Source organism: Solea solea, chromosome 17 (genome assembly GCF_958295425.1).
Source record: "Solea solea chromosome 17, fSolSol10.1, whole genome shotgun sequence".
Classification (NCBI taxonomy): domain Eukaryota; kingdom Metazoa; phylum Chordata; class Actinopteri; order Pleuronectiformes; family Soleidae; genus Solea; species Solea solea.
In genome coordinates, this window is record NC_081150.1 from 25796005 (window position 1) to 25868093 (window position 72089).

A 72089-nucleotide genomic window follows, 5' to 3' on the forward strand; every position below is an offset into this window, starting at 1 on the left:
ATAATAATAATATTAATAATAATGATATGATTACAACAATAATGTGTGCTGTGAAAGCAACATTTGTTGAAAAAAACATTGTAGAAATATTTTTTTGAAGTTTGATTATGACAAATAACCATACAGTTAACTGAACAAATGAAATGTACATCTTATAAGATATACTTCTGTACTCTCAGTGTTTGATTTTGCAATGATTTCACGGATGTGTTTTTCTATTGGTGTCTGTTTGTAAGCGCATTCTGCTGAGATATGGCTGTTTCCGGATTTTTTTAAATTTTTCTGCTGTCCCATAATATTAACCTCACAAATGAAGTTCACATCTTAAAGATTTAGTTCTGTACACTCACTGTTTGATTTTGCAAAGATTTAACTGTTGGGATGTGTTTTTCTATTGGTGTCTGTTTGTGTGCGCATTCAGCTGAGATAAGGCTCTTCCGGATTTTTTTAATTATTCTGCTGTCCCATAACATAAACCTCACAAATGAAGTTAAGAACTTAAAATATTTAGTTCTGTACCCTCAGTGTTTGATTTTGCAAAGATTTCACTGTTGGGATGTGTTTTTCTATTGGTGTCTGTTTGTGTGCGCATACAGCTGAGATAAGGCTGTTTTCGGATTTTTTTCATTTTTCTACTTTCCCATAATATAAACCTAACAAATGAACTTAACATCTTATAAGATTTACTTCTTTACCCTCAGTGTTTGATTTTGCATTGATTTCACTGTTGGGATGTGTTTTTCTACAAGTGTCTGCTTGTGTGCGCATTCAGCTGAGATAAGGCTGTTTACGGATTTTTTTAATTTTTCTGCTGTCCCTTAACATAAACCTCACAAATGAAGTTAACATCTTAAAAGATTTAGTTCTGTACACTCACTGTTTGATTTTGCAATGATTTCACTGTTTGGATGTGTGTTTCTACAAGTGTCTGTTTGTGTGCGCATTCAGCTGAGATAAGGCTGTTTTCGGATTTTTTTCATTTTTCTACTTTCCCATGATATAAACCTAACAAATGAACTTAACATCTTATAAGATATACTTCTTTACCCTCAGTGTTTAATTTTGCAAAGATTTCACTGTTTGGATGTGTTTTTCTATTGAAGTCTGTTTGTGTGCGCATTCAGCTGAGATAAGGCTGTTTACGGATTTTTTTCATTTTTCTGCTGTCCCATAACATAAACCTCACAAATGAAGTTAACATCTTAAAATATTTAGTTCTGTACCCTCAGTGTTTGATTTTGCAATGGTTTCACTGTTGGGATGTGTTTTTCTACAAGTGTCTGTTTGTGTGCGCATTCAGCTGAGATAAGGCTGTTTACGGATTTTTTTAATTTTTCTGCTGTCCCATAACATAAACCTCACAAATGAAGTTAACATCTTAAAAGATTTAGTTCTGTACACTCACTGTTTGATTTTGCATTGATTTCACTGTTTGGATGTGTTTTTCTATTGGTGTCTGTTTGTGTGCGCATACAGCTGAGATAAGGCTGTTTTCGGATTTTTTTCATTTTTCTACTTTCCCATAATATAAACCTAACAAATGAACTTAACATCTTATAAGATATACTTCTTTACCCTCAGTGTTTAATTTTGCAAAGATTTCACTGTTTGGATGTGTTTTTCTATTGGTGTCTGTTTGTGTGCGCATACAGCTGAGATAAGGCTGTTTTCGGATTTTTTTCATTTTTCTACTTTCCCATAATATAAACCTAACAAATGAACTTAACATCTTATAAGATATACTTCTTTACCCTCAGTGTTTAATTTTGCAAAGATTTCACTGTTTGGATGTGTTTTTCTATTGGTGTCTGTTTGTGTGCGCATTCAGCTGAGATAAGGCTGTTTACGGATTTTTTTAATTTTTCAGCTGTCCCATAACATAAACCTCACAAATGAAGTTAACATCTTAAAAGATTTAGTTCTGTACCCTCAGTGTTTGATTTTTCAATGGTTTCACTGTTGGGATGTGTTTTTCTACAAGTGTCTGTTTGTGTGCGCATTCAGCTGAGATAAGGCTGTTTACGGATTTTTTTCATTTTTCTGCTGTCCCATAACATAAACCTCACAAATGAAGTTAACTTCTTAAAAGATTTAGTTCTGTACCCTTACTGTTTGATTTTGCATTGATTTCACTGTTGGGAAGTGTTTTTCTACAAGTGTCTGCTTTTGTGCGCATTCAGCTGAGATAAGGCTGTTTTCGGATTTTTTTCATTTTTCTACTTTCCCATAATATAAACCTAACAAAGGAAACTTAACATCTTATAAGATATACTTCTTTACCCTCAGTGTTTAATTTTGCAAAGATTTCACTGTTTGGATGTGTTTTTCTATTGAAGTCTGTTTGTGTGCGCATTCAGCTGAGATAAGGCTGTTTACGGATTTTTTTCATTTTTCTGCTGTCCCATAACATAAACCTCACAAATGAAGTTAACATCTTAAAATATTTAGTTCTGTACCCTCAGTGTTTGATTTTGCAATGGTTTCACTGTTGGGATGTGTTTTTCTACAAGTGTCTGTTTGTGTGCGCATTCAGCTGAGATAAGGCTGTTTACGGATTTTTTTAAATTTTCTGCTGTCCCATAACATAAACCTCACAAATGAAGTTAACTTCTTAAAAGATTTAGTTCTGTACACTCACTGTTTGATTTTGCATTGATTTCACTGTTTGGATGTGTTTTTCTATTGGTGTCTGTTTGTGTGCGCATACAGCTGAGATAGACTGTTTTCGGATTTTTTTCATTTTTCTACTTTCCCATAATATAAACCTAACAAATGAACTTAACATCTTATAAGATATACTTCTTTACCCTCAGTGTTTAATTTTGCAAAGATTTCACTGTTTGGATGTGTTTTTCTATTGGTGTCTGTTTGTGTGCGCATTCAGCTGAGATAAGGCTGTTTACGGATTTTTTTAATTTTTCAGCTGTCCCATAACATAAACCTCACAAATGAAGTTAACATCTTAAAAGATTTAGTTCTGTACCCTCAGTGTTTGATTTTGCAATGGTTTCACTGTTGGGATGTGTTTTTCTACAAGTGTCTGTTTGTGTGCGCATTCAGCTGAGATAAGGCTGTTTACTGATTTTTTAAATTTTTCTGCTGTCCCATAACATAAACCTCACAAATGAAGTTAACATCTTAAAAGATTTAGTTCTGTACACTCACTGTTTGATTTTGCAATGATTTCACTGTTTGGATGTGTTTTTCTACAAGTGTCTGTTTGTGTGCGCATTCAGCTGAGATAAGGCTGTTTACGGATTTTTTTAATTTTTCTGCTGTCCCATAACATAAACCTAACAAATGAACTTAACATCTTATAAGATATACTTCTTTACCCTCAGTGTTTAATTTTGCAAAGATTTCACTGTTTGGATGTGTTTTTCTATTGGTGTCTGTTTGTGTGCGCATTCAGCTGAGATAAGGCTGTTTCCGGATTTTTTTAATTTTTCTGCTGTCCCATAACATAAACCTCACTAACGAAGTTAACATCTTAAAATATTTAGTTCTGTACCCTCAGTGTTTGATTTTGCAATGATTTCACTGTTGGGATGTGTTTTTCTACAAGTATCTTTTTGTGTGCGCATTCAGCTGAGATAAGGCTGTTTCCGGATTTTTTAAATTTTTCTGCTGTCCCATAACATAAACCTCACAAATGAAGTTAACATCTTAAAAGATTTAGTTCTGTACACTCACTGTTTGATTTTGCATTGATTTCACTGTTTGGATGTGTTTTTCTATTGGTGTCTGTTGTGTGCGCATACAGCTGAGATAAGGCTGTTTTCGGATTTTTTTCATTTTTCTACTTTCCCATAATATAAACCTAACAAATGAACTTAACATCTTATAAGATATACTTCTTTACCCTCAGTGTTTAATTTTGCAAAGATTTCACTGTTTGGATGTGTTTTTCTATTGAAGTCTGTTTGTGTGCGCATTCAGCTGAGATAAGGCTGTTTACGGATTTTTTTAATTTTTCTGCTGTCCCATAACATAAACCTCACAAATGAGGTTAACATCTTAAAATATTTAGTTCTGTACCCTCAGTGTTTGATTTTGCAATGGTTTCACTGTTGGGATGTGTTTTTCTACAAGTGTCTGTTTGTGTGCGCATTCAGCTGAGATAAGGCTGTTTACGGATCTTTTTAATTTTTCTGCTGTCCCATAACATAAACCTCACAAATGAAGTTAACATCTTAAAAGATTTAGTTCTGTACACTCACTGTTTGATTTTGCATTGATTTCACTGTTTGGATGTGTTTTTCTATTGGTGTCTGTTTGTGTGCGCATACAGCTGAGATAAGGCTGTTTTCGGATTTTTTTCATTTTTCTACTTTCCCATAATATAAACCTAACAAATGAAGTTAACATCTTATAAGATATACTTCTTTACCCTCAGTGTTTAATTTTGCAAAGATTTCACTGTTTGGATGTGTTTTTCTATTGGTGTCTGTTTGTGTGCGCATACAGCTGAGATAAGGCTGTTTACGGATTTTTTTCATTTTTCTACTTTCCCATAATATAAACCTAACAAATGAACTTAACATCTTATAAGATATACTTCTTTACCCTCAGTGTTTAATTTTGCAAAGATTTCACTGTTTGGATGTGTTTTTCTGTTGGTGTCTGTTTGTGTGCGCATACAGCTGAGATAAGGCTGTTTTCGGATTTTTTTCATTTTTCTACTTTCCCATAATATAAACCTAACAAATGAACTTAACATCTTATAAGATATACTTCTTTACCCTCAGTGTTTAATTTTGCAAAGATTTCACTGTTTGGATGTGTTTTTCTATTGGTGTCTGTTTGTGTGCGCATTCAGCTGAGATAAGGCTGTTTACGGATTTTTTTAAATTTTCTGCTGTCCCATAACATAAACCTCACAAATGAAGTTAACTTCTTAAAAGATTTAGTTCTGTACACTCACTGTTTGATTTTGCATTGATTTCACTGTTTGGATGTGTTTTTCTATTGGTGTCTGTTTGTGTGCGCATACAGCTGAGATAAGGCTGTTTTCGGATTTTTTTCATTTTTCTACTTTCCCATAATATAAACCTAACAAATGAACTTAACATCTTATAAGATATACTTCTTTACCCTCAGTGTTTAATTTTGCAAAGATTTCACTGTTTGGATGTGTTTTTCTATTGGTGTCTGTTTGTGTGCGCATTCAGCTGAGATAAGGCTGTTTACGGATTTTTTTAATTTTTCAGCTGTCCCATAACATAAACCTCACAAATGAAGTTAACATCTTAAAAGATTTAGTTCTGTACCCTCAGTGTTTGATTTTGCAATGGTTTCACTGTTGGGATGTGTTTTTCTACAAGTGTCTGTTTGTGTGCGCATTCAGCTGAGATAAGGCTGTTTTCGGATTTTTTTCATTTTTCTACTTTCCCATAATATAAACCTAACAAATGAAGTTAACATCTTAAAAGATTTAGTTCTGTACCCTTACTGTTTGATTTTGCATTGATTTCACTGTTGGGATGTGTTTTTCTACAAGTGTCTGCTTGTGTGCGCATTCAGCTGAGATAAGGCTGTTTACGGATTTTTTTATTTTTTCTGCTGTCCCTTAACATAAACCTCACAAATGAAGTTAACATCTTAAAAGATTTAGTTCTGTACACTCACTGTTTGATTTTGCAATGATTTCACTGTTTGGATGTGTGTTTCTACAAGTGTCTGTTTGTGTGCGCATTCAGCTGAGATAAGGCTGTTTTCGGATTTTTTTCATTTTTCTACTTTCTCATAATATAAACCTAACAAAGGAAACTTAACATCTTATAAGATATACTTCTTTACCCTCAGTGTTTAATTTTGCAAAGATTTCACTGTTTGGATGTGTTTTTCTATTGAAGTCTGTTTGTGTGCGCATTCAGCTGAGATAAGGCTGTTTACGGATTTTTTTCATTTTTCTGCTGTCCCATAACATAAACCTCACAAATGAAGTTAACATCTTAAAATATTTAGTTCTGTACCCTCAGTGTTTGATTTTGCAATGGTTTCACTGTTGGGATGTGTTTTTCTACAAGTGTCTGTTTGTGTGCGCATACAGCTGAGATAAGGCTGTTTTCGGATTTTTTTCATTTTTCTACTTTCCCATAATATAAACCTAACAAATGAACTTAACATCTTATAAGATATACTTCTTTACCCTCAGTGTTTAATTTTGCAAAGATTTCACTGTTTGGATGTGTTTTTCTATTGGTGTCTGTTTGTGTGCGCATTCAGCTGAGATAAGGCTGTTTACGGATTTTTTTCATTTTTCTGCTGTCCCATAAGATAAACCTCAAAAATGAAGTTAACATCTTAAAATATTTAGTTCTGTACCCTCAGTGTTTGATTTTGCAATGGATTCACTGTTGTGATGTGTTTTTCTACAAGTGTCTTTTTGTGTGCGCAATTAGCTGAGATAAGGCTGTTTACGGATTTTTTTAATTTTTCTGCTGTCCCATAACATAAACCTCACAAATGAAGTTAACATCTTAAAAGATTTAGTTCTGTACACTCACTGTTTGATTTTGCATTGATTTCACTGTTTGGATGTGTTTTTCTACAAGTGTCTGTTTGTGTGCGCATTCAGCTGAGATAAGGCTGTTTACGGATTTTTTTAATTTTTCTGCTGTCCCATAACATAAACCTAACAAATGAACTTAACATCTTATAAGATATACTTCTTTACCCTCAGTGTTTAATTTTGCAAAGATTTCACTGTTTGGATGTGTTTTTCTATTGGTGTCTGTTTGTGTGCGCATTCAGCTGAGATAAGGCTGTTTCCGGATTTTTTAAATTTTTCTGCTGTCCCATAACATAAACCTCACAAACGAAGTTAACATCTTAAAATATTTAGTTCTGTACCCTCAGTGTTTGATTTTGCAATGATTTCACTGTTGGGATGTGTTTTTCTACAAGTATCTTTTTGTGTGCGCATTCAGCTGAGATAAGGCTGTTTCCGGATTTTTTAAATTTTTCTGCTGTCCCATAACATAAACCTCACAAATGAAGTTAACATCTTAAAATATTTAGTTCTGTACACTCACTGTTTGATTTTGCAATGATTTCACTGTTTGGATGTGTTTTTCTACAAGTGTCTGTTTGTGCCCCATTGAGCTGAGATAAGGCTGTTTTCGGATTTTTTTCATTTTTCTACTTTCCCATAATATAAAACTAACAAATGAACTTAACATCTTATAAGATATACTTCTTTACCCTCAGTGTTTAATTTTGCAAAGATTTCACTGTTTGGATGTGTTTTTCTATTGAAGTCTGTTTGTGTGCGCATTCAGCTGAGATAAGGCTGTTTAAGGATTTTTTTAATTTTTCTGCTGTCCCATAACATAAACATCACAAATGAAGTTAACATCTTAAAAGATTTAGTTCTGTACACTCAGTGTTTGATTTTGCAATGATTTCACTGTTGGGATGTGTTTTTCTACAAGTGTCTGTTTGTGTGCGCATTCAGCTGAGATAAGGCTGTTTACGGATTTTTTTAATTTTTCTGCTGTTCCATAACATAAACCTCACAAATGAAGTTAACATCTTATAAGATATACTTCTGTAACTTCAGTGTTTGATTTTGCAATGATTTCACTGTTTGGATGTGTTTTTCTATTGGTGTCTGTTTGTGTTCGCATTCAGCTGAGATAAGGCTGTTTCCGGATTTTTTTCATTTTTCTGCTGTCCCATAACATAAACCTCACAAATAAAGTTAAAATCTTAGAAGTTATAGTTATATGCCTTCAGTGTTTGATTTTGCAATGATTTCACTGTTTGGATGTGTTTTTCTATTTGTGTCTGTTTTTGTGCACATTCAGCAAGTATACGGCTGTTTTCTGATTTTTTTCAATTTTCTATTGTCCTATAACATAAACTTCACAAATAAAGTTAAAATCTTATAAGATATAGTTATATGCCTTCAGTGTTTGATTTTGCAATGATTTCACTGTTTGGATGTGTTTTTCTACAAGTGGCTGTTTGTGCCCCATTGAGCTGAGATAAGGCTGTTTTCGGATTTTTTTAATTTTTCTGCTGTCCCATAACATAAACCTCACAAATGAAGTTAACATCTTATAAGATATACTTCTTTACCCTCAGTGTTTAATTTTGCAATGATTTCACTGTTGGGATGTGTTTTTCTACAAGTATCTGTTTGTGTGCGCATTCAGCTGAGATAAGGCTGTTTAAGGATTTTTTTAATTTTTCTGCTGTCCCATAACATAAATCTCACAAATGAAGTTAACATCTTACAAGATTTAGTTCTGTACCCTCAGTGTTTGATTTTGCAATGATTTCACTTTTGGGATGTGTTTTTCTACAAGTGTCTGTTTGTGTGCGCATTCAGCTGAGATAAGGCTGTTTACGGATTTTTTTAATTTTTCTGCTGTCCCATAACATAAACCTCACAAATGAAGTTAACATCTTATAAGATATAGTTATATGCCTTCAGTGTTTGATTTTGCAATGATTTCACTGTTTGGATGTGTTTTTCTATTTGTGTCTGTTTTTGTGCACATTCAGCAAGTATACGGCTGTTTTCTGATTTTTTTCAATTTTCTATTGTCCTATAACATAAACCTCACAAATAAAGTTAAAATCTTATAAGATATAGTTATATGCCTTCAGTGTTTGATTTTGCAATGATTTCACTGTTTGGATGTGTTTTTCTATTTGTGTCTTTTGTTGTGCACATTCAGCAAGTATACGGCTGTTTTCTGATTTTTTTCAATTTTCTATTGTCCCATAACATAAACCTCACAAATAAAGTTAACATCTTTAAAGATATACTTCTGTAACCTCAGTGTTTGATTTTGCAATGATTTCACTGTTTGGATGTGTTTTTCTATTTGTGTCTGTTTTTGTGCGCATTCAGCAAGTATACGGCTGTTTTCTGTTTTTTTCAATTTTCTACTGTCCCATAACATAAACCTCACAAATAAAGTTAACATCTTATAAGATATACTTCTGTAACTTCAGTGTTTGATTTTGCAATGATTTCACTGTTTGGATGTGTTTTTCTATTTGTGTCTGTTTTTGTGCGCATTCAGCAAGTATACGGCTGTTTTCTGTTTTTTTCAATTTTCTACTGTCCCATAACATAAACCTCACAAATAAAGTTAACATCTTATAAGATATACTTCTGTAACTTCAGTGTTTGATTTTGCAATGATTTCACTGTTTGGATGTGTTTTTCTATTTGTGTCTGTGTTTGTGCACATTCAGCAAGTTTACGGCTGTTTTCTGATTTTTTTCAATTTTCTACTGTTCCATAACATAAACCTCACAAATAAAGTTAACATCTCATAAGATATACTTCTGTAACCTCAGTGTTTGATTTTGCAATGATTTCACTGTTTGGATGTGTTTTTGTATGTGTGTCTGTGTTTGTGCACATTCAGCAAGTATACGGCTGTTTTCTGATTTTTTTCAATTTTCTACTGTTCCATAACATAAACCTCACAAATAAAGTTAACATCTTATAAGATATACTTCTGTAACCTCAGTGTTTGATTTTGCAATGATTTCACTGTTTGGATGTGTTTTTCTATTTGTGTCTTTTGTTGTGCACATTCAGCAAGTATCCGGCTGTTTTCTGATTTTTTTCAATTTTCTATTGTCCCGTAACATAAACCTCATAAATAAAGTTAAAATCTTATAAGATATAGTTATATGCCTTCAGTGTTTGATTTTGCAATGATTTCACTGTTTGGATGTGTTTTTCTATTTGTGTCTTTTGTTGTGCACATTCAGCAAGTATACGGCTGTTTTCTGATTTTTTTCAATTTTCTACTGTCCCATAACATAAACCTCACAAATAAAGTAAACATCTTATAAGATATACTTCTGTAACCTCAGTGTTTGATTTTGCAATGATTTCACTGTTTGGATGTGTTTTTCTATTTGTGTCTGTTTTTGTGCACATTCAGCAAGTATACGGCTGTTTTCTGATTTTTTTCAATTTTCTACTGTCCCATAACATAAACCTCACAAATGAAGTTAACATCTTAAAAGATTTAGTTCTGTACCCTCACTGTTTGATTTTGCAATGATTTCACTGTTGGGATGTGTTTTTCTACAAGTGTCTGTTTGTGTGCGCATTCAGCTGAGATAAGGCTGTTTACGGATTTTTTTAATTTTTCTGCTGTCCCATAACATAAACATCACAAATGAAGTTAACATCTTAAAAGATTTAGTTCTGTACCCTCAGTGTTTGATTTTGCAATGATTTCACTGTTGGGATGTGTTTTTCTACAAGTGTCTGTTTGTGTGCGCATTCAGCTGAGATAAGGCTGTTTACGGATTTTTTTAATTTTTCTGCTGTTCCATAACATAAACCTCACAAATGAAGTTAACATCTTAAAATATTTAGTTCTGTACACTCACTGTTTGATTTTGCAATGATTTCACTGTTTGGATGTGTTTTTCTATTGGTGTCTGTTTTTGTGCACATTCAGCAAGTATACGGCTGTTTTCTGATTTTTTTCAATTTTCTATTGTCCTATAACATAAACCTCACAAATAAAGTTAAAATCTTATAAGATATAGTTATATGCCTTCAGTGTTTGATTTTGCAATGATTTCACTGTTTGGATGTGTTTTTCTACAAGTGTCTGTTTGTGCCCCATTGAGCTGAGATAAGGCTGTTTTCGGATTTCTTTCATTTTTCTACTTTCCCATAATATAAACCTAACAAATGAACTTAACATCTTATAACATATACTTCTTTACCCCCACTGTTTGATTTTGCAATGATTTCACTGTTTGGATGTGTTTTTCTACAAGTGTCTGTTTGTGCCCCATTGAGCTGAGATAAGGTTGTTTTCGGATTTTTTTTCATTTTTCTACTTTCCCATAATATAAACCTAACAAATGAACTTAACATCTTATAAGATATACTTCTTTACCCTCAGTGTTTAATTTTGCAATGATTTCACTGTTGGGATGTGTTTTTCTACAAGTATCTGTTTGTGTGCGCATTCAGCTGAGATAAGGCTGTTTAAGGATTTTTTTAATTTTTCTGCTGTCCCATAACATAAATCTCACAAATGAAGTTAACATCTTAAAAGATTTAGTTCTGTACCCTCAGTGTTTGATTTTGCAATGATTTCACTGTTGGGATGTGTTTTTCTACAAGTGTCTGTTTGTGTGCGCATTCAGCTGAGATAAGGCTGTTTATGGATTTTTTTAATTTTTCTGCTGTCCCATAACATAAACCTCACAAATGAAGTTAACATCTTATAAGATATACTTCTTTACCCTCAGTGTTTAATTTTGCAATGATTTCACTGTTGGGATGTGTTTTTCTACAAGTATCTGTTTGTGTGCGCATTCAGCTGAGATAAGGCTGCTTAAGGATTTTTTAAATTTTTCTGCTGTCCCATAACATAAATCTCACAAATGAAGTTAACATCTTAAAAGATTTAGTTCTGTACCCTCAGTGTTTGATTTTGCAATGATTTCACTGTTGGGATGTGTTTTTCTACAAGTGTCTGTTTGTGTGCGCATTCAGCTGAGATAAGGCTGTTTACAGATTTTTTTAATTTTTCTGCTGTCCCATAACATAAACCTCACAAATGAAGTTAACATCTTATAAGATATAGTTATATGCCTTCAGTGTTTGATTTTGCAATGATTTCACTGTTTGGATGTGTTTTTCTATTTGTGTCTGTTTTTGTGCACATTCAGCAAGTATACGGCTGTTTTCTGATTTTTTTCAATTTTCTATTGTCCTATAACATAAACCTCACAAATAAAGTTAAAATCTTATAAGATATAGTTATATGCCTTCAGTGTTTGATTTTGCAATGATTTCACTGTTTGGATGTGTTTTTCTATTTGTGTCTTTTGTTGTGCACATTCAGCAAGTATACGGCTGTTTTCTGATTTTTTTCAATTTTCTATTGTCCCATAACATAAACCTCACAAATAAAGTTAACATCTTATAAGATATAGTTATTTATCCTCAGTGTTTGATTTTGCAATGATTTCACTGTTTGGATGTGTTTTTCTATTTGTGTCTGTTTTTGTGCGCATTCAGCAAGTATACGGCTGTTTTCTGATTTTTTTCAATTTTCTACTGTCCCATAACATAAACCTCACAAATAAAGTAAACATCTTATAAGATATACTTCTGTAACCTCAGTGTTTGATTTTGCAATGATTTCACTGTTTGGATGTGTTTTTCTATTTGTGTCTGTTTTTGTGCGCATTCAGCAAGTATACGGCTGTTTTCTGATTTTTTTCAATTTTCTACTGTCCCGTAACATAAACCTCACAAATAAAGTTAAAATCTTATAAGATATAGTTATATGCCTTCAGTGTTTGATTTTGCAATGATTTCACTGTTTGGATGTGTTTTTCTATTTGTGTCTTTTGTTGTGCACATTCAGCAAGTATACGGCTGTTTTCTGATTTTTTTCAATTTTCTACTGTCCAGTAACATAAACCTCACAAATAAAGTTAACATCTTATAAGATATAGTTATATGCCTTCAGTGTTTGATTTTGCAATGATTTCACTGTTTGGATGTGTTTTTCTATTTGTGTCTGTGTTTGTGCACATTCAGCAAGTATACGGCTGTTTTCTGATTTTTTTCAATTTTCTACTGTTCCATAACATAAACCTCACAAATAAAGTTAACATCTTATAAGATATACTTCTGTAACGTCAGTGTTTGATTTTGCAATGATTTCACTGTTTGGATGTGTTTTTCTATTTGTGTCTTTTGTTGTGCACATTCAGAAAGTATACGGCTGTTTTCTGATTTTTTTCAATTTTCTATTGTCCCGTAACATGAACCTCATAAATAAAGTTAACATCTCATAAGATATAGTTATATGCCTTCAGTGTTTGATTTTGCAATGATTTCACTGTTTGGATGTGTTTTTCTATTTGTGTCTGTCTTTGTGCACGTTCAGCAAGTATACAGCTGTTTTCTGATTTTTTTCAATTTTCTACTGTCCCATAACATAAACCTCACAAATAAAGTTAACATCTTATAAGATATACTTCTGTAACCTCAGTGTTTGATTTTGCAATGATTTCACTGTTTGGATGTGTTTTTCTATTTGTGTCTGTTTTTGTGCACATTCAGCAAGTATACGGCTGTTTTCTGATTTTTTTCAATTTTCTACTGTTCCATAACATAAACCTCACAAATAAAGTTAACATCTCATAAGATATACTTCTGTAACCTCATTGTTTGATTTTGCAATGATTTCACTGTTTGGATGTGTTTTTCTATGTGTGTCTGTGTTTGTGCACATTCAGCAAGTATACGGCTGTTTTCTGATTTTTTTCAATTTTCTACTGTTCCATAACATAAACCTCACAAATAAAGTTAACATCTTATAAGATATACTTCTGTAACCTCAGTGTTTGATTTTGCAATGATTTCACTGTTTGGATGTGTTTTTCTATTTGTGTCTTTTGTTGTGCACATTCAGCAAGTATACGGCTGTTTTCTGATTTTTTTCAATTTTCTATTGTCCCGTAACATTAACCTCATAAATAAAGTTAACATCTTATAAGATATAGTTATATGCCTTCAGTGTTTGATTTTGCAATGATTTCACTGTTTGGATGTGTTTTTCTATTTGTGTCTGTCTTTGTGCACGTTCAGCAAGTATACGGCTGTTTTCTGATTTTTTTCAATTTTCTACTGTCGCATAACATAAACCTCACAAATAAAGTTAACATCTTATAAGATATAGTTATATGCCTTCAGTGTTTGATTTTGCAATGATTTCACTGTTTGGATGTGTTTTTCTATTTGTGTCTGTTTTTGTGCACATTCAGCAAGTATACGGCTGTTTTCTGATTTTTTTCAATTTTCTATTGTCCTATAACATAAACCTCACAAATAAAGTTAAAATCTTAGAAGATATAGTTATATGCCTTCAGTGTTTGATTTTGCAATGATTTCACTGTTTGGATGTGTTTTTCTATTTGTGTCTTTTGTTGTGCACATTCAGCAAGTATACGGCTGTTTTCTGATTTTTTTCAATTTTCTATTGTCCCATAACATAAACCTCACAAATAAAGTTAACATCTTATAAGATATAGTTATTTATCCTCAGTGTTTGATTTTGCAATGATTTCACTGTTTGGATGTGTTTTTCTATTTGTGTCTGTTTTTGTGCGCATTCAGCAAGTATACGGCTGTTTTCTGATTTTTTTCAATTTTCTACTGTCCCATAACATAAACCTCACAAATAAAGTAAACATCTTATAAGATATACTTCTGTAACCTCAGTGTTTGATTTTGCAATGATTTCACTGTTTGGATGTGTTTTTCTATTTGTGTCTGTTTTTGTGCGCATTCAGCAAGTATACGGCTGTTTTCTGATTTTTTTCAATTTTCTACTGTCCCGTAACATAAACCTCACAAATAAAGTTAAAATCTTATAAGATATAGTTATATGCCTTCAGTGTTTGATTTTGCAATGATTTTACTGTTTGGATGTGTTTTTCTATTTGTGTCTGTCTTTGTGCACGTTCAGCAAGTATACGGCTGTTTTCTGATTTTTTTCAATTTTCTACTGTCGCATAACATAAACCTCACAAATAAAGTTAACATCTTATAAGATATAGTTATATGCCTTCAGTGTTTGATTTTGCAATGATTTCACTGTTTGGATGTGTTTTTCTATTTGTGTCTGTTTTTGTGCACATTCAGCAAGTATACGGCTGTTTTCTGATTTTTTTCAATTTTCTATTGTCCTATAACATAAACCTCACAAATAAAGTTAAAATCTTAGAAGATATAGTTATATGCCTTCAGTGTTTGATTTTGCAATGATTTCACTGTTTGGATGTGTTTTTCTATTTGTGTCTTTTGTTGTGCACATTCAGCAAGTATACGGCTGTTTTCTGATTTTTTTCAATTTTCTATTGTCCCATAACATAAACCTCACAAATAAAGTTAACATCTTATAAGATATAGTTATTTATCCTCAGTGTTTGATTTTGCAATGATTTCACTGTTTGGATGTGTTTTTCTATTTGTGTCTGTTTTTGTGCGCATTCAGCAAGTATACGGCTGTTTTCTGATTTTTTTCAATTTTCTACTGTCCCATAACATAAACCTCACAAATAAAGTAAACATCTTATAAGATATACTTCTGTAACCTCAGTGTTTGATTTTGCAATGATTTCACTGTTTGGATGTGTTTTTCTATTTGTGTCTGTTTTTGTGCGCATTCAGCAAGTATACGGCTGTTTTCTGATTTTTTTCAATTTTCTACTGTCCCGTAACATAAACCTCACAAATAAAGTTAAAATCTTATAAGATATAGTTATATGCCTTCAGTGTTTGATTTTGCAATGATTTCACTGTTTGGATGTGTTTTTCTATTTGTGTCTGTTTTTGTGCACATTCAGCAAGTATACGGCTGTTTTCTGATTTTTTTCAATTTTCTACTGTCCCATAACATAAACCTCACAAATAAAGTTAAAATCTTATAAGATATAGTTATATGCCTTCAGTGTTTGATTTTGCAATGATTTCACTGTTTGGATGTGTTTTTCTATTTGTGTCTGTTTTTGTGCACATTCAGCAAGTATACGGCTGTTTTCTGATTTTTTTTCAATTTTCTACTGTCCCATAACATAAACCTCACAAATAAAGTTAACATCTTATAAGATATAGTTATATGCCTTCAGTGTTTGATTTTGCAATGATTTCACTGTTTGGATGTGTTTTTCTATTTGTGTCTGTTTTTGTGCACATTCAGCAAGTATACGGCTGTTTTCTGATTTTTTTCAATTTTCTACTGTCCCATAACATAAACCTCACAAATAAAGTAAACATCTTATAAGATATACTTCTGTAACCTCAGTGTTTGATTTTGCAATGATTTCACTGTTTGGATGTGTTTTTCTATTTGTGTCTGTTTTTGTGCACATTCAGCAAGTATACGGCTGTTTTCTGATTTTTTTCAATTTTCTACTGTCCCATAACATAAACCTCACAAATAAAGTTAACATCTTATAAGATATAGTTATATGCCTTCAGTGTTTGATTTTGCAATGATTTCACTGTTTGGATGTGTTTTTCTATTTGTGTCTGTTTTTGTGCACATTCAGCAAGTATACGGCTGTTTTCTGATTTTTTTCAATTTTCTACTGTCCCATAACATAAACCTCACAAATAAAGTTAACATCTTATAAGATATACTTCTGTAACCTCAGTGTTTGATTTTGCAATGATTTCACTGTTTGGATGTGTTTTTCTATTTGTGTCTGTTTTTGTGCACATTCAGCAAGTATACGGCTGTTTTCTGATTTTTTTCAATTTTCTACTGTCCCATAACATAAACCTCACAAATAAAGTTTAAATCTTATAAGATATAGTTATTTATCCTCAGTGTTTGATTTTGCAATGATTTCACTGTTTGGATGTGTTTTTCTATTTGTGTCTGTTTTTGTGCGCATTCAGCAAGTATACGGCTGTTTTCTGATTTTTTTCAATTTTCTACTGTCCCATAACATAAACCTCACAAATAAAGTTAACATCTTATAAGATATACTTCTGTAACCTCAGTGTTTGATTTTGCAATGATTTCACTGTTTGGATGTGTTTTTCTATTTGTGTCTGTTTTTGTGCGCATTCAGCAAGTATACGGCTGTTTTCTGATTTTTTTCAATTTTCTACTGTCCAGTAACATAAACCTCACAAATAAAGTTAACATCTTATAAGATATAGTTATATGCCTTCAGTGTTTGATTTTGCAATGATTTCACTGTTTGGATGTGTTTTTCTATTTGTGTCTGTGTTTGTGCACATTCAGCAAGTATACGGCTGTTTTCTGATTTTTTTCAATTTTCTACTGTTCCATAACATAAACCTCACAAATAAAGTTAACATCTTATAAGATATACTTCTGTAACCTCAGTGTTTGATTTTGCAATGATTTCACTGTTTGGATGTGTTTTTCTATTTGTGTCTTTTGTTGTGCACATTCAGCAAGTATACGGCTGTTTTCTGATTTTTTTCAATTTTCTATTGTCCCGTAACATTAACCTCATAAATAAAGTTAACATCTTATAAGATATAGTTATATGCCTTCAGTGTTTGATTTTGCAATGATTTCACTGTTTGGATGTGTTTTTCTATTTGTGTCTGTGTTTGTGCACATTCAGCAAGTATACGGCTGTTTTCTGATTTTTTTCAATTTTCTACTGTTCCATAACATAAACCTCACAAATAAAGTTAACATCTTATAAGATATACTTCTGTAACCTCAGTGTTTGATTTTGCAATGATTTCACTGTTTGGATGTGTTTTTCTATTTGTGTCTGTGTTTGTGCACATTCAGCAAGTATACGGCTGTTTTCTGATTTTTTTCAATTTTCTACTGTTCCATAACATAAACCTCACAAATAAAGTTAACATCTTATAAGATATAGTTATATGCCTTCAGTGTTTGATTTTGCAATAATTTCACTGTTTGGATGTGTTTTTCTATTTGTGTCTTTTGTTGTGCACATTCAGCAAGTATCCGGCTGTTTTCTGATTTTTTTCAATTTTCTACTGTTCCATAACATAAACCTCACAAATAAAGTTAACATCTTATAAGATATACTTCTGTAACCTCAGTGTTTGATTTTGCAATGATTTCACTGTTTGGATGTGTTTTTCTATGTGTGTCTGTGTTTGTGCACATTCAGCAAGTATACGGCTGTTTTCTGATTTTTTTCAATTTTCTACTGTTCCATAACATAAACCTCACAAATAAAGTTAACATCTTATAAGATATACTTCTGTAACGTCAGTGTTTGATTTTGCAATGATTTCACTGTTTGGATGTGTTTTTCTATGTGTGTCTGTGTTTGTGCACATTCAGCAAGTATACGGCTGTTTTCTGATTTTTTTCAATTTTCTACTGTTCCATAACATAAACCTCACAAATAAAGTTAACATCTTATAAGATATAGTTATATGCCTTCAGTGTTTGATTTTGCAATGATTTCACTGTTTGGATGTGTTTTTCTATGTGTGTCTGTGTTTGTGCACATTCAGCAAGTATACGGCTGTTTTCTGATTTTTTTCAATTTTCTACTGTTCCATAACATAAACCTCACAAATAAAGTTAACATCTTATAAGATATAGTTATATGCCTTCAGTGTTTGATTTTGCAATGATTTCACTGTTTGGATGTGTTTTTCTATTTGTGTCTGTTTTTGTGCACATTCAGCAAGTATACGGCTGTTTTCTGATTTTTTTCAATTTTCTACTGTCCCATAACATAAACCTCACAAATAAAGTTAACATCTTATAAGATATACTTCTGTAACCTCAGTGTTTGATTTTGCAATGATTTCACTGTTTGGATGTGTTTTTCTATTTGTGTCTGTTTTTGTGCACATTCAGCAAGTATACGGCTGTTTTCTGATTTTTTTCAATTTTCTACTGTCCCATAACATAAACCTCACAAATAAAGTTTAAATCTTATAAGATATAGTTATTTATCCTCAGTGTTTGATTTTGCAATGATTTCACTGTTTGGATGTGTTTTTCTATTTGTGTCTGTTTTTGTGCGCATTCAGCAAGTATACGGCTGTTTTCTGATTTTTTTCAATTTTCTACTGTCCCATAACATAAACCTCACAAATAAAGTTAACATCTTATAAGATATACTTCTGTAACCTCAGTGTTTGATTTTGCAATGATTTCACTGTTTGGATGTGTTTTTCTATTTGTGTCTGTTTTTGTGCGCATTCAGCAAGTATACGGCTGTTTTCTGATTTTTTTCAATTTTCTACTGTCCAGTAACATAAACCTCACAAATAAAGTTAACATCTTATAAGATATAGTTATATGCCTTCAGTGTTTGATTTTGCAATGATTTCACTGTTTGGATGTGTTTTTCTATTTGTGTCTGTGTTTGTGCACATTCAGCAAGTATACGGCTGTTTTCTGATTTTTTTCAATTTTCTACTGTTCCATAACATAAACCTCACAAATAAAGTTAACATCTTATAAGATATACTTCTGTAACCTCAGTGTTTGATTTTGCAATGATTTCACTGTTTGGATGTGTTTTTCTATTTGTGTCTTTTGTTGTGCACATTCAGCAAGTATACGGCTGTTTTCTGATTTTTTTCAATTTTCTATTGTCCCGTAACATTAACCTCATAAATAAAGTTAACATCTTATAAGATATAGTTATATGCCTTCAGTGTTTGATTTTGCAATGATTTCACTGTTTGGATGTGTTTTTCTATTTGTGTCTGTGTTTGTGCACATTCAGCAAGTATACGGCTGTTTTCTGATTTTTTTCAATTTTCTACTGTTCCATAACATAAACCTCACAAATAAAGTTAACATCTTATAAGATATACTTCTGTAACCTCAGTGTTTGATTTTGCAATGATTTCACTGTTTGGATGTGTTTTTCTATTTGTGTCTGTGTTTGTGCACATTCAGCAAGTATACGGCTGTTTTCTGATTTTTTTCAATTTTCTACTGTTCCATAACATAAACCTCACAAATAAAGTTAACATCTTATAAGATATAGTTATATGCCTTCAGTGTTTGATTTTGCAATAATTTCACTGTTTGGATGTGTTTTTCTATTTGTGTCTTTTGTTGTGCACATTCAGCAAGTATCCGGCTGTTTTCTGATTTTTTTCAATTTTCTACTGTTCCATAACATAAACCTCACAAATAAAGTTAACATCTTATAAGATATACTTCTGTAACCTCAGTGTTTGATTTTGCAATGATTTCACTGTTTGGATGTGTTTTTCTATGTGTGTCTGTGTTTGTGCACATTCAGCAAGTATACGGCTGTTTTCTGATTTTTTTCAATTTTCTACTGTTCCATAACATAAACCTCACAAATAAAGTTAACATCTTATAAGATATACTTCTGTAACGTCAGTGTTTGATTTTGCAATGATTTCACTGTTTGGATGTGTTTTTCTATGTGTGTCTGTGTTTGTGCACATTCAGCAAGTATACGGCTGTTTTCTGATTTTTTTCAATTTTCTACTGTTCCATAACATAAACCTCACAAATAAAGTTAACATCTTATAAGATATACTTCTGTAACCTCAGTGTTTGATTTTGCAATGATTTCACTGTTTGGATGTGTTTTTCTATTTGTGTCTTTTGTTGTGCACATTCAGCAAGTATACGGCTGTTTTCTGATTTTTTTCAATTTTCTATTGTCCCGTAACATTAACCTCATAAATAAAGTTAACATCTTATAAGATATAGTTATATGCCTTCAGTGTTTGATTTTGCAATGATTTCACTGTTTGGATGTGTTTTTCTATTTGTGTCTGTGTTTGTGCACATTCAGCAAGTATACGGCTGTTTTCTGATTTTTTTCAATTTTCTACTGTTCCATAACATAAACCTCACAAATAAAGTTAACATCTTATAAGATATACTTCTGTAACCTCAGTGTTTGATTTTGCAATGATTTCACTGTTTGGATGTGTTTTTCTATTTGTGTCTGTGTTTGTGCACATTCAGCAAGTATACGGCTGTTTTCTGATTTTTTTCAATTTTCTACTGTTCCATAACATAAACCTCACAAATAAAGTTAACATCTTATAAGATATAGTTATATGCCTTCAGTGTTTGATTTTGCAATAATTTCACTGTTTGGATGTGTTTTTCTATTTGTGTCTTTTGTTGTGCACATTCAGCAAGTATCCGGCTGTTTTCTGATTTTTTTCAATTTTCTACTGTTCCATAACATAAACCTCACAAATAAAGTTAACATCTTATAAGATATACTTCTGTAACCTCAGTGTTTGATTTTGCAATGATTTCACTGTTTGGATGTGTTTTTCTATGTGTGTCTGTGTTTGTGCACATTCAGCAAGTATACGGCTGTTTTCTGATTTTTTTCAATTTTCTACTGTTCCATAACATAAACCTCACAAATAAAGTTAACATCTTATAAGATATACTTCTGTAACGTCAGTGTTTGATTTTGCAATGATTTCACTGTTTGGATGTGTTTTTCTATGTGTGTCTGTGTTTGTGCACATTCAGCAAGTATACGGCTGTTTTCTGATTTTTTTCAATTTTCTACTGTTCCATAACATAAACCTCACAAATAAAGTTAACATCTTATAAGATATACTTCTGTAACCTCAGTGTTTGATTTTGCAATGATTTCACTGTTTGGATGTGTTTTTCTATTTGTGTCTTTTGTTGTGCACATTCAGCAAGTATACGGCTGTTTTCTGATTTTTTTCAATTTTCTATTGTCCCGTAACATTAACCTCATAAATAAAGTTAACATCTTATAAGATATAGTTATATGCCTTCAGTGTTTGATTTTGCAATGATTTCACTGTTTGGATGTGTTTTTCTATTTGTGTCTGTGTTTGTGCACATTCAGCAAGTATACGGCTGTTTTCTGATTTTTTTCAATTTTCTACTGTTCCATAACATAAACCTCACAAATAAAGTTAACATCTTATAAGATATACTTCTGTAACCTCAGTGTTTGATTTTGCAATGATTTCACTGTTTGGATGTGTTTTTCTATTTGTGTCTGTGTTTGTGCACATTCAGCAAGTATACGGCTGTTTTCTGATTTTTTTCAATTTTCTACTGTTCCATAACATAAACCTCACAAATAAAGTTAACATCTTATAAGATATAGTTATATGCCTTCAGTGTTTGATTTTGCAATAATTTCACTGTTTGGATGTGTTTTTCTATTTGTGTCTTTTGTTGTGCACATTCAGCAAGTATACGGCTGTTTTCTGATTTTTTTCAATTTTCTACTGTTCCATAACATAAACCTCACAAATAAAGTTAACATCTTATAAGATATACTTCTGTAACCTCAGTGTTTGATTTTGCAATGATTTCACTGTTTGGATGTGTTTTTCTATGTGTGTCTGTGTTTGTGCACATTCAGCAAGTATACGGCTGTTTTCTGATTTTTTTCAATTTTCTACTGTTCCATAACATAAACCTCACAAATAAAGTTAACATCTTATAAGATATACTTCTGTAACGTCAGTGTTTGATTTTGCAATGATTTCACTGTTTGGATGTGTTTTTCTATTTGTGTCTTTTGTTGTGCACATTCAGCAAGTATACGGCTGTTTTCTGATTTTTTTCAATTTTCTATTGTCCCGTAACATTAACCTCATAAATAAAGTTAACATCTTATAAGATATAGTTATATGCCTTCAGTGTTTGATTTTGCAATGATTTCACTGTTTGGATGTGTTTTTCTATTTGTGTCTGTCTTTGTGCACGTTCAGCAAGTATACAGCTGTTTTCTGATTTTTTTCAATTTTCTACTGTCCCATAACATAAACCTCACAAATAAAGTTAACATCTTATAAGATATACTTCTGTAACCTCAGTGTTTGATTTTGCAATGATTTCACTGTTTGGATGTGTTTTTCTATTTGTGTCTGTTTTTGTGCACATTCAGCAAGTATACGGCTGTTTTCTGATTTTTTTCAATTTTCTACTGTTCCATAACATAAACCTCACAAATAAAGTTAACATCTCATAAGATATACTTCTGTAACCTCATTGTTTGATTTTGCAATGATTTCACTGTTTGGATGTGTTTTTCTATGTGTGTCTGTGTTTGTGCACATTCAGCAAGTATACGGCTGTTTTCTGATTTTTTTCAATTTTCTACTGTTCCATAACATAAACCTCACAAATAAAGTTAACATCTTATAAGATATACTTCTGTAACCTCAGTGTTTGATTTTGCAATGATTTCACTGTTTGGATGTGTTTTTCTATTTGTGTCTTTTGTTGTGCACATTCAGCAAGTATACGGCTGTTTTCTGATTTTTTTCAATTTTCTATTGTCCCGTAACATTAACCTCATAAATGAAGTTAACATCTTATAAGATATAGTTATATGCCTTCAGTGTTTGATTTTGCAATGATTTCACTGTTTGGATGTGTTTTTCTATTTGTGTCTGTCTTTGTGCACGTTCAGCAAGTATACGGCTGTTTTCTGATTTTTTTCAATTTTCTACTGTCGCATAACATAAACCTCACAAATAAAGTTAACATCTTATAAGATATAGTTATATGCCTTCAGTGTTTGATTTTGCAATGATTTCACTGTTTGGATGTGTTTTTCTATTTGTGTCTGTCTTTGTGCACGTTCAGCAAGTATACAGCTGTTTTCTGATTTTTTTCAATTTTCTACTGTCCCATAACATAAACCTCACAAATAAAGTTAACATCTTATAAGATATACTTCTGTAACCTCAGTGTTTGATTTTGCAATGATTTCACTGTTTGGATGTGTTTTTCTATTTGTGTCTGTTTTTGTGCACATTCAGCAAGTATACGGCTGTTTTCTGATTTTTTTCAATTTTCTACTGTTCCATAACATAAACCTCACAAATAAAGTTAACATCTCATAAGATATACTTCTGTAACCTCATTGTTTGATTTTGCAATGATTTCACTGTTTGGATGTGTTTTTCTATGTGTGTCTGTGTTTGTGCACATTCAGCAAGTATACGGCTGTTTTCTGATTTTTTTCAATTTTCTACTGTTCCATAACATAAACCTCACAAATAAAGTTAACATCTTATAAGATATACTTCTGTAACCTCAGTGTTTGATTTTGCAATGATTTCACTGTTTGGATGTGTTTTTCTATTTGTGTCTTTTGTTGTGCACATTCAGCAAGTATACGGCTGTTTTCTGATTTTTTTCAATTTTCTATTGTCCCGTAACATTAACCTCATAAATGAAGTTAACATCTTATAAGATATAGTTATATGCCTTCAGTGTTTGATTTTGCAATGATTTCACTGTTTGGATGTGTTTTTCTATTTGTGTCTGTCTTTGTGCACGTTCAGCAAGTATACGGCTGTTTTCTGATTTTTTTTCAATTTTCTACTGTCGCATAACATAAACCTCACAAATAAAGTTAACATCTTATAAGATATAGTTATATGCCTTCAGTGTTTGATTTTGCAATGATTTCACTGTTTGGATGTGTTTTTCTATTTGTGTCTGTCTTTGTGCACGTTCAGCAAGTATACAGCTGTTTTCTGATTTTTTTCAATTTTCTACTGTCCCATAACATAAACCTCACAAATAAAGTTAACATCTTATAAGATATACTTCTGTAACCTCAGTGTTTGATTTTGCAATGATTTCACTGTTTGGATGTGTTTTTCTATTTGTGTCTGTTTTTGTGCACATTCAGCAAGTATACGGCTGTTTTCTGATTTTTTTCAATTTTCTATTGTCCCGTAACATTAACCTCATAAATAAAGTTAACATCTTATAAGATATAGTTATATGCCTTCAGTGTTTGATTTTGCAATGATTTCACTGTTTGGATGTGTTTTTCTATTTGTGTCTGTGTTTGTGCACATTCAGCAAGTATACGGCTGTTTTCTGATTTTTTTCAATTTTCTACTGTTCCATAACATAAACCTCACAAATAAAGTTAACATCTTATAAGATATACTTCTGTAACCTCAGTGTTTGATTTTGCAATGATTTCACTGTTTGGATGTGTTTTTCTATTTGTGTCTGTGTTTGTGCACATTCAGCAAGTATACGGCTGTTTTCTGATTTTTTTCAATTTTCTACTGTTCCATAACATAAACCTCACAAATAAAGTTAACATCTTATAAGATATAGTTATATGCCTTCAGTGTTTGATTTTGCAATAATTTCACTGTTTGGATGTGTTTTTCTATTTGTGTCTTTTGTTGTGCACATTCAGCAAGTATCCGGCTGTTTTCTGATTTTTTTCAATTTTCTACTGTTCCATAACATAAACCTCACAAATAAAGTTAACATCTTATAAGATATACTTCTGTAACCTCAGTGTTTGATTTTGCAATGATTTCACTGTTTGGATGTGTTTTTCTATGTGTGTCTGTGTTTGTGCACATTCAGCAAGTATACGGCTGTTTTCTGATTTTTTTCAATTTTCTACTGTTCCATAACATAAACCTCACAAATAAAGTTAACATCTTATAAGATATACTTCTGTAACGTCAGTGTTTGATTTTGCAATGATTTCACTGTTTGGATGTGTTTTTCTATGTGTGTCTGTGTTTGTGCACATTCAGCAAGTATACGGCTGTTTTCTGATTTTTTTCAATTTTCTACTGTTCCATAACATAAACCTCACAAATAAAGTTAACATCTTATAAGATATACTTCTGTAACCTCAGTGTTTGATTTTGCAATGATTTCACTGTTTGGATGTGTTTTTCTATTTGTGTCTTTTGTTGTGCACATTCAGCAAGTATACGGCTGTTTTCTGATTTTTTTCAATTTTCTATTGTCCCGTAACATTAACCTCATAAATAAAGTTAACATCTTATAAGATATAGTTATATGCCTTCAGTGTTTGATTTTGCAATGATTTCACTGTTTGGATGTGTTTTTCTATTTGTGTCTGTGTTTGTGCACATTCAGCAAGTATACGGCTGTTTTCTGATTTTTTTCAATTTTCTACTGTTCCATAACATAAACCTCACAAATAAAGTTAACATCTTATAAGATATACTTCTGTAACCTCAGTGTTTGATTTTGCAATGATTTCACTGTTTGGATGTGTTTTTCTATTTGTGTCTGTGTTTGTGCACATTCAGCAAGTATACGGCTGTTTTCTGATTTTTTTCAATTTTCTACTGTTCCATAACATAAACCTCACAAATAAAGTTAACATCTTATAAGATATAGTTATATGCCTTCAGTGTTTGATTTTGCAATAATTTCACTGTTTGGATGTGTTTTTCTATTTGTGTCTTTTGTTGTGCACATTCAGCAAGTATACGGCTGTTTTCTGATTTTTTTCAATTTTCTACTGTTCCATAACATAAACCTCACAAATAAAGTTAACATCTTATAAGATATACTTCTGTAACCTCAGTGTTTGATTTTGCAATGATTTCACTGTTTGGATGTGTTTTTCTATGTGTGTCTGTGTTTGTGCACATTCAGCAAGTATACGGCTGTTTTCTGATTTTTTTCAATTTTCTACTGTTCCATAACATAAACCTCACAAATAAAGTTAACATCTTATAAGATATACTTCTGTAACGTCAGTGTTTGATTTTGCAATGATTTCACTGTTTGGATGTGTTTTTCTATTTGTGTCTTTTGTTGTGCACATTCAGCAAGTATACGGCTGTTTTCTGATTTTTTTCAATTTTCTATTGTCCCGTAACATTAACCTCATAAATAAAGTTAACATCTTATAAGATATAGTTATATGCCTTCAGTGTTTGATTTTGCAATGATTTCACTGTTTGGATGTGTTTTTCTATTTGTGTCTGTCTTTGTGCACGTTCAGCAAGTATACAGCTGTTTTCTGATTTTTTTCAATTTTCTACTGTCCCATAACATAAACCTCACAAATAAAGTTAACATCTTATAAGATATACTTCTGTAACCTCAGTGTTTGATTTTGCAATGATTTCACTGTTTGGATGTGTTTTTCTATTTGTGTCTGTTTTTGTGCACATTCAGCAAGTATACGGCTGTTTTCTGATTTTTTTCAATTTTCTACTGTTCCATAACATAAACCTCACAAATAAAGTTAACATCTCATAAGATATACTTCTGTAACCTCATTGTTTGATTTTGCAATGATTTCACTGTTTGGATGTGTTTTTCTATGTGTGTCTGTGTTTGTGCACATTCAGCAAGTATACGGCTGTTTTCTGATTTTTTTCAATTTTCTACTGTTCCATAACATAAACCTCACAAATAAAGTTAACATCTTATAAGATATACTTCTGTAACCTCAGTGTTTGATTTTGCAATGATTTCACTGTTTGGATGTGTTTTTCTATTTGTGTCTTTTGTTGTGCACATTCAGCAAGTATACGGCTGTTTTCTGATTTTTTTCAATTTTCTATTGTCCCGTAACATTAACCTCATAAATGAAGTTAACATCTTATAAGATATAGTTATATGCCTTCAGTGTTTGATTTTGCAATGATTTCACTGTTTGGATGTGTTTTTCTATTTGTGTCTGTTTTTGTGCACATTCAGCAAGTATACGGCTGTTTTCTGATTTTTTTCAATTTTCTACTGTCGCATAACATAAACCTCACAAATAAAGTTAACATCTTATAAGATATAGTTATATGCCTTCAGTGTTTGATTTTGCAATGATTTCACTGTTTGGATGTGTTTTTCTATTTGTGTCTGTCTTTGTGCACGTTCAGCAAGTATACAGCTGTTTTCTGATTTTTTTCAATTTTCTACTGTCCCATAACATAAACCTCACAAATAAAGTTAACATCTTATAAGATATACTTCTGTAACCTCAGTGTTTGATTTTGCAATGATTTCACTGTTTGGATGTGTTTTTCTATTTGTGTCTGTTTTTGTGCACATTCAGCAAGTATACGGCTGTTTTCTGATTTTTTTCAATTTTCTACTGTTCCATAACATAAACCTCACAAATAAAGTTAACATCTCATAAGATATACTTCTGTAACCTCATTGTTTGATTTTGCAATGATTTCACTGTTTGGATGTGTTTTTCTATGTGTGTCTGTGTTTGTGCACATTCAGCAAGTATACGGCTGTTTTCTGATTTTTTTCAATTTTCTACTGTTCCATAACATAAACCTCACAAATAAAGTTAACATCTTATAAGATATACTTCTGTAACCTCAGTGTTTGATTTTGCAATGATTTCACTGTTTGGATGTGTTTTTCTATTTGTGTCTTTTGTTGTGCACATTCAGCAAGTATACGGCTGTTTTCTGATTTTTTTCAATTTTCTATTGTCCCGTAACATTAACCTCATAAATGAAGTTAACATCTTATAAGATATAGTTATATGCCTTCAGTGTTTGATTTTGCAATGATTTCACTGTTTGGATGTGTTTTTCTATTTGTGTCTGTCTTTGTGCACGTTCAGCAAGTATACGGCTGTTTTCTGATTTTTTTTCAATTTTCTACTGTCGCATAACATAAACCTCACAAATAAAGTTAACATCTTATAAGATATAGTTATATGCCTTCAGTGTTTGATTTTGCAATGATTTCACTGTTTGGATGTGTTTTTCTATTTGTGTCTGTCTTTGTGCACGTTCAGCAAGTATACAGCTGTTTTCTGATTTTTTTCAATTTTCTACTGTCCCATAACATAAACCTCACAAATAAAGTTAACATCTTATAAGATATACTTCTGTAACCTCAGTGTTTGATTTTGCAATGATTTCACTGTTTGGATGTGTTTTTCTATTTGTGTCTGTTTTTGTGCACATTCAGCAAGTATACGGCTGTTTTCTGATTTTTTTCAATTTTCTACTGTTCCATAACATAAACCTCACAAATAAAGTTAACATCTCATAAGATATACTTCTGTAACCTCATTGTTTGATTTTGCAATGATTTCACTGTTTGGATGTGTTTTTCTATGTGTGTCTGTGTTTGTGCACATTCAGCAAGTATACGGCTGTTTTCTGATTTTTTTCAATTTTCTACTGTTCCATAACATAAACCTCACAAATAAAGTTAACATCTTATAAGATATACTTCTGTAACCTCAGTGTTTGATTTTGCAATGATTTCACTGTTTGGATGTGTTTTTCTATTTGTGTCTTTTGTTGTGCACATTCAGCAAGTATACGGCTGTTTTCTGATTTTTTTCAATTTTCTATTGTCCCGTAACATTAACCTCATAAATGAAGTTAACATCTTATAAGATATAGTTATATGCCTTCAGTGTTTGATTTTGCAATGATTTCACTGTTTGGATGTGTTTTTCTATTTGTGTCTGTCTTTGTGCACGTTCAGCAAGTATACGGCTGTTTTCTGATTTTTTTCAATTTTCTACTGTCGCATAACATAAACCTCACAAATAAAGTTAACATCTTATAAGATATAGTTATATGCCTTCAGTGTTTGATTTTGCAATGATTTCACTGTTTGGATGTGTTTTTCTATTTGTGTCTTTTGTTCTGCACATTCAGCAAGTATCCGGCTGTTTTCTGATTTTTTTCAATTTTCTATTGTCCCGTAACATAAACCTCATAAATAAAGTTAAAATCTTATAAGATATAGTTATATGCCTTCAGTGTTTGATTTTGCAATGATTTCACTGTTTGGATGTGTTTTTCTATTTGTGTCTTTTGTTGTGCACATTCAGCAAGTATACGGCGGTTTTCTGATTTTTTTCAATTTTCTACTGTCCCATAACATAAACCTCACAAATAAAGTAAACATCTTATAAGATATACTTCTGTAACCTCAGTGTTTGATTTTGCAATGATTTCACTGTTTGGATGTGTTTTTCTATTTGTGTCTGTTTTTGTGCACATTCAGCAAGTATACGGCTGTTTTCTGATTTTTTTAAGTTTTCTACTGTCCCATAACATAAACCTCACAAATAAAGTTAAAATCTTATAAGATATAGTTATATGCCTTCAGTGTTTGATTTTGCAATGATTTCACTGTTTGGATGTGTTTTTCTATTTGTGTCTGTTTTTGTGCACATTCAGCAAGTATACGGCTGTTTTCTGATTTTTTTCAATTTTCTACTGTCCCATAACATAAACCTCACAAATAAAGTTAACATCTTATAAGATATAGTTATTTATCCTCAGTGTTTGATTTTGCAATGATTTCACTGTTTGGATGTGTTTTTCTATTTGTGTCTGTTTTTGTGCGCATTCAGCAAGTATACGGCTGTTTTCTGATTTTTTTCAATTTTCTACTGTCCCATAACATAAACCTCACAAATAAAGTTAACATCTTATAAGATATACTTCTGTAACCTCAGTGTTTGATTTTGCAATGATTTCACTGTTTGGATGTGTTTTTCTATTTGTGTCTGTTTTTGTGCGCATTCAGCAAGTATACGGCTGTTTTCTGATTTTTTTCAATTTTCTACTGTCCAGTAACATAAACCTCACAAATAAAGTTAACATCTTATAAGATATAGTTATATGCCTTCAGTGTTTGATTTTGCAATGATTTCACTGTTTGGATGTGTTTTTCCATTTGTGTCTGTGTTTGTGCACATTCAGCAAGTATACGGCTGTTTTCTGATTTTTTTCAATTTTCTACTGTTCCATAACATAAACCTCACAAATAAAGTTAACATCTTATAAGATATACTTCTGTAACCTCAGTGTTTGATTTTGCAATGATTTCACTGTTTGGATGTGTTTTTCTATTTGTGTCTTTTGTTGTGCACATTCAGCAAGTATACGGCTGTCTTCTGATTTTTTTCAATTTTCTATTGTCCCGTAACATTAACCTCATAAATAAAGTTAACATCTTATAAGATATAGTTATATGCCTTCAGTGTTTGATTTTGCAATGATTTCACTGTTTGGATGTGTTTTTCTATTTGTGTCTTTTGTTGTGCGCATTCAGCAAGTATACGGCTGTTTTCTGATTTTTTTCAATTTTCTACTGTCGCATAACATAAACCTCACAAATAAAGTTAACATCTTATAAGATATAGTTATATGCCTTCAGTGTTTGATTTTGCAATGATTTCACTGTTTGGATGTGTTTTTCTATTTGTGTCTTTTGTTGTGCACATTCAGCAAGTATCCGGCTGTTTTCTGATTTTTTTCAATTTTCTATTGTCCCGTAACATAAACCTCATAAATAAAGTTAAAATCTTATAAGATATAGTTATATGCCTTCAGTGTTTGATTTTGCAATGATTTCACTGTTTGGATGTGTTTTTCTATTTGTGTCTTTTGTTGTGCACATTCAGCAAGTATACGGCGGTTTTCTGATTTTTTTCAATTTTCTACTGTCCCATAACATAAACCTCACAAATAAAGTAAACATCTTATAAGATATACTTCTGTAACCTCAGTGTTTGATTTTGCAATGATTTCACTGTTTGGATGTGTTTTTCTATTTGTGTCTTTTGTTGTGCACATTCAGCAAGTATACGGCTGTTTTCTGATTTTTTTCAATTTTCTATTGTCCCGTAACATTAACCTCATAAATAAAGTTAACATCTTATAAGATATAGTTATATGCCTTCAGTGTTTGATTTTGCAATGATTTCACTGTTTGGATGTGTTTTTCTATTTGTGTCTGTATTTGTGCACATTCAGCAAGTATACGGCTGTTTTCTGATTTTTTTCAATTTTCTACTGTTCCATAACATAAACCTCACAAATAAAGTTAACATCTTATAAGATATACTTCTGTAACCTCAGTGTTTGATTTTGCAATGATTTCACTGTTTGGATGTGTTTTTCTATTTGTGTCTGTGTTTGTGCACATTCAGCAAGTATACGGCTGTTTTCTGATTTTTTTCAATTTTCTACTGTTCCATAACATAAACCTCACAAATAAAGTTAACATCTTATAAGATATAGTTATATGCCTTCAGTGTTTGATTTTGCAATAATTTCACTGTTTGGATGTGTTTTTCTATTTGTGTCTTTTGTTGTTCACATTCAGCAAGTATCCGGCTGTTTTCTGATTTTTTTCAATTTTCTATTGTCCCGTAACATAAACCTCATAAATAAAGTTAAAATCTTATAAGATATAGTTATATGCCTTCAGTGTTTGATTTTGCAATGATTTCACTGTTTGGATGTGTTTTTCTATTTGTGTCTGTTTTTGTGCACATTCAGCAAGTATACGGCTGTTTTCTGATTTTTTTAAATTTTCTACTGTCCCATAACATAAACCTCACAAATAAAGTTAAAATCTTATAAGATATAGTTATATGCCTTCAGTGTTTGATTTTGCAATGATTTCACTGTTTGGATGTGTTTTTCTATTTGTGTCTGTTTTTGTGCACATTCAGCAAGTATACGGCTGTTTTCTGATTTTTTTTCAATTTTCTACTGTCCCATAACATAAACCTCACAAATAAAGTTAACATCTTATAAGATATAGTTATATGCCTTCAGTGTTTGATTTTGCAATGATTTCACTGTTTGGATGTGTTTTTCTATTTGTGTCTGTTTTTGTGCACATTCAGCAAGTATACGGCTGTTTTCTGATTTTTTTCAATTTTCTACTGTCCCATAACATAAACCTCACAAATAAAGTTAACATCTTATAAGATATACTTCTGTAACCTCAGTGTTTGATTTTGCAATGATTTCACTGTTTGGATGTGTTTTTCTATTTGTGTCTGTTTTTGTGCACATTCAGCAAGTATACGGCTGTTTTCTGATTTTTTTCAATTTTCTACTGTCCCATAACATAAACCTCACAAATAAAGTTTAAATCTTATAAGATATAGTTATTTATCCTCAGTGTTTGATTTTGCAATGATTTCACTGTTTGGATGTGTTTTTCTATTTGTGTCTGTTTTTGTGCGCATTCAGCAAGTATACGGCTGTTTTCTGATTTTTTTCAATTTTCTACTGTCCCATAACATAAACCTCACAAATAAAGTTAACATCTTATAAGATATACTTCTGTAACCTCAGTGTTTGATTTTGCAATGATTTCACTGTTTGGATGTGTTTTTCTATTTGTGTCTGTGTTTGTGCACATTCAGCAAGTATACGGCTGTTTTCTGATTTTTTTCAATTTTCTACTGTCCAGTAACATAAACCTCACAAATAAAGTTAACATCTTATAAGATATACTTCTGTAACCTCAGTGTTTGATTTTGCAATGATTTCACTGTTTGGATGTGTTTTTCTATGTGTGTCTGTGTTTGTGCACATTCAGCAAGTATACGGCTGTTTTCTGATTTTTTTCAATTTTCTACTGTTCCATAACATAAACCTCACAAATAAAGTTAACATCTTATAAGATATACTTCTGTAACGTCAGTGTTTGATTTTGCAATGATTTCACTGTTTGGATGTGTTTTTCTATTTGTGTCTTTTGTTGTGCACATTCAGCAAGTATACGGCTGTTTTCTGATTTTTTTCAATTTTCTATTGTCCCGTAACATTAACCTCATAAATAAAGTTAACATCTTATAAGATATAGTTATATGCCTTCAGTGTTTGATTTTGCAATGATTTCACTGTTTGGATGTGTTTTTCCATTTGTGTCTGTCTTTGTGCACGTTCAGCAAGTATACAGCTGTTTTCTGATTTTTTTCAATTTTCTACTGTCCCATAACATAAACCTCACAAATAAAGTTAACATCTTATAAGATATACTTCTGTAACCTCAGTGTTTGATTTTGCAATGATTTCACTGTTTGGATGTGTTTTTCTATTTGTGTCTGTTTTTGTGCACATTCAGCAAGTATACGGCTGTTTTCTGATTTTTTTCAATTTTCTACTGTTCCATAACATAAACCTCACAAATAAAGTTAACATCTCATAAGATATACTTCTGTAACCTCATTGTTTGATTTTGCAATGATTTCACTGTTTGGATGTGTTTTTCTATGTGTGTCTGTGTTTGTGCACATTCAGCAAGTATACGGCTGTTTTCTGATTTTTTTCAATTTTCTACTGTTCCATAACATAAACCTCACAAATAAAGTTAACATCTTATAAGATATACTTCTGTAACCTCAGTGTTTGATTTTGCAATGATTTCACTGTTTGGATGTGTTTTCCTATTTGTGTCTTTTGTTGTGCACATTCAGCAAGTATACGGCTGTTTTCTGATTTTTTTCAATTTTCTATTGTCCCGTAACATTAACCTCATAAATGAAGTTAACATCTTATAAGATATAGTTATATGCCTTCAGTGTTTGATTTTGCAATGATTTCACTGTTTGGATGTGTTTTTCTATTTGTGTCTGTCTTTGTGCACGTTCAGCAAGTATACGGCTGTTTTCTGATTTTTTTCAATTTTCTACTGTCGCATAACATAAACCTCACAAATAAAGTTAACATCTTATAAGATATAGTTATATGCCTTTAGTGTTTGATTTTGCAATGATTTCACTGTTTGGATGTGTTTTTCTATTTGTGTCTGTCTTTGTGCACGTTCAGCAAGTATACAGCTGTTTTCTGATTTTTTTCAATTTTCTACTGTCCCATAACATAAACCTCACAAATAAAGTTAACATCTTATAAGATGTACTTCTGTAACCTCAGTGTTTGATTTTGCAATGATTTCACTGTTTGGATGTGTTTTTCTATTTGTGTCTGTTTTTGTGCACATTCAGCAAGTATACGGCTGTTTTCTGATTTTTTTCAATTTTCTACTGTTCCATAACATAAACCTCACAAATAAAGTTAACATCTCATAAGATATACTTCTGTAACCTCATTGTTTGATTTTGCAATGATTTCACTGTTTGGATGTGTTTTTCTATGTGTGTCTGTGTTTGTGCACATTCAGCAAGTATACGGCTGTTTTCTGATTTTTTTCAATTTTCTACTGTTCCATAACATAAACCTCACAAATAAAGTTAACATCTTATAAGATATACTTCTGTAACCTCAGTGTTTGATTTTGCAATGATTTCACTGTTTGGATGTGTTTTTCTATTTGTGTCTTTTGTTGTGCACATTCAGCAAGTATACGGCTGTTTTCTGATTTTTTTCAATTTTCTATTGTCCCATAACATTAACCTCATAAATGAAGTTAACATCTTATAAGATATAGTTATATGCCTTCAGTGTTTGATTTTGCAATGATTTCACTGTTTGGATGTGTTTTTCTATTTGTGTCTGTCTTTGTGCACGTTCAGCAAGTATACGGCTGTTTTCTGATTTTTTTCAATTTTCTACTGTCGCATAACATAAACCTCACAAATAAAGTTAACATCTTATAAGATATAGTTATATGCCTTCAGTGTTTGATTTTGCAATGATTTCACTGTTTGGATGTGTTTTTCTATTTGTGTCTTTTGTTCTGCACATTCAGCAAGTATCCGGCTGTTTTCTGATTTTTTTCAATTTTCTATTGTCCCGTAACATAAACCTCATAAATAAAGTTAAAATCTTATAAGATATAGTTATATGCCTTCAGTGTTTGATTTTGCAATGATTTCACTGTTTGGATGTGTTTTTCTATTTGTGTCTGTTTTTGTGCACATTCAGCAAGTATACGGCTGTTTTCTGATTTTTTTAAGTTTTCTACTGTCCCATAACATAAACCTCACAAATAAAGTTAAAATCTTATAAGATATAGTTATATGCCTTCAGTGTTTGATTTTGCAATGATTTCACTGTTTGGATGTGTTTTTCTATTTGTGTCTGTTTTTGTGCACATTCAGCAAGTATACGGCTGTTTTCTGATTTTTTTCAATTTTCTACTGTCCCATAACATAAACCTCACAAATAAAGTTAACATCTTATAAGATATAGTTATTTATCCTCAGTGTTTGATTTTGCAATGATTTCACTGTTTGGATGTGTTTTTCTATTTGTGTCTGTTTTTGTGCGCATTCAGCAAGTATACGGCTGTTTTCTGATTTTTTTCAATTTTCTACTGTCCCATAACATAAACCTCACAAATAAAGTTAACATCTTATAAGATATACTTCTGTAACCTCAGTGTTTGATTTTGCAATGATTTCACTGTTTGGATGTGTTTTTCTATTTGTGTCTGTTTTTGTGCGCATTCAGCAAGTATACGGCTGTTTTCTGATTTTTTTCAATTTTCTACTGTCCAGTAACATAAACCTCACAAATAAAGTTAACATCTTATAAGATATAGTTATATGCCTTCCTGTTTGATTTTGCAATGATTTCACTGTTTGGATGTGTTTTTCTATTTGTGTCTGTTTTTGTGCACATTCAGCAAGTATACGGCTGTTTTCTGATTTTTTTCAATTTTCTACTGTCCCATAACATAAACCTCACAAATAAAGTTAACATCTTATAAGATATACTTCTGTAACCTCAGTGTTTGATTTTGCAATGATTTCACTGTTTGGATGTGTTTTTCTATTTGTGTCTGTTTTTGTGCACATTCAGCAAGTATACGGCTGTTTTCTGATTTTTTTCAATTTTCTACTGTCCCATAACATAAACCTCACAAATAAAGTTTAAATCTTATAAGATAGAGTTATTTATCCTCAGTGTTTGATTTTGCAATGATTTCACTGTTTGGATGTGTTTTTCTATTTGTGTCTGTTTTTGTGCGCATTCAGCAAGTATACGGCTGTTTTCTGATTTTTTTCAATTTTCTACTGTCCCATAACATAAACCTCACAAATAAAGTTAACATCTTATAAGATATACTTCTGTAACCTCAGTGTTTGATTTTGCAATGATTTCACTGTTTGGATGTGTTTTTCTATTTGTGTCTGTGTTTGTGCACATTCAGCAAGTATACGGCTGTTTTCTGATTTTTTTCAATTTTCTACTGTCCAGTAACATAAACCTCACAAATAAAGTTAACATCTTATAAGATATACTTCTGTAACCTCAGTGTTTGATTTTGCAATGATTTCACTGTTTGGATGTGTTTTTCTATTTGTGTCTGTTTTTGTGCACATTCAGCAAGTATACGGCTGTTTTCTGATTTTTTTCAATTTTCTACTGTTCCATAACATAAACCTCACAAATAAAGTTAACATCTCATAAGATATACTTCTGTAACCTCATTGTTTGATTTTGCAATGATTTCACTGTTTGGATGTGTTTTTCTATGTGTGTCTGTGTTTGTGCACATTCAGCAAGTATACGGCTGTTTTCTGATTTTTTTCAATTTTCTACTGTTCCATAACATAAACCTCACAAATAAAGTTAACATCTTATAAGATATACTTCTGTAACCTCAGTGTTTGATTTTGCAATGATTTCACTGTTTGGATGTGTTTTTCTATTTGTGTCTTTTGTTGTGCACATTCAGCAAGTATACGGCTGTTTTCTGATTTTTTTCAATTTTCTATTGTCCCGTAACATAAACCTCATAAATAAAGTTAAAATCTTATAAGATATAGTTATATGCCTTCAGTGTTTGATTTTGCAATGATTTCACTGTTTGGATGTGTTTTTCTATTTGTGTCTGTTTTTGTGCACATTCAGCAAGTATACGGCTGTTTTCTGATTTTTTTAAGTTTTCTACTGTCCCATAACATAAACCTCACAAATAAAGTTAAAATCTTATAAGATATAGTTATATGCCTTCAGTGTTTGATTTTGCAATGATTTCACTGTTTGGATGTGTTTTTCTATTTGTGTCTGTTTTTGTGCACATTCAGCAAGTATACGGCTGTTTTCTGATTTTTTTCAATTTTCTACTGTCCCATAACATAAACCTCACAAATAAAGTTAACATCTTATAAGATATAGTTATTTATCCTCAGTGTTTGATTTTGCAATGATTTCACTGTTTGGATGTGTTTTTCTATTTGTGTCTGTTTTTGTGCGCATTCAGCAAGTATACGGCTGTTTTCTGATTTTTTTCAATTTTCTACTGTCCCATAACATAAACCTCACAAATAAAGTTAACATCTTATAAGATATACTTCTGTAACCTCAGTGTTTGATTTTGCAATGATTTCACTGTTTGGATGTGTTTTTCTATTTGTGTCTGTTTTTGTGCGCATTCAGCAAGTATACGGCTGTTTTCTGATTTTTTTCAATTTTCTACTGTCCAGTAACATAAACCTCACAAATAAAGTTAACATCTTATAAGATATAGTTATATGCCTTCCTGTTTGATTTTGCAATGATTTCACTGTTTGGATGTGTTTTTCTATTTGTGTCTGTTTTTGTGCACATTCAGCAAGTATACGGCTGTTTTCTGATTTTTTTCAATTTTCTACTGTCCCATAACATAAACCTCACAAATAAAGTTAACATCTTATAAGATATACTTCTGTAACCTCAGTGTTTGATTTTGCAATGATTTCACTGTTTGGATGTGTTTTTCTATTTGTGTCTGTTTTTGTGCACATTCAGCAAGTATACGGCTGTTTTCTGATTTTTTTCAATTTTCTACTGTCCCATAACATAAACCTCACAAATAAAGTTTAAATCTTATAAGATAGAGTTATTTATCCTCAGTGTTTGATTTTGCAATGATTTCACTGTTTGGATGTGTTTTTCTATTTGTGTCTGTTTTTGTGCGCATTCAGCAAGTATACGGCTGTTTTCTGATTTTTTTCAATTTTCTACTGTCCCATAACATAAACCTCACAAATAAAGTTAACATCTTATAAGATATACTTCTGTAACCTCAGTGTTTGATTTTGCAATGATTTCACTGTTTGGATGTGTTTTTCTATTTGTGTCTGTGTTTGTGCACATTCAGCAAGTATACGGCTGTTTTCTGATTTTTTTCAATTTTCTACTGTCCAGTAACATAAACCTCACAAATAAAGTTAACATCTTATAAGATATACTTCTGTAACCTCAGTGTTTGATTTTGCAATGATTTCACTGTTTGGATGTGTTTTTCTATTTGTGTCTGTTTTTGTGCACATTCAGCAAGTATACGGCTGTTTTCTGATTTTTTTCAATTTTCTACTGTTCCATAACATAAACCTCACAAATAAAGTTAACATCTCATAAGATATACTTCTGTAACCTCATTGTTTGATTTTGCAATGATTTCACTGTTTGGATGTGTTTTTCTATGTGTGTCTGTGTTTGTGCACATTCAGCAAGTATACGGCTGTTTTCTGATTTTTTTCAATTTTCTACTGTTCCATAACATAAACCTCACAAATAAAGTTAACATCTTATAAGATATACTTCTGTAACCTCAGTGTTTGATTTTGCAATGATTTCACTGTTTGGATGTGTTTTTCTATTTGTGTCTTTTGTTGTGCACATTCAGCAAGTATACGGCTGTTTTCTGATTTTTTTCAATTTTCTATTGTCCCGTAACATTAACCTCATAAATGAAGTTAACATCTTATAAGATATAGTTATATGCCTTCAGTGTTTGATTTTGCAATGATTTCACTGTTTGGATGTGTTTTTCTATTTGTGTCTGTCTTTGTGCACGTTCAGCAAGTATACGGCTGTTTTCTGATTTTTTTCAATTTTCTACTGTCGCATAACATAAACCTCACAAATAAAGTTAACATCTTATAAGATATAGTTATATGCCTTCAGTGTTTGATTTTGCAATGATTTCACTGTTTGGATGTGTTTTTCTATTTGTGTCTTTTGTTCTGCACATTCAGCAAGTATCCGGCTGTTTTCTGATTTTTTTCAATTTTCTATTGTCCCGTAACATAAACCTCATAAATAAAGTTAAAATCTTATAAGATATAGTTATATGCCTTCAGTGTTTGATTTTGCAATGATTTCACTGTTTGGATGTGTTTTTCTATTTGTGTCTGTCTTTGTGCACGTTCAGCAAGTATACAGCTGTTTTCTGATTTTTTTCAATTTTCTACTGTCCCATAACATAAACCTCACAAATAAAGTTAACATCTTATAAGATATACTTCTGTAACCTCAGTGTTTGATTTTGCAATGATTTCACTGTTTGGATGTGTTTTTCTATTTGTGTCTGTTTTTGTGCACATTCAGCAAGTATACGGCTGTTTTCTGATTTTTTTCAATTTTCTACTGTTCCATAACATAAACCTCACAAATAAAGTTAACATCTCATAAGATATACTTCTGTAACCTCATTGTTTGATTTTGCAATGATTTCACTGTTTGGATGTGTTTTTCTATTTGTGTCTTTTGTTGTGCACATTCAGCAAGTATACGGCGGTTTTCTGATTTTTTTCAATTTTCTACTGTCCCATAACATAAACCTCACAAATAAAGTAAACATCTTATAAGATATACTTCTGTAACCTCAGTGTTTGATTTTGCAATGATTTCACTGTTTGGATGTGTTTTTCTATTTGTGTCTGTTTTTGTGCACATTCAGCAAGTATACGGCTGTTTTCTGATTTTTTTAAGTTTTCTACTGTCCCATAACATAAACCTCACAAATAAAGTTAAAATCTTATAAGATATAGTTAAATGCCTTCAGTGTTTGATTTTGCAATGATTTCACTGTTTGGATGTGTTTTTCTATTTGTGTCTGTTTTTGTGCACATTCAGCAAGTATACGGCTGTTTTCTGATTTTTTTCAATTTTCTACTGTCCCATAACATAAACCTCACAAATAAAGTTAACATCTTATAAGATATAGTTATTTATCCTCAGTGTTTGATTTTGCAATGATTTCACTGTTTGGATGTGTTTTTCTATTTGTGTCTGTTTTTGTGCGCATTCAGCAAGTATACGGCTGTTTTCTGATTTTTTTCAATTTTCTACTGTCCCATAACATAAACCTCACAAATAAAGTTAACATCTTATAAGATATACTTCTGTAACCTCAGTGTTTGATTTTGCAATGATTTCACTGTTTGGATGTGTTTTTCTATTTGTGTCTGTTTTTGTGCGCATTCAGCAAGTATACGGCTGTTTTCTGATTTTTTTCAATTTTCTACTGTCCAGTAACATAAACCTCACAAATAAAGTTAACATCTTATAAGATATAGTTATATGCCTTCAGTGTTTGATTTTGCAATGATTTCACTGTTTGGATGTGTTTTTCTATTTGTGTCTGTGTTTGTGCACATTCAGCAAGTATACGGCTGTTTTCTGATTTTTTTCAATTTTCTACTGTTCCATAACATAAACCTCACAAATAAAGTTAACATCTTATAAGATATACTTCTGTAACCTCAGTGTTTGATTTTGCAATGATTTCACTGTTTGGATGTGTTTTTCTATTTGTGTCTTTTGTTGTGCACATTCAGCAAGTATACGGCTGTCTTCTGATTTTTTTCAATTTTCTATTGTCCCGTAACATTAACCTCATAAATAAAGTTAACATCTTATAAGATATAGTTATATGCCTTCAGTGTTTGATTTTGCAATGATTTCACTGTTTGGATGTGTTTTTCTATTTGTGTCTTTTGTTGTGCGCATTCAGCAAGTATACGGCTGTTTTCTGATTTTTTTCAATTTTCTACTGTCGCATAACATAAACCTCACAAATAAAGTTAACATCTTATAAGATATAGTTATATGCCTTCAGTGTTTGATTTTGCAATGATTTCACTGTTTGGATGTGTTTTTCTATTTGTGTCTTTTGTTGTGCACATTCAGCAAGTATCCGGCTGTTTTCTGATTTTTTTCAATTTTCTATTGTCCCGTAACATAAACCTCATAAATAAAGTTAAAATCTTATAAGATATAGTTATATGCCTTCAGTGTTTGATTTTGCAATGATTTCACTGTTTGGATGTGTTTTTCTATTTGTGTCTTTTGTTGTGCACATTCAGCAAGTATACGGCGGTTTTCTGATTTTTTTCAATTTTCTACTGTCCCATAACATAAACCTCACAAATAAAGTAAACATCTTATAAGATATACTTCTGTAACCTCAGTGTTTGATTTTGCAATGATTTCACTGTTTGGATGTGTTTTTCTATTTGTGTCTTTTGTTGTGCACATTCAGCAAGTATACGGCTGTTTTCTGATTTTTTTCAATTTTCTATTGTCCCGTAACATTAACCTCATAAATAAAGTTAACATCTTATAAGATATAGTTATATGCCTTCAGTGTTTGATTTTGCAATGATTTCACTGTTTGGATGTGTTTTTCTATTTGTGTCTGTGTTTGTGCACATTCAGCAAGTATACGGCTGTTTTCTGATTTTTTTCAATTTTCTACTGTTCCATAACATAAACCTCACAAATAAAGTTAACATCTTATAAGATATACTTCTGTAACCTCAGTGTTTGATTTTGCAATGATTTCACTGTTTGGATGTGTTTTTCTATTTGTGTCTGTGTTTGTGCACATTCAGCAAGTATACGGCTGTTTTCTGATTTTTTTCAATTTTCTACTGTTCCATAACATAAACCTCACAAATAAAGTTAACATCTTATAAGATATAGTTATATGCCTTCAGTGTTTGATTTTGCAATAATTTCACTGTTTGGATGTGTTTTTCTATTTGTGTCTTTTGTTGTTCACATTCAGCAAGTATCCGGCTGTTTTCTGATTTTTTTCAATTTTCTATTGTCCCGTAACATAAACCTCATAAATAAAGTTAAAATCTTATAAGATATAGTTATATGCCTTCAGTGTTTGATTTTGCAATGATTTCACTGTTTGGATGTGTTTTTCTATTTGTGTCTGTTTTTGTGCACATTCAGCAAGTATACGGCTGTTTTCTGATTTTTTTAAATTTTCTACTGTCCCATAACATAAACCTCACAAATAAAGTTAAAATCTTATAAGATATAGTTATATGCCTTCAGTGTTTGATTTTGCAATGATTTCACTGTTTGGATGTGTTTTTCTATTTGTGTCTGTTTTTGTGCACATTCAGCAAGTATACGGCTGTTTTCTGATTTTTTTTCAATTTTCTACTGTCCCATAACATAAACCTCACAAATAAAGTTAACATCTTATAAGATATAGTTATATGCCTTCAGTGTTTGATTTTGCAATGATTTCACTGTTTGGATGTGTTTTTCTATTTGTGTCTGTTTTTGTGCACATTCAGCAAGTATACGGCTGTTTTCTGATTTTTTTCAATTTTCTACTGTCCCATAACATAAACCTCACAAATAAAGTTAACATCTTATAAGATATACTTCTGTAACCTCAGTGTTTGATTTTGCAATGATTTCACTGTTTGGATGTGTTTTTCTATTTGTGTCTGTTTTTGTGCACATTCAGCAAGTATACGGCTGTTTTCTGATTTTTTTAAATTTTCTACTGTCCCATAACATAAACCTCACAAATAAAGTTAAAATCTTATAAGATATAGTTATATGCCTTCAGTGTTTGATTTTGCAATGATTTCACTGTTTGGATGTGTTTTTCTATTTGTGTCTGTTTTTGTGCACATTCAGCAAGTATACGGCTGTTTTCTGATTTTTTTCAATTTTCTACTGTCCCATAACATAAACCTCACAAATAAAGTTAACATCTTATAAGATATACTTCTGTAACCTCAGTGTTTGATTTTGCAATGATTTCACTGTTTGGATGTGTTTTTCTATTTGTGTCTGTTTTTGTGCACATTCAGCAAGTATACGGCTGTTTTCTGATTTTTTTCAATTTTCTACTGTCCCATAACATAAACCTCACAAATAAAGTTTAAATCTTATAAGATATAGTTATTTATCCTCAGTGTTTGATTTTGCAATGATTTCACTGTTTGGATGTGTTTTTCTATTTGTGTCTGTTTTTGTGCGCATTCAGCAAGTATACGGCTGTTTTCTGATTTTTTTCAATTTTCTACTGTCCCATAACATAAACCTCACAAATAAAGTTAACATCTTATAAGATATACTTCTGTAACCTCAGTGTTTGATTTTGCAATGATTTCACTGTTTGGATGTGTTTTTCTATTTGTGTCTGTGTTTGTGCACATTCAGCAAGTATACGGCTGTTTTCTGATTTTTTTCAATTTTCTACTGTCCAGTAACATAAACCTCACAAATAAAGTTAACATCTTATAAGATATACTTCTGTAACCTCAGTGTTTGATTTTGCAATGATTTCACTGTTTGGATGTGTTTTTCTATGTGTGTCTGTGTTTGTGCACATTCAGCAAGTATACGGCTGTTTTCTGATTTTTTTCAATTTTCTACTGTTCCATAACATAAACCTCACAAATAAAGTTAACATCTTATAAGATATACTTCTGTAACGTCAGTGTTTGATTTTGCAATGATTTCACTGTTTGGATGTGTTTTTCTATTTGTGTCTTTTGTTGTGCACATTCAGCAAGTATACGGCTGTTTTCTGATTTTTTTCAATTTTCTATTGTCCCGTAACATTAACCTCATAAATAAAGTTAACATCTTATAAGATATAGTTATATGCCTTCAGTGTTTGATTTTGCAATGATTTCACTGTTTGGATGTGTTTTTCTATTTGTGTCTGTCTTTGTGCACGTTCAGCAAGTATACAGCTGTTTTCTGATTTTTTTCAATTTTCTACTGTCCCATAACATAAACCTCACAAATAAAGTTAACATCTTATAAGATATACTTCTGTAACCTCAGTGTTTGATTTTGCAATGATTTCACTGTTTGGATGTGTTTTTCTATTTGTGTCTGTTTTTGTGCACATTCAGCAAGTATACGGCTGTTTTCTGATTTTTTTCAATTTTCTACTGTTCCATAACATAAACCTCACAAATAAAGTTAACATCTCATAAGATATACTTCTGTAACCTCATTGTTTGATTTTGCAATGATTTCACTGTTTGGATGTGTTTTTCTATGTGTGTCTGTGTTTGTGCACATTCAGCAAGTATACGGCTGTTTTCTGATTTTTTTCAATTTTCTACTGTTCCATAACATAAACCTCACAAATAAAGTTAACATCTTATAAGATATACTTCTGTAACCTCAGTGTTTGATTTTGCAATGATTTCACTGTTTGGATGTGTTTTCCTATTTGTGTCTTTTGTTGTGCACATTCAGCAAGTATACGGCTGTTTTCTGATTTTTTTCAATTTTCTATTGTCCCGTAACATTAACCTCATAAATGAAGTTAACATCTTATAAGATATAGTTATATGCCTTCAGTGTTTGATTTTGCAATGATTTCACTGTTTGGATGTGTTTTTCTATTTGTGTCTGTCTTTGTGCACGTTCAGCAAGTATACGGCTGTTTTCTGATTTTTTTCAATTTTCTACTGTCGCATAACATAAACCTCACAAATAAAGTTAACATCTTATAAGATATAGTTATATGCCTTTAGTGTTTGATTTTGCAATGATTTCACTGTTTGGATGTGTTTTTCTATTTGTGTCTGTCTTTGTGCACGTTCAGCAAGTATACAGCTGTTTTCTGATTTTTTTCAATTTTCTACTGTCCCATAACATAAACCTCACAAATAAAGTTAACATCTTATAAGATATACTTCTGTAACCTCAGTGTTTGATTTTGCAATGATTTCACTGTTTGGATGTGTTTTTCTATTTGTGTCTGTTTTTGTGCACATTCAGCAAGTATACGGCTGTTTTCTGATTTTTTTCAATTTTCTACTGTTCCATAACATAAACCTCACAAATAAAGTTAACATCTCATAAGATATACTTCTGTAACCTCAATGTTTGATTTTGCAATGATTTCACTGTTTGGATGTGTTTTTCTATGTGTGTCTGTGTTTGTGCACATTCAGCAAGTATACGGCTGTTTTCTGATTTTTTTCAATTTTCTACTGTTCCATAACATAAACCTCACAAATAAAGTTAACATCTTATAAGATATACTTCTGTAACCTCAGTGTTTGATTTTGCAATGATTTCACTGTTTGGATGTGTTTTTCTATTTGTGTCTTTTGTTGTGCACATTCAGCAAGTATACGGCTGTTTTCTGATTTTTTTCAATTTTCTATTGTCCCATAACATTAACCTCATAAATGAAGTTAACATCTTATAAGATATAGTTATATGCCTTCAGTGTTTGATTTTGCAATGATTTCACTGTTTGGATGTGTTTTTCTATTTGTGTCTGTCTTTGTGCACGTTCAGCAAGTATACGGCTGTTTTCTGATTTTTTTCAATTTTCTACTGTCGCATAACATAAACCTCACAAATAAAGTTAACATCTTATAAGATATAGTTATATGCCTTCAGTGTTTGATTTTGCAATGATTTCACTGTTTGGATGTGTTTTTCTATTTGTGTCTTTTGTTCTGCACATTCAGCAAGTATCCGGCTGTTTTCTGATTTTTTTCAATTTTCTATTGTCCCGTAACATAAACCTCATAAATAAAGTTAAAATCTTATAAGATATAGTTATATGCCTTCAGTGTTTGATTTTGCAATGATTTCACTGTTTGGATGTGTTTTTCTATTTGTGTCTGTTTTTGTGCACATTCAGCAAGTATACGGCTGTTTTCTGATTTTTTTAAGTTTTCTACTGTCCCATAACATAAACCTCACAAATAAAGTTAAAATCTTATAAGATATAGTTATATGCCTTCAGTGTTTGATTTTGCAATGATTTCACTGTTTGGATGTGTTTTTCTATTTGTGTCTGTTTTTGTGCACATTCAGCAAGTATACGGCTGTTTTCTGATTTTTTTCAATTTTCTACTGTCCCATAACATAAACCTCACAAATAAAGTTAACATCTTATAAGATATAGTTATTTATCCTCAGTGTTTGATTTTGCAATGATTTCACTGTTTGGATGTGTTTTTCTATTTGTGTCTGTTTTTGTGCGCATTCAGCAAGTATACGGCTGTTTTCTGATTTTTTTCAATTTTCTACTGTCCCATAACATAAACCTCACAAATAAAGTTAACATCTTATAAGATATACTTCTGTAACCTCAGTGTTTGATTTTGCAATGATTTCACTGTTTGGATGTGTTTTTCTATTTGTGTCTGTTTTTGTGCGCATTCAGCAAGTATACGGCTGTTTTCTGATTTTTTTCAATTTTCTACTGTCCAGTAACATAAACCTCACAAATAAAGTTAACATCTTATAAGATATAGTTATATGCCTTCCTGTTTGATTTTGCAATGATTTCACTGTTTGGATGTGTTTTTCTATTTGTGTCTGTTTTTGTGCACATTCAGCAAGTATACGGCTGTTTTCTGATTTTTTTCAATTTTCTACTGTCCCATAACATAAACCTCACAAATAAAGTTAACATCTTATAAGATATACTTCTGTAACCTCAGTGTTTGATTTTGCAATGATTTCACTGTTTGGATGTGTTTTTCTATTTGTGTCTGTTTTTGTGCACATTCAGCAAGTATACGGCTGTTTTCTGATTTTTTTCAATTTTCTACTGTCCCATAACATAAACCTCACAAATAAAGTTTAAATCTTATAAGATAGAGTTATTTATCCTCAGTGTTTGATTTTGCAATGATTTCACTGTTTGGATGTGTTTTTCTATTTGTGTCTGTTTTTGTGCGCATTCAGCAAGTATACGGCTGTTTTCTGATTTTTTTCAATTTTCTACTGTCCCATAACATAAACCTCACAAATAAAGTTAACATCTTATAAGATATACTTCTGTAACCTCAGTGTTTGATTTTGCAATGATTTCACTGTTTGGATGTGTTTTTCTATTTGTGTCTGTGTTTGTGCACATTCAGCAAGTATACGGCTGTTTTCTGATTTTTTTCAATTTTCTACTGTCCAGTAACATAAACCTCACAAATAAAGTTAACATCTTATAAGATATACTTCTGTAACCTCAGTGTTTGATTTTGCAATGATTTCACTGTTTGGATGTGTTTTTCTATGTGTGTCTGTGTTTGTGCACATTCAGCAAGTATACGGCTGTTTTCTGATTTTTTTCAATTTTCTACTGTTCCATAACATAAATCTCACAAATAAAGTTAACATCTTATAAGATATACTTCTGTAACGTCAGTGTTTGATTTTGCAATGATTTCACTGTTTGGATGTGTTTTTCTATTTGTGTCTCTTGTTGTGCACATTCAGCAAGTATACGGCTGTTTTCTGATTTTTTTCAATTTTCTATTGTCCCGTAACATTAACCTCATAAATAAAGTTAACATCTTATAAGATATAGTTATATGCCTTCAGTGTTTGATTTTGCAATGATTTCACTGTTTGGATGTGTTTTTCTATTTGTGTCTGTCTTTGTGCACGTTCAGCAAGTATACAGCTGTTTTCTGATTTTTTTCAATTTTCTACTGTCCCATAACATAAACCTCACAAATAAAGTTAACATCTTATAAGATATACTTCTGTAACCTCAGTGTTTGATTTTGCAATGATTTCACTGTTTGGATGTGTTTTTCTATTTGTGTCTTTTGTTGTGCACATTCAGCAAGTATACGGCTGTTTTCTGATTTTTTTCAATTTTCTATTGTCCCGTAACATTAACCTCATAAATGAAGTTAACATCTTATAAGATATAGTTATATGCCTTCAGTGTTTGATTTTGCAATGATTTCACTGTTTGGATGTGTTTTTCTATTTGTGTCTGTCTTTGTGCACGTTCAGCAAGTATACGGCTGTTTTCTGATTTTTTTCAATTTTCTACTGTCGCATAACATAAACCTCACAAATAAAGTTAACATCTTATAAGATATAGTTATATGCCTTCAGTGTTTGATTTTGCAATGATTTCACTGTTTGGATGTGTTTTTCTATTTGTGTCTTTTGTTCTGCACATTCAGCAAGTATCCGGCTGTTTTCTGATTTTTTTCAATTTTCTATTGTCCCGTAACATAAACCTCATAAATAAAGTTAAAATCTTATAAGATATAGTTATATGCCTTCAGTGTTTGATTTTGCAATGATTTCACTGTTTGGATGTGTTTTTCTATTTGTGTCTTTTGTTGTGCACATTCAGCAAGTATACGGCGGTTTTCTGATTTTTTTCAATTTTCTACTGTCCCATAACATAAACCTCACAAATAAAGTAAACATCTTATAAGATATACTTCTGTAACCTCAGTGTTTGATTTTGCAATGATTTCACTGTTTGGATGTGTTTTTCTATTTGTGTCTGTTTTTGTGCACATTCAGCAAGTATACGGCTGTTTTCCGATTTTTTTCAATTTTCTACTGTCCCATAACATAAACCTCACAAATAAAGTTAACATCTTATAAGATATACTTCTGTAACCTCAGTGTTTGATTTTGCAATGATTTCACTGTTTGGATGTGTTTTTCTATTTGTGTCTGTTTTTGTGCACATTCAGCAAGTATACGGCTGTTTTCTGATTTTTTTAAGTTTTCTACTGTCCCATAACATAAACCTCACAAATAAAGTTAAAATCTTATAAGATATAGTTATATGCCTTCAGTGTTTGATTTTGCAATGATTTCACTGTTTGGATGTGTTTTTCTATTTGTGTCTGTTTTTGTGCACATTCAGCAAGTATACGGCTGTTTTCTGATTTTTTTCAATTTTCTACTGTCCCATAACATAAACCTCACAAATAAAGTTAACATCTTATAAGATATAGTTATTTATCCTCAGTGTTTGATTTTGCAATGATTTCACTGTTTGGATGTGTTTTTCTATTTGTGTCTGTTTTTGTGCGCATTCAGCAAGTATACGGCTGTTTTCTGATTTTTTTCAATTTTCTACTGTCCCATAACATAAACCTCACAAATAAAGTTAACATCTTATAAGATATACTTCTGTAACCTCAGTGTTTGATTTTGCAATGATTTCACTGTTTGGATGTGTTTTTCTATTTGTGTCTGTTTTTGTGCGCATTCAGCAAGTATACGGCTGTTTTCTGATTTTTTTCAATTTTCTACTGTCCAGTAACATAAACCTCACAAATAAAGTTAACATCTTATAAGATATAGTTATATGCCTTCAGTGTTTGATTTTGCAATGATTTCACTGTTTGGATGTGTTTTTCTATTTGTGTCTGTGTTTGTGCACATTCAGCAAGTATACGGCTGTTTTCTGATTTTTTTCAATTTTCTACTGTTCCATAACATAAACCTCACAAATAAAGTTAACATCTTATAAGATATACTTCTGTAACCTCAGTGTTTGATTTTGCAATGATTTCACTGTTTGGATGTGTTTTTCTATTTGTGTCTTTTGTTGTGCACATTCAGCAAGTATACGGCTGTCTTCTGATTTTTTTCAATTTTCTATTGTCCCGTAACATTAACCTCATAAATAAAGTTAACATCTTATAAGATATAGTTATATGCCTTCAGTGTTTGATTTTGCAATGATTTCACTGTTTGGATGTGTTTTTCTATTTGTGTCTTTTGTTGTGCGCATTCAGCAAGTATACGGCTGTTTTCTGATTTTTTTCAATTTTCTACTGTCGCATAACATAAACCTTACAAATAAAGTTAACATCTTATAAGATATAGTTATATGCCTTCAGTGTTTGATTTTGCAATGATTTCACTGTTTGGATGTGTTTTTCTATTTGTGTCTTTTGTTGTGCACATTCAGCAAGTATCCGGCTGTTTTCTGATTTTTTTCAATTTTCTATTGTCCCGTAACATAAACCTCATAAATAAAGTTAAAATCTTATAAGATATAGTTATATGCCTTCAGTGTTTGATTTTGCAATGATTTCACTGTTTGGATGTGTTTTTCTATTTGTGTCTTTTGTTGTGCACATTCAGCAAGTATACGGCGGTTTTCTGATTTTTTTCAATTTTCTACTGTCCCATAACATAAACCTCACAAATAAAGTAAACATCTTATAAGATATACTTCTGTAACCTCAGTGTTTGATTTTGCAATGATTTCACTGTTTGGATGTGTTTTTCTATTTGTGTCTGTTTTTGTGCACATTCAGCAAGTATACGGCTGTTTTCCGATTTTTTTCAATTTTCTACTGTCCCATAACATAAACCTCACAAATAAAGTTAACATCTTATAAGATATACTTCTGTAACCTCAGTGTTTGATTTTGCAATGATTTCACTGTTTGGATGTGTTTTTCTATTTGTGTCTGTTTTTGTGCACATTCAGCAAGTATACGGCTGTTTTCTGATTTTTTTAAGTTTTCTACTGTCCCATAACATAAACCTCACAAATAAAGTTAAAATCTTATAAGATATAGTTATATGCCTTCAGTGTTTGATTTTGCAATGATTTCACTGTTTGGATGTGTTTTTCTATTTGTGTCTGTTTTTGTGCACATTCAGCAAGTATACGGCTGTTTTCTGATTTTTTTCAATTTTCTACTGTCCCATAACATAAACCTCACAAATAAAGTTTAAATCTTATAAGATATAGTTATTTATCCTCAGTGTTTGATTTTGCAATGATTTCACTGTTTGGATGTGTTTTTCTATTTGTGTCTGTTTTTGTGCGCATTCAGCAAGTATACGGCTGTTTTCTGATTTTTTTCAATTTTCTACTGTCCCATAACATAAACCTCACAAATAAAGTTAACATCTTATAAGATATAGTTATATGCCTTCAGTGTTTGATTTTGCAATGATTTCACTGTTTGGATGTGTTTTTCTATTTGTGTCTGTCTTTGTGCACGTTCAGCAATATACGGCTGTTTTCTGATTTTTTTCAATTTTCTACTGTCGCATAACATAAACCTCACAAATAAAGTTAACATCTTATAAGATATAGTTATATGCCTTCAGTGTTTGATTTTGCAATGATTTCACTGTTTGGATGTGTTTTTCTATTTGTGTCTGTTTTTGTGCACATTCAGCAAGTATACGGCTGTTTTCTGATTTTTTTCAATTTTCTACTGTCCCATAACATAAACCTCACAAATAAAGTTAAAATCTTATAAGATATAGTTATTTATCCACAGTGTTTGATTTTGCAATGATTTCACTGTTTGGATGTGTTTTTCTATTTGTGTCTGTTTTTGTGCGCATTCAGCAAGTATACGGCTGTTTTCTGATTTTTTTCAATTTTCTACTGTCCCGTAACATAAACCTCACAAATAAAGTTAAAATCTTATAAGATATAGTTATATGCCTTCAGTGTTTGATTTTGCAATGATTTCACTGTTTGGATGTGTTTTTCTATTTGTTTCTGTTTTTGTGCACATTCAGCAAGTATACGGCTGTTTTCTGATTTTTTTAAATTTTCTACTGTCCCATAACATAAACCTCACAAATAAAGTTAAAATCTTATAAGATATAGTTATATGCCTTCAGTGTTTGATTTTGCAATGATTTCACTGTTTGGATGTGTTTTTCTATTTGTGTCTGTTTTTGTGCGCATTCAGCAAGTATACGGCTGTTTTCTGATTTTTTTCAATTTTCTACTGTCCCATAACATAAACCTCACAAATAAAGTTAACATCTTATAAGATATACTTCTGTAACCTCAGTGTTTGATTTTGCAATGATTTCACTGTTTGGATGTGTTTTTCTATTTGTGTCTGTTTTTGTGCGCATTCAGCAAGTATACGGCTGTTTTCTGATTTTTTTCAATTTTCTACTGTCCCATAACATAAACCTCACAAATAAAGTTAACATCTTATAAGATATACTTCTGTAACCTCAGTGTTTGATTTTGCAATGATTTCACTGTTTGGATGTGTTTTTCTATTTGTGTCTGTTTTTGTGCACATTCAGCAAGTATACGGCTGTTTTCTGATTTTTTTCAATTTTCTACTGTCCCATAACATAAACCTCACAAATAAAGTTTAAATCTTATAAGATATAGTTATTTATCCTCAGTGTTTGATTTTGCAATGATTTCACTGTTTGGATGTGTTTTTCTATTTGTGTCTGTTTTTGTGCGCATTCAGCAAGTATACGGCTGTTTTCTGATTTTTTTCAATTTTCTACTGTCCCATAACATAAACCTCACAAATAAAGTTAACATCTTATAAGATATAGTTATATGCCTTCAGTGTTTGATTTTGCAATGATTTCACTGTTTGGATGTGTTTTTCTATTTGTGTCTGTCTTTGTGCACGTTCAGCAATATACGGCTGTTTTCTGATTTTTTTCAATTTTCTACTGTCGCATAACATAAACCTCACAAATAAAGTTAACATCTTATAAGATATAGTTATATGCCTTCAGTGTTTGATTTTGCAATGATTTCACTGTTTGGATGTGTTTTTCTATTTGTGTCTGTTTTTGTGCACATTCAGCAAGTATACGGCTGTTTTCTGATTTTTTTCAATTTTCTACTGTCCCATAACATAAACCTCACAAATAAAGTTAAAATCTTATAAGATATAGTTATTTATCCACAGTGTTTGATTTTGCAATGATTTCACTGTTTGGATGTGTTTTTCTATTTGTGTCTGTTTTTGTGCGCATTCAGCAAGTATACGGCTGTTTTCTGATTTTTTTCAATTTTCTACTGTCCCGTAACATAAACCTCACAAATAAAGTTAAAATCTTATAAGATATAGTTATATGCCTTCAGTGTTTGATTTTGCAATGATTTCACTGTTTGGATGTGTTTTTCTATTTGTTTCTGTTTTTGTGCACATTCAGCAAGTATACGGCTGTTTTCTGATTTTTTTAAATTTTCTACTGTCCCATAACATAAACCTCACAAATAAAGTTAAAATCTTATAAGATATAGTTATATGCCTTCAGTGTTTGATTTTGCAATGATTTCACTGTTTGGATGTGTTTTTCTATTTGTGTCTGTTTTTGTGCGCATTCAGCAAGTATACGGCTGTTTTCTGATTTTTTTCAATTTTCTACTGTCCCATAACATAAACCTCACAAATAAAGTTAACATCTTATAAGATATACTTCTGTAACCTCAGTGTTTGATTTTGCAATGATTTCACTGTTTGGATGTGTTTTTCTATTTGTGTCTGTTTTTGTGCGCATTCAGCAAGTATACGGCTGTTTTCTGATTTTTTTCAATTTTCTACTGTCCCATAACATAAACCTCACAAATAAAGTTAACATCTTATAAGATATACTTCTGTAACCTCAGTGTTTGATTTTGCAATGATTTCACTGTTTGGATGTGTTTTTCTATTTGTGTCTGTGTTTGTGCACATTCAGCAAGTATACGGCTGTTTTCTGATTTTTTTCAATTTTCTACTGTCCCATAACATAAACCTCACAAATAAAGTTAACATCTTATAAGATATACTTCTGTAACCTCAGTGTTTGATTTTGCAATGATTTCACTGTTTGGATGTGTTTTTCTATTTGTGTCTGTTTTTGGGCACATTCAGCAAGTATACGGCTGTTTTCTGATTTTTTTAAATTTTCTACTGTCCCATAACATAAACCTCACAAATAAAGTTAAAATCTTATAAGATATAGTTATATGCCTTCAGTGTTTGATTTTGCAATGATTTCACTGTTTGGATGTGTTTTTCTATTTGTGTCTGTTTTTGTGCACATTCAGCAAGTATACGGCTGTTTTCTGATTTTTTTCAATTTTCTACTGTCCCATAACATAAACCTCACAAATAAAGTTAAAATCTTATGAGATATAGTTATTTATCCACAGTGTTTGATTTTGCAATGATTTCACTGTTTGGATGTGTTTTTCTATTTGTGTCTGTTTTTGTGCGCATTCAGCAAGTATACGGCTGTTTTCTGATTTTTTTCAATTTTCTACTGTCCCGTAACATAAACCTCACAAATAAAGTTAAAATCTTATAAGATATAGTTATATGCCTTCAGTGTTTGATTTTGCAATGATTTCACTGTTTGGATGTGTTTTTCTATTTGTTTCTGTTTTTGTGCACATTCAGCAAGTATACGGCTGTTTTCTGATTTTTTTAAATTTTCTACTGTCCCATAACATAAACCTCACAAATAAAGTTAAAATCTTATAAGATATAGTTATATGCCTTCAGTGTTTGATTTTGCAATGATTTCACTGTTTGGATGTGTTTTTCTATTTGTGTCTGTTTTTGTGCACATTCAACAAGTATACGGCTGTTTTGTGATTTTTTTCAATTTTCTACTGTCCCATAACATAAACCTCACAAATAAAGTTAACATCTTATAAGATATACTTCTGTAACCTCAGTGTTTGATTTTGCAATGATTTCACTGTTTGGATGTGTTTTTCTATTTGTGTCTGTTTTTGTGCGCATTCAGCAAGTATACGGCTGTTTTCTGATTTTTTTCAATTTTCTACTGTCCCGTAACATAAACCTCACAAATAAAGTAAACATCTTATAAGATATACTTCTGTAACCTCAGTGTTTGATTTTGCAATGATTTCACTGTTTGGATGTGTTTTTCTATTTGTGTCTGTTTTTGTGCGCATTCAGCAAGTATACGGCTGTTTTCTGATTTTTTTCAATTTTCTACTCGCCAGTAACATAAACCTCACAAATAAAGTTAACATCTTATAAGATATAGTTATATGCCTTCAGTGTTTGATTTTGCAATGATTTCACTGTTTGGATGTGTTTTTCTATTTGTGTCTGTTTTTGTGCACATTCAGCAAGTATACGGCTGTTTTCTGATTTTTTTCAATTTTCTACTGTTCCATAACATAAACCTCACAAATAAAGTTAACATCTTATAAGATATACTTCTGTAACCTCAGTGTTTGATTTTGCAATGATTTCACTGTTTGGATGTGTTTTTCTATGTGTGTCTGTGTTTGTGCACATTCAGCAAGTATACGGCTGTTTTCTGATTTTTTTCAATTTTCTACTGTTCCATAACATAAACCTCACAAATAAAGTTAACATCTTATAAGATATACTTCTGTAACCTCAGTGTTTGATTTTGCAATGATTTCACTGTTTGGATGTGTTTTTCTATTTGTGTCTGTTTTTGTGCGCATTCAGCAAGTATACGGCTGTTTTCTGATTTTTTTCAATTTTCTACTGTCCCATAACATAAACCTCACAAATAAAGTTAACATCTTATAAGATATACTTCTGTAACCTCAGTGTTTGATTTTGCAATGATTTCACTGTTTGGATGTGTTTTTCTATTTGTGTCTGTTTTTGTGCGCATTCAGCAAGTATACGGCTGTTTTCTGATTTTTTTCAATTTTCTATTGTCCCGTAACATTAACCTCATGAATAAAGTTAACATCTTATAAGATATAGTTATATGCCTTCAGTGTTTGATTTTGCAATGATTTCACTGTTTGGATGTGTTTTTCTATTTGTGTCTGTTTTTGTGCACATTCAGCAAGTATACGGCTGTTTTCTGATTTTTTTAAATTTTCTACTGTCCCATAACATAAACCTCACAAATAAAGTTAAAATCTTATAAGATATAGTTATATGCCTTCAGTGTTTGATTTTGCAATGATTTCACTGTTTGGATGTGTTTTTCTATTTGTGTCTGTTTTTGTGCACATTCAGCAAGTATACGGCTGTTTTCTGATTTTTTTTCAATTTTCTACTGTCCCATAACATAAACCTCACAAATAAAGTTAACATCTTATAAGATATAGTTATATGCCTTCAGTGTTTGATTTTGCAATGATTTCACTGTTTGGATGTGTTTTTCTATTTGTGTCTGTTTTTGTGCACATTCAGCAAGTATACGGCTGTTTTCTGATTTTTTTCAATTTTCTACTGTCCCATAACATAAACCTCACAAATAAAGTTTAAATCTTATAAGATATAGTTATTTATCCTCAGTGTTTGATTTTGCAATGATTTCACTGTTTGGATGTGTTTTTCTATTTGTGTCTGTTTTTGTGCGCATTCAGCAAGTATACGGCTGTTTTCTGATTTTTTTCAATTTTCTACTGTCCCATAACATAAACCTCACAAATAAAGTTAACATCTTATAAGATATACTTCTGTAACCTCAGTGTTTGATTTTGCAATGATTTCACTGTTTGGATGTGTTTTTCTATTTGTGTCTGTTTTTGTGCACATTCAGCAAGTATACGGCTGTTTTCTGATTTTTTTCAATTTTCTACTGTTCCATAACATAAACCTCACAAATAAAGTTAACATCTCATAAGATATACTTCTGTAACCTCATTGTTTGATTTTGCAATGATTTCACTGTTTGGATGTGTTTTTCTATGTGTGTCTGTGTTTGTGCACATTCAGCAAGTATACGGCTGTTTTCTGATTTTTTTCAATTTTCTACTGTTCCATAACATAAACCTCACAAATAAAGTTAACATCTTATAAGATATACTTCTGTAACCTCAGTGTTTGATTTTGCAATGATTTCACTGTTTGGATGTGTTTTTCTATTTGTGTCTTTTGTTGTGCACATTCAGCAAGTATACGGCTGTTTTCTGATTTTTTTCAATTTTCTATTGTCCCGTAACATAAACCTCATAAATAAAGTTAAAATCTTATAAGATATAGTTATATGCCTTCAGTGTTTGATTCTGCAATGATTTCACTGTTTGGATGTGTTTTTCTATTTGTGTCTGTTTTTGTGCACATTCAGCAAGTATACGGCTGTTTTCTGATTTTTTTAAATTTTCTACTGTCCCATAACATAAACCTCACAAATAAAGTTAAAATCTTATAAGATATAGTTATATGCCTTCAGTGTTTGATTTTGCAATGATTTCACTGTTTGGATGTGTTTTTCTATTTGTGTCTGTTTTTGTGCACATTCAGCAAGTATACGGCTGTTTTCTGATTTTTTTTCAATTTTCTACTGTCCCATAACATAAACCTCACAAATAAAGTTAACATCTGATAAGATATAGTTATATGCCTTCAGTGTTTGATTTTGCAATGATTTCACTGTTTGGATGTGTTTTTCTATTTGTGTCTGTTTTTGTGCACATTCAGCAAGTATACGGCTGTTTTCTGATTTTTTTCAATTTTCTACTGTCCCATAACATAAACCTCACAAATAAAGTAAACATCTTATAAGATATACTTCTGTAACCTCAGTGTTTGATTTTGCAATGATTTCACTGTTTGGATGTGTTTTTCTATTTGTGTCTGTTTTTGTGCACATTCAGCAAGTATACGGCTGTTTTCTGATTTTTTTTCAATTTTCTACTGTCCCATAACATAAACCTCACAAATAAAGTTAACATCTTATAAGATATAGTTATATGCCTTCAGTGTTTGATTTTGCAATGATTTCACTGTTTGGATGTGTTTTTCTATTTGTGTCTGTTTTTGTGCACATTCAGCAAGTATACGGCTGTTTTCTGATTTTTTTCAATTTTCTACTGTCCCATAACATAAACCTCACAAATAAAGTTTAAATCTTATAAGATATAGTTATTTATCCTCAGTGTTTGATTTTGCAATGATTTCACTGTTTGGATGTGTTTTTCTATTTGTGTCTGTTTTTGTGCGCATTCAGCAAGTATACGGCTGTTTTCTGATTTTTTTCAATTTTCTACTGTCCCATAACATAAACCTCACAAATAAAGTTAACATCTTATAAGATATACTTCTGTAACCTCAGTGTTTGATTTTGCAATGATTTCACTGTTTGGATGTGTTTTTCTATTTGTGTCTGTTTTTGTGCACATTCAGCAAGTATACGGCTGTTTTCTGATTTTTTTCAATTTTCTACTGTTCCATAACATAAACCTCACAAATAAAGTTAACATCTCATAAGATATACTTCTGTAACCTCATTGTTTGATTTTGCAATGATTTCACTGTTTGGATGTGTTTTTCTATGTGTGTCTGTGTTTGTGCACATTCAGCAAGTATACGGCTGTTTTCTGATTTTTTTCAATTTTCTACTGTTCCATAACATAAACCTCACAAATAAAGTTAACATCTTATAAGATATACTTCTGTAACCTCAGTGTTTGATTTTGCAATGATTTCACTGTTTGGATGTGTTTTTCTATTTGTGTCTTTTGTTGTGCACATTCAGCAAGTATACGGCTGTTTTCTGATTTTTTTCAATTTTCTATTGTCCCGTAACATTAACCTCATAAATAAAGTTAACATCTTATAAGATATAGTTATATGCCTTCAGTGTTTGATTTTGCAATGATTTCACTGTTTGGATGTGTTTTTCTATTTGTGTCTGTCTTTGTGCACGTTCAGCAAGTATACGGCTGTTTTCTGATTTTTTTCAATTTTCTACTGTCGCATAACATAAACCTCACAAATAAAGTTAACATCTTATAAGATATAGTTATATGCCTTCAGTGTTTGATTTTGCAATGATTTCACTGTTTGGATGTGTTTTTCTATTTGTGTCTTTTGTTGTGCACATTCAGCAAGTATCCGGCTGTTTTCTGATTTTTTTCAATTTTCTATTGTCCCGTAACATAAACCTCATAAAGAAAGTTAAAATCTTATAAGATATAGTTATATGCCTTCAGTGTTTGATTTTGCAATGATTTCACTGTTTGGATGTGTTTTTCTATTTGTGTCTGTTTTTGTGCACATTCAGCAAGTATACGGCTGTTTTCTGATTTTTTTAAATTTTCTACTGTCCCATAACATAAACCTCACAAATAAAGTTAAAATCTTATAAGATATAGTTATATGCCTTCAGTGTTTGATTTTGCAATGATTTCACTGTTTGGATGTGTTTTTCTATTTGTGTCTGTTTTTGTGCACATTCAGCAAGTATACGGCTGTTTTCTGATTTTTTTTCAATTTTCTACTGTCCCATAACATAAACCTCACAAATAAAGTTAACATCTTATAAGATATAGTTATATGCCTTCAGTGTTTGATTTTGCAATGATTTCACTGTTTGGATGTGTTTTTCTATTTGTGTCTGTTTTTGTGCACATTCAGCAAGTATACGGCTGTTTTCTGATTTTTTTCAATTTTCTACTGTCCCATAACATAAACCTCACAAATAAAGTAAACATCTTATAAGATATACTTCTGTAACCTCAGTGTTTGATTTTGCAATGATTTCACTGTTTGGATGTGTTTTTCTATTTGTGTCTGTTTTTGTGCACATTCAGCAAGTATACGGCTGTTTTCTGATTTTTTTTCAATTTTCTACTGTCCCATAACATAAACCTCACAAATAAAGTTAACATCTTATAAGATATAGTTATATGCCTTCAGTGTTTGATTTTGCAATGATTTCACTGTTTGGATGTGTTTTTCTATTTGTGTCTGTTTTTGTGCACATTCAGCAAGTATACGGCTGTTTTCTGATTTTTTTCAATTTTCTACTGTCCCATAACATAAACCTCACAAATAAAGTTAACATCTTATAAGATATACTTCTGTAACCTCAGTGTTTGATTTTGCAATGATTTCACTGTTTGGATGTGTTTTTCTATTTGTGTCTGTTTTTGTGCACATTCAGCAAGTATACGGCTGTTTTCTGATTTTTTTCAATTTTCTACTGTCCCATAACATAAACCTCACAAATAAAGTTTAAATCTTATAAGATATAGTTATTTATCCTCAGTGTTTGATTTTGCAATGATTTCACTGTTTGGATGTGTTTTTCTATTTGTGTCTGTTTTTGTGCGCATTCAGCAAGTATACGGCTGTTTTCTGATTTTTTTCAATTTTCTACTGTCCCATAACATAAACCTCACAAATAAAGTAACATCTTATAAGATATACTTCTGTAACCTCAGTGTTTGATTTTGCAATGATTTCACTGTTTGGATGTGTTTTTCTATTTGTGTCTGTTTTTGTGCGCATTCAGCAAGTATACGGCTGTTTTCTGATTTTTTTCAATTTTCTACTGTCCCATAACATAAACCTCACAAATAAAGTTAACATCTTATAAGATATACTTCTGTAACCTCAGTGTTTGATTTTGCAATGATTTCACTGTTTGGATGTGTTTTTCTATTTGTGTCTGTTTTTGTGCACATTCAGCGAATATACGGCTGTTTTCTGATTTTTTTCAATTTTCTACTGTTCCATAACATAAACCTCACAAATAAAGTTAACATCTCATAAGATATACTTCTGTAACCTCATTGTTTGATTTTGCAATGATTTCACTGTTTGGATGTGTTTTTCTATGTGTGTCTGTGTTTGTGCACATTCAGCAAGTATACGGCTGTTTTCTGATTTTTTTCAATTTTCTACTGTTCCATAACATAAACCTCACAAATAAAGTTAACATCTTATAAGATATACTTCTGTAACCTCAGTGTTTGATTTTGCAATGATTTCACTGTTTGGATGTGTTTTTCTATTTGTGTCTTTTGTTGTGCACATTCAGCAAGTATACGGCTGTTTTCTGATTTTTTTCAATTTTCTATTGTCCCGTAACATTAACCTCATAAATAAAGTTAACATCTTATAAGATATAGTTATATGCCTTCAGTGTTTGATTTTGCAATGATTTCACTGTTTGGATGTGTTTTTCTATTTGTGTCTGTCTTTGTGCACGTTCAGCAAGTATACGGCTGTTTTCTGATTTTTTTCAATTTTCTACTGTCGCATAACATAAACCTCACAAATAAAGTTAACATCTTATAAGATATAGTTATATGCCTTCAGTGTTTGATTTTGCAATGATTTCACTGTTTGGATGTGTTTTTCTATTTGTGTCTTTTGTTGTGCACATTCAGCAAGTATCCGGCTGTTTTCTGATTTTTTTCAATTTTCTATTGTCCCGTAACATAAACCTCATAAAGAAAGTTAAAATCTTATAAGATATAGTTATATGCCTTCAGTGTTTGATTTTGCAATGATTTCACTGTTTGGATGTGTTTTTCTATTTGTGTCTGTTTTTGTGCACATTCAGCAAGTATACGGCTGTTTTCTGATTTTTTTAAATTTTCTACTGTCCCATAACATAAACCTCACAAATAAAGTTAAAATCTTATAAGATATAGTTATATGCCTTCAGTGTTTGATTTTGCAATGATTTCACTGTTTGGATGTGTTTTTCTATTTGTGTCTGTTTTTGTGCACATTCAGCAAGTATACGGCTGTTTTCTGATTTTTTTTCAATTTTCTACTGTCCCATAACATAAACCTCACAAATAAAGTTAACATCTTATAAGATATAGTTATATGCCTTCAGTGTTTGATTTTGCAATGATTTCACTGTTTGGATGTGTTTTTCTATTTGTGTCTGTTTTTGTGCACATTCAGCAAGTATACGGCTGTTTTCTGATTTTTTTCAATTTTCTACTGTCCCATAACATAAACCTCACAAATAAAGTAAACATCTTATAAGATATACTTCTGTAACCTCAGTGTTTGATTTTGCAATGATTTCACTGTTTGGATGTGTTTTTCTATTTGTGTCTGTTTTTGTGCACATTCAGCAAGTATACGGCTGTTTTCTGATTTTTTTTCAATTTTCTACTGTCCCATAACATAAACCTCACAAATAAAGTTAACATCTTATAAGATATAGTTATATGCCTTCAGTGTTTGATTTTGCAATGATTTCACTGTTTGGATGTGTTTTTCTATTTGTGTCTGTTTTTGTGCACATTCAGCAAGTATACGGCTGTTTTCTGATTTTTTTCAATTTTCTACTGTCCCATAACATAAACCTCACAAATAAAGTAAACATCTTATAAGATATACTTCTGTAACCTCAGTGTTTGATTTTGCAATGATTTCACTGATTGGATGTGTTTTTCTATTTGTGTCTGTTTTTGTGCACATTCAGCAAGTATACGGCTGTTTTCTGATTTTTTTCAATTTTCTACTGTCCCATAACATAAACCTCACAAATAAAGTTAACATCTTATAAGATATACTTCTGTAACCTCAGTGTACGATTTTGCAATGATTTCACTGTTTGGATGTGTTTTTCTATTTGTGTCTGTTTTTGTGCACATTCAGCAAGTATACGGCTGTTTTCTGATTTTTTTAAATTTTCTACTGTCCCATAACATAAACCTCACAAATAAAGTTAAAATCTTATAAGATATAGTTATATGCCTTCAGTGTTTGATTTTGCAATGATTTCACTGTTTGGATGTGTTTTTCTATTTGTGTCTGTTTTTGTGCACATTCAGCAAGTATACGGCTGTTTTCTGATTTTTTTCAATTTTCTACTGTCCCATAACATAAACCTCACAAATAAAGTTAACATCTTATAAGATATACTTCTGTAACCTCAGTGTTTGATTTTGCAATGATTTCACTGTTTGGATGTGTTTTTCTATTTGTGTCTGTTTTTGTGCACATTCAGCAAGTATACGGCTGTTTTCTGATTTTTTTCAATTTTCTACTGTCCCATAACATAAACCTCACAAATAAAGTTTAAATCTTATAAGATATAGTTATTTATCCTCAGTGTTTGATTTTGCAATGATTTCACTGTTTGGATGTGTTTTTCTATTTGTGTCTGTTTTTGTGCGCATTCAGCAAGTATACGGCTGTTTTCTGATTTTTTTCAATTTTCTACTGTCCCATAACATAAACCTCACAAATAAAGTTAACATCTTATAAGATATACTTCTGTAACCTCAGTGTTTGATTTTGCAATGATTTCACTGTTTGGATGTGTTTTTCTATTTGTGTCTGTTTTTGTGCACATTCAGCAAGTATACGGCTGTTTTCTGATTTTTTTCAATTTTCTACTGTCCCATAACATAAACCTCACAAATAAAGTTAACATCTTATAAGATATACTTCTGTAACCTCAGTGTTTGATTTTGCAATGATTTCACTGTTTGGATGGGTTTTTCTATTTGTGTCTGTTTTTGTGCGCATTCAGCAAGTATATGGCTGTTTTCTGATTTTTTTCAATTTTCTACTGTCCCATAACATAAACCTCACAAATAAAGTTAACATCTTATAAGATATACTTCTGTAACCTCAGTGTTTGATTTTGCAATGATTTCACTGTTTGGATGTGTTTTTCTATTTGTGTCTGTTTTTGTGCGCATTCAGCAAGTATACGGCTGTTTTCTGATTTTTTTCAATTTTCTATTGTCCCGTAACATTAACCTCATAAATAAAGTTAACATCTTATAAGATATAGTTATATGCCCTCAGTGTTTGATTTTGCAATGATTTCACTGTTTGGATGTGTTTTTCTATTTGTGTCTGTCTTTGTGCACGTTCAGCAAGTATACGGCTGTTTTCTGATTTTTTTCAATTTTCTACTGTCGCATAACATAAACCTCACAAATAAAGTTAACATCTTATAAGATATAGTTATATGCCTTCAGTGTTTGATTTTGCAATGATTTCACTGTTTGGATGTGTTTTTCTATTTGTGTCTGTTTTTGTGCACATTCAGCAAGTATACGGCTGTTTTCTGATTTTTTTCAATTTTCTACTGTCCCATAACATAAACCTCACAAATAAAGTTAACATCTTATAAGATATACTTCTGTAACCTCAGTGTTTGATTTTGCAATGATTTCACTGTTTGGATGTGTTTTTCTATTTGTGTCTTTTGTTGTGCACATTCAGCAAGTATACGGCTGTTTTCTGATTTTTTTCAATTTTCTATTGTCCCGTAACATTAACCTCATAAATAAAGTTAACATCTTATAAGATATAGTTATATGCCTTCAGTCTTTGATTTTGCAATGATTTCACTGTTTGGATGTGTTTTTCTATTTGTGTCTGTCTTTGTGCACGTTCAGCAAGTATACGGCTGTTTTCTGATTTTTTTCAATTTTCTACTGTCGCATAACATAAACCTCACAAATAAAGTTAACATCTTATAAGATATAGTTATATGCCTTCAGTGTTTGATTTTGCAATGATTTCACTGTTTGGATGTGTTTTTCTATTTGTGTCTTTTGTTGTGCACATTCAGCAAGTATCCGGCTGTTTTCTGATTTTTTTCAATTTTCTATTGTCCCGTAACATAAACCTCATAAAGAAAGTTAAAATCTTATAAGATATAGTTATATGCCTTCAGTGTTTGATTTTGCAATGATTTCACTGTTTGGATGTGTTTTTCTATTTGTGTCTGTTTTTGTGCACATTCAGCAAGTATACGGCTGTTTTCTGATTTTTTTAAATTTTCTACTGTCCCATAACATAAACCTCACAAATAAAGTTAAAATCTTATAAGATATAGTTATATGCCTTCAGTGTTTGATTTTGCAATGATTTCACTGTTTGGATGTGTTTTTCTATTTGTGTCTGTTTTTGTGCACATTCAGCAAGTATACGGCTGTTTTCTGATTTTTTTTCAATTTTCTACTGTCCCATAACATAAACCTCACAAATAAAGTTAACATCTTATAAGATATAGTTATATGCCTTCAGTGTTTGATTTTGCAATGATTTCACTGTTTGGATGTGTTTTTCTATTTGTGTCTGTTTTTGTGCACATTCAGCAAGTATACGGCTGTTTTCTGATTTTTTTCAATTTTCTACTGTCCCATAACATAAACCTCACAAATAAAGTAAACATCTTATAAGATATACTTCTGTAACCTCAGTGTTTGATTTTGCAATGATTTCACTGTTTGGATGTGTTTTTCTATTTGTGTCTGTTTTTGTGCACATTCAGCAAGTATACGGCTGTTTTCTGATTTTTTTTCAATTTTCTACTGTCCCATAACATAAACCTCACAAATAAAGTTAACATCTTATAAGATATAGTTATATGCCTTCAGTGTTTGATTTTGCAATGATTTCACTGTTTGGATGTGTTTTTCTATTTGTGTCTGTTTTTGTGCACATTCAGCAAGTATACGGCTGTTTTCTGATTTTTTTCAATTTTCTACTGTCCCATAACATAAACCTCACAAATAAAGTAAACATCTTATAAGATATACTTCTGTAACCTCAGTGTTTGATTTTGCAATGATTTCACTGATTGGATGTGTTTTTCTATTTGTGTCTGTTTTTGTGCACATTCAGCAAGTATACGGCTGTTTTCTGATTTTTTTCAATTTTCTACTGTCCCATAACATAAACCTCACAAATAAAGTTAACATCTTATAAGATATACTTCTGTAACCTCAGTGTACGATTTTGCAATGATTTCACTGTTTGGATGTGTTTTTCTATTTGTGTCTGTTTTTGTGCACATTCAGCAAGTATACGGCTGTTTTCTGATTTTTTTAAATTTTCTACTGTCCCATAACATAAACCTCACAAATAAAGTTAAAATCTTATAAGATATAGTTATATGCCTTCAGTGTTTGATTTTGCAATGATTTCACTGTTTGGATGTGTTTTTCTATTTGTGTCTGTTTTTGTGCACATTCAGCAAGTATACGGCTGTTTTCTGATTTTTTTCAATTTTCTACTGTCCCATAACATAAACCTCACAAATAAAGTTAACATCTTATAAGATATACTTCTGTAACCTCAGTGTTTGATTTTGCAATGATTTCACTGTTTGGATGTGTTTTTCTATTTGTGTCTGTTTTTGTGCACATTCAGCAAGTATACGGCTGTTTTCTGATTTTTTTCAATTTTCTACTGTCCCATAACATAAACCTCACAAATAAAGTTTAAATCTTATAAGATATAGTTATTTATCCTCAGTGTTTGATTTTGCAATGATTTCACTGTTTGGATGTGTTTTTCTATTTGTGTCTGTTTTTGTGCGCATTCAGCAAGTATACGGCTGTTTTCTGATTTTTTTCAATTTTCTACTGTCCCATAACATAAACCTCACAAATAAAGTTAACATCTTATAAGATATACTTCTGTAACCTCAGTGTTTGATTTTGCAATGATTTCACTGTTTGGATGTGTTTTTCTATTTGTGTCTGTTTTTGTGCACATTCAGCAAGTATACGGCTGTTTTCTGATTTTTTTCAATTTTCTACTGTCCCATAACATAAACCTCACAAATAAAGTTAACATCTTATAAGATATACTTCTGTAACCTCAGTGTTTGATTTTGCAATGATTTCACTGTTTGGATGGGTTTTTCTATTTGTGTCTGTTTTTGTGCGCATTCAGCAAGTATATGGCTGTTTTCTGATTTTTTTCAATTTTCTACTGTCCCATAACATAAACCTCACAAATAAAGTTAACATCTTATAAGATATACTTCTGTAACCTCAGTGTTTGATTTTGCAATGATTTCACTGTTTGGATGTGTTTTTCTATTTGTGTCTGTTTTTGTGCGCATTCAGCAAGTATACGGCTGTTTTCTGATTTTTTTCAATTTTCTATTGTCCCGTAACATTAACCTCATAAATAAAGTTAACATCTTATAAGATATAGTTATATGCCCTCAGTGTTTGATTTTGCAATGATTTCACTGTTTGGATGTGTTTTTCTATTTGTGTCTGTCTTTGTGCACGTTCAGCAAGTATACGGCTGTTTTCTGATTTTTTTCAATTTTCTACTGTCGCATAACATAAACCTCACAAATAAAGTTAACATCTTATAAGATATAGTTATATGCCTTCAGTGTTTGATTTTGCAATGATTTCACTGTTTGGATGTGTTTTTCTATTTGTGTCTGTTTTTGTGCACATTCAGCAAGTATACGGCTGTTTTCTGATTTTTTTCAATTTTCTACTGTCCCATAACATAAACCTCACAAATAAAGTTAACATCTTATAAGATATACTTCTGTAACCTCAGTGTTTGATTTTGCAATGATTTCACTGTTTGGATGTGTTTTTCTATTTGTGTCTGTTTTTGGGCACATTCAGCAAGTATACGGCTGTTTTCTGATTTTTTTAAATTTTCTACTGTTCCATAACATAAACCTCACAAATAAAGTTAACATCTTATAAGATATAGTTATATGCCTTCAGTGTTTGATTTTGCAATGATTTCACTGTTTGGATGTGTTTTTCTATTTGTGTCTGTTTTTGTGCGCATTCAGCAAGTATACGGCTGTTTTCTGATTTTTTTCAATTTTCTATTGTCCCGTAACATTAACCTCATAAATAAAGTTAACATCTTATAAGATATAGTTATATGCCCTCAGTGTTTGATTTTGCAATGATTTCACTGTTTGGATGTGTTTTTCTATTTGTGTCTGTCTTTGTGCACGTTCAGCAAGTATACGGCTGTTTTCTGATTTTTTTCAATTTTCTACTGTCGCATAACATAAACCTCACAAATAAAGTTAACATCTTATAAGATATAGTTATATGCCTTCAGTGTTTGATTTTGCAATGATTTCACTGTTTGGATGTGTTTTTCTATTTGTGTCTGTTTTTGTGCACATTCAGCAAGTATACGGCTGTTTTCTGATTTTTTTCAATTTTCTACTGTCCCATAACATAAACCTCACAAATAAAGTTAACATCTTATAAGATATACTTCTGTAACCTCAGTGTTTGATTTTGCAATGATTTCACTGTTTGGATGTGTTTTTCTATTTGTGTCTGTTTTTGTGCACATTCAGCAAGTATACGGCTGTTTTCTGATTTTTTTCAATTTTCTACTGTCCCATAACATAAACCTCACAAATAAAGTTAACATCTTATAAGATATACTTCTGTAACCTCAGTGTTTGATTTTGCAATGATTTCACTGTTTGGATGTGTTTTTCTATATGTGTCTGTTTTTGTGCGCATTCAGCAAGTATACGGCTGTTTTCTGATTTTTTTCAATTTTCTACTCGCCAGTAACATAAACCTCACAAATAAAGTTAACATCTTATAAGATATAGTTATATGCCTTCAGTGTTTGATTTTGCAATGATTTCACTGTTTGGATGTGTTTTTCTATTTGTGTCTGTTTTTGTGCACATTCAGCAAGTATACGGCTGTTTTCTGATTTTTTTCAATTTTCTACTGTCCCATAACATAAACCTCACAAATAAAGTTAACATCTTATAAGATATACTTCTGTAACCTCAGTGTTTGATTTTGCAATGATTTCACTGTTTGGATGTGTTTTTCTATTTGTGTCTGTTTTTGTGCGCATTCAGCAAGTATACGGCTGTTTTCTGATTTTTTTCAATTTTCTATTGTCCCGTAACATTAACCTCATAAATAAAGTTAACATCTTATAAGATATAGTTATATGCCTTCAGTGTTTGATTTTGCAATGATTTCACTGTTTGGATGTGTTTTTCTATTTGTGTCTGTTTTTGTGCACATTCAGCAAGTATACGGCTGTTTTCTGATTTTTTTCAATTTTCTACTGTCCCGTAACATAAACTTCACAAATAAAGTTAAAATCTTATAAGATATAGTTATATGCCGTCAGTGTTTGATTTTGCAATGATTTCACTGTTTGGATGTGTTTTTCTATTTGTGTCTTTTGTTGTGCACATTCAGCAAGTATACGGCTGTTTTCTGATTTTTTTCAATTTTCTACTGTCCCATAACATAAACCTCACAAATAAAGTAAACATCTTATAAGATATACTTCTGTAACCTCAGTGTTTGATTTTGCAATGATTTCACTGTTTGGATGTGTTTTTCTATTTGTGTCTGTTTTTGTGCACATTCAGCAAGTATACGGCTGTTTTCTGATTTTTTTCAATTTTCTACTGTCCCATAACATAAACCTCACAAATAAAGTTAACATCTTATAAGATATACTTCTGTAACCTCAGTGTTTGATTTTGCAATGATTTCACTGTTTGGATGTGTTTTTCTGTTTGTGTCTGTTTTTGGGCACATTCAGCAAGTATACGGCTGTTTTCTGATTTTTTTAAATTTTCTACTGTTCCATAACATAAACCTCACAAATAAAGTTAACATCTTATAAGATATAGTTATATGCCTTCAGTGTTTGATTTTGCAATGATTTCACTGTTTGGATGTGTTTTTCTATTTGTGTCTGTCTTTGTGCACGTTCAGCAAGTATACGGCTGTTTTCTGATTTTTTTAAATTTTCTACTGTCGCATAACATAAACCTCACAAATAAAGTTAACATCTTATAAGATATAGTTATATGCCTTCAGTGTTTGATTTTGCAATGATTTCACTGTTTGGATGTGTTTTTCTATTTGTGTCTGTTTTTGTGCACATTCAGCAAGTATACGGCTGTTTTCTGATTTTTTTCAATTTTCTACTGTCCCATAACATAAACCTCACAAATAAAGTTAACATCTTATAAGATATACTTCTGTAACCTCAGTGTTTGATTTTGCAATGATTTCACTGTTTGGATGTGTTTTTCTATTTGTGTCTGTTTTTGTGCACATTCAGCAAGTATACGGCTGTTTTCTGATTTTTTTCAATTTTCTACTGTCCCATAACATAAACCTCACAAATAAAGTTAACATCTTATAAGATATACTTCTGTAACCTCAGTGTTTGATTTTGCAATGATTTCACTGTTTGGATGTGTTTTTCTATTTGTGTCTGTTTTTGTGCACATTCAGCAAGTATACGGCTGTTTTCTGATTTTTTTCAATTTTCTACTGTTCCATAACATAAACCTCACAAATAAAGTTAACATCTTATAAGATATACTTCTGTAACCTCAGTGTTTGATTTTGCAATGATTTCACTGTTTGGATGTGTTTTTCTATTTGTGTCTGTTTTTGGGCACATTCAGCAAGTATACGGCTGTTTTCTGATTTTTTTAAATTTTCTATTGTTCCATAACATAAACCTCACAAATAAAGTTAACATCTTATAAGATATAGTTATATGCCTTCAGTATTTGATTTTGCAATGATTTCACTGTTTGGATGTGTTTTTCTATGTGTGTCTGTGTTTGTGCACATTCAGCAAGTATACGGCTGTTTTCTGATTTTTTTCAATTTTCTACTGTTCCATAACATAAACCTCACAAATAAAGTTAACATCTTATAAGATATAGTTATATGCCTTCAGTGTTTGATTTTGAAATGATTTCACTGTTTGGATGTGTTTTTCTATGTGTGTCTGTGTTTGTGCACATTCAGCAAGTATACGGCTGTTTTCTGATTTTTTTCAATTTTCTACTGTTCCATAACATAAACCTCACAAATAAAGTTAACATCTTATAAGATATACTTCTGTAACCTCAGTGTTTGATTTTGCAATGATTTCACTGTTTGGATGTGTTTTTCTATTTGTGTCTGTTTTTGGGCACATTCAGCAAGTATACGGCTGTTTTCTGATTTTTTTAAATTTTCTACTGTTCCATAACATAAACCTCACAAATAAAGTTAACATCTTATAAGATATAGTTATATGCCTTCAGTGTTTGATTTTGCAATGATTTCACTGTTTGGATGTGTTTTTCTATGTGTGTCTGTGTTTGTGCACATTCAGCAAGTATACGGCTGTTTTCTGATTTTTTTCAATTTTCTACTGTTCCATAACATAAACCTCACAAATAAAGTTAACATCTTATAAGATATAGTTATATGCCTTCAGTGTTTGATTTTGCAATGATTTCACTGTTTGGATGTGTTTTTCTATGTGTGTCTGTGTTTGTGCACATTCAGCAAGTATACGGCTGTTTTCTGATTTTTTTTAATTTTCTACTGTTCCATAACATAAACCTCACAAATAAAGTTAACATCTTATAAGATATACTTCTGTAACCTCAGTGTTTGATTTTGCAATGATTTCACTGTTTGGATGTGTTTTTCTATTTGTGTTTGTTTTTGTGCACATTCAGCAAGTATACGGCTGTTTTCTGATTTTTTTCAATTTTCTACTGTCCCGTAACATAAACCTCACAAATAAAGTTAACATCTTATAAGATATAGTTATATGCCTTCAGTGTTTGATTTTGCAATGATTTCACTGTTTGGATGTGTTTTTCTATTTGTGTCTGTTTTTGTGCACATTCAGCAAGTATACGGCTGTTTTCTGATTTTTTTCAATTTTCTACTGTCCCATAACATAAACCTCACAAATAAAGTTTACATCTTATGAGATATACTTCTGTAACCTCAGTGTTTGATTTTGCAATGATTTCACTGTTTGGATGTGTTTTTCTATTTGTGTCTGTTTTTGGGCACATTCAGCAAGTATACGGCTGTTTTCTGATTTTTTTAAATTTTCTACTGTTCCATAACATAAACCTCACAAATAAAGTTAACATCTTATAAGATATACTTCTGTAACCTCAGTGTTTGATTTTGCAATGATTTCACTGTTTGGATGTGTTTTTCTATTTGTGTTTGTTTTTGTGCACATTCAGCAAGTATACGGCTGTTTTCTGATTTTTTTCAATTTTCTACGGTCCCGTAACATAAACCTCACAAATAAAGTTAAAATCTTATAAGATATAGTTATATGCCTTCAGTGTTTGATTTTGCAATGATTTCACTGTTTGGATGTGTTTTTCTATTTGTGTCTGTTTTTGTGCCCATTCAGCAAGTATACGGCTGTTTTCTGATTTTTTTCAATTTTCTACTGTCCCATAACATAAACCTCACAAATAAAGTTTAAATCTTATAAGATATAGTTATTTATCCTCAGTGTTTGATTTTGCAATGATTTCACTGTTTGGATGTGTTTTTCTATTTGTGTCTGTTTTTGTGCGCATTCAGCAAGTATACGGCTGTTTTCTGATTTTTTAAAATTTTCTACTGTCCCTTAACATAAACCTCACAAATAAAGTTAACATCTTATAAGATATACTTCTGTAACCTCAGTGTTTGATTTTGCAATGATTTCACTGTTTGGATGTGTTTTTCTATTTGTGTCTGTTTTTGTGCGCATTCAGCAAGTATACGGCTGTTTTCTGATTTTTTTTAATTTTCTATTGTCCCGTAACATTAACCTCATAAATAAAGTTAACATCTTATAAGATATAGTTATATGCCTTCAGTGTTTGATTTTGCAATGATTTCACTGTTTGGATGTGTTTTTCTATTTGTGTCTGTTTTTGTGCACATTCAGCAAGTATACGGCTGTTTTCTGATTTTTTTCAATTTTCTACTGTCCCGTAACATAAACCTCACAAATAAAGTTAAAATCTTATAAGATATAGTTATATGCCGTCAGTGTTTGATTTTGCAATGATTTCACTGTTTGGATGTGTTTTTCTATTTGTGTCTTTTGTTGTGCACATTCAGCAAGTATACGGCTGTTTTCTGATTTTTTTCAATTTTCTACTGTCCCATAACATAAACCTCACAAATAAAGTAAACATCTTATAAGATATAGTTATATGCCCTCAGTGTTTGATTTTGCAATGATTTCACTGTTTGGATGTGTTTTTCTATTTGTGTCTGTCTTTGTGCACGTTCAGCAAGTATACGGCTGTTTTCTGATTTTTTTCAATT